General features: G+C 39.2%; 1 protein-coding gene across 1 annotated transcript; it reads left to right on the forward strand.

The window, feature by feature from the left end:
- Positions 1–9,817: 9,817 nt before the first annotated feature.
- On the forward strand, positions 9,818–44,273 carry MTDH (metadherin). Its single transcript, XM_069005193.1, has 13 exons — positions 9,818–10,539; positions 16,420–16,524; positions 20,805–20,886; positions 21,297–21,476; positions 22,889–22,957; positions 25,433–25,684; positions 28,356–28,442; positions 30,254–30,352; positions 32,490–32,614; positions 33,159–33,278; positions 35,694–35,813; positions 39,641–39,797; positions 41,420–44,273. The coding sequence occupies exons 1-13, from the start codon at positions 10,135–10,137 to the stop codon at positions 41,488–41,490; spliced, it is 1,872 nt and encodes a 623-aa protein (XP_068861294.1). The 5' UTR covers positions 9,818–10,134; the 3' UTR covers positions 41,491–44,273.
- The last annotated feature ends 21,898 nt before the right edge of the window (positions 44,274–66,171 follow it).

Raw genomic sequence — 66,171 nt, forward strand, 5'->3', positions numbered from 1 at the left:
GTTTGCACTTGTTCCATTAAGAGTATAGAAATTTGACAGAAAACAAACCCTTTGTGTTCCAGCTGGTCCCCAGAGATCAGGGAGACTGGGTGTGGCTCGGCTTAATTTATGATTATAACCAGTTCAGCATTCTAAGTGTGGCCATGCTTAATAAGAACTTTGATGAGCACAGGTTCACACGTAGGGGAATTTTGACAGTATGAGTCTGATCATGTTCAATATGAATGCGTGTGAGCATGGATTCAGGAACAGTGTGATTTACCACTCTGATACCAGAGCTCTGGCCAAGTTCAGTAAGAGCTTACATGATCCAGAGTCACAAATATGGTTTATTGATGAAACAGGTAAACAGGTTCTGGATTGATCGTGGTAAATGCACTAACTGCAGAGAGTTAATATGTGTAGAGACTGAAGGTACAGTAACAGACATCTATTATAAATATGTGTGTATGTATATATATGTAAATAAATATTCCTGAGACTGCTCCAATACAGTTGCTCATCTAAATGCTTCCTTTTGGGAATGAGGAGAGACACAGTCCATTGACTGATCCCAAACAAGCAGAAGTGGTTTACCCCCTCTCTTACGTTTTTATCTTGCTTTTTCTGCCCCAAGCCCCTCTTCTTTTATACAATAATTTTTAGCCCATCAAAAGGAGGGAACAATTGCATGTTACAGGTGGGGGTTTGGTTACTGTGACAACACATGTAAGGCATGTTCTCTTCTCATTTGCATTCTTAGGGAATGAAAGTTAATAAGCAAACAGCGCTCAACGACAGTCTTTTTGCTCAGAATTCATAGCTGATACAAAGAGTAAAATAAACACTTCGGTCCTCTTCCACCTACAAAAGAAGCAGTAAAGGCTGTCTAACACTCACCAGAGAGCTTTTTCATTAATACGTATCTCCTTAAAGGACCCTATTGGTAGCAGGTCATGTTTTGCGTGGTGAAAGGGGGAGTGAAGCCAATGGGTGGTCTGGAGGCATGGGTGCTCTTCTGTGCTTCACTAGAACGGCATTGGGCAGTGAGGCCTCCACTTTGCTCTAAACATTGTTCAGTTGTTCAGCCTTACTCCAGCCAGGTACAAGATAAGCAAGAGGCTCAGCTCATGTTTTTCCCAACCAGCATCACTAATTCTTCATCAGCTTAAGGCAACTCTGTAGCAAGTCTGACAATTTATGATGACACAGATAGGATAAAAACAAGATGTAACATGCACATGCACTAACTCTAGTAAAGGCTAGCAAACTTTTAAACTATATTATATTGGTTTTTATTCAGTTATATTGTATATTATAGCATTATATCTTTAATAACAAGAAGTATCCGAGAATTAATTAGAGGGACCGTGGAATTAGAAAAGGGCAAGAGTGCAGGCATAACTCTGGAATGAAGAACACAGCAGGGTCATAGGGAACTGAAAGGTCTAGGATGAAGGCAAGTCAGAGCATAAACAGCTGAGGTTGCAGAAATGGAAGTAAAAGAAACAGGGCCATCAAGAAAGGAAAAGCTCCAACATCCACTCAGGAGCATGCAGTATGTTATTTGTGCCCTGCAGAATAAATGAACACTCTTTGGCCTTTTAAAAAATCTCATACCTCCATTACTGTTCAAATGATACTGCAAGAAATGCAGTATTTCAGGATTTATCAGAGAAAACTTTGAGAAAATGGTCACCATAAATAGAACTACTCTAAAAAATTAGGAATTGAATGTAACTGCTGGAGGCACTTTGGCACCTGCACAACTGTATTGCCCTGGATTTTAATACAAGTTCATTGTCTTGTAAAGAAATGTTATTTCTTCCCTAATGCACACAGATTGCTGATGTACTGAGAATATTTTCTTACTGTTTTTGAGTAGAACTCCCCCAAAAATATCCTACAATTCATGAGAAGATTTGAGAGAATGATTTTTAATACAGGAAAGAGAATGACTATTTTAGACACAGTAAAAATGGAGAAGCCATTGTTGAATAGTCTGCATAAATGAAACATAATAAACCTAATTATGATAAAAGTTAGTCCTTAGGTTAGAGGACTGCTCTTTTCTTTTTTTACTTCAAAAGGCCTTTACAAATAAAATGGAGAAAAAGAAGGCAAGAATTTTCTTGAGGTCACAGGCCATAGTCCAGGAAGATGTTCTGATGGCACAGAGACAGCACAACTGCAGGCAGCAAGTTGGGATGCTGCTCAGAAATTCAGTGTGCAGTCGTCAGTGATTGCCAGTGATCCCACTGGTTCATGATCACGGAAATGCCTTTAAAAATATGTGGAATTCAACACCTGGGACTTCTTAGGTCTTCATTTTTTTTAAATTAAATATGCCTCTTCACCTTTTGGAAGCTATAAAATGTTTCTTAAAGCTCAACACACAGAAAAATCCATTAATAGTGAATATAGTAAAATGGAACTAACAGGAAGTGCTAATGAATTTGAGTCAAACTGATGAGTAGAAGTTTTAGTTGGAAAACAGGGAGGAAAATCCATATAGATTGAAACAGCTAAACTTCTTTTCAATAAAATATTTCTGCTCAGAAAAGCCAAAATAAAAATTTTTGTTTAAAAATAACATTTTCTCCTTTTAAAAATAGCTAAAACAAGAAAAAGACTAAGCAAAAGACATAATTCTAAAAGAAATGGGGGGGGGGGAAGCATGCTTCACATTTTCTTTGGCCAAAATTGGTTTTGCCTTTTCAGAAAGGAATTCTTGCCTTTGTCCACGTTTAGCTTTCAGCCCCAAGTATCTGTTTCGTTCTGAGCTTTCTTTTTATTTACATACCGATTTCAGGCCCTAAGATCTATTTTCTCAGTGTAAAAGTCACTGTTTTCTCAATATGTTATCAATACTTACAGGGCTGGAACATATGCCTTGGAAGAAGATTCAGTTTTGGTTACCCTGGAAATGAGAAGGCTAAGAGGAAATTAATTACCATCTTCAGCTAACTAAAGAAAAGTTGTAGAGAAAACAGCCACAGACTCTTCTCAAATGGGCACAGCAAAAAGACAAGAGGCTGCAAGCCACATCACAGGACATTCCAGCTGGAGACACAGGTAATATTTTTCACAAGAGTGTGGCCAAGCACTTGGCGCATGAAACTAGAGAACCTGAAAAATCTCCATTCTTGGAGACTTTCAAAACCTGATTGGACATGGCTGAGCACCCAGATCAAACTTCAGAATTACCCCTGCCTGTTGCAGGGGATGGGAATACATGGGTCACTCCAATTTAATTTACTCTGTATTTCTAAATGTGAATGTTTTGCATAGTAGTGCTCTGGGTTAGAACGAAACAATCCACAGAATGATTAAGTAACAACTACACGACTACCAAAAAGCACTGGTCTGGCAGCTAATGCACACATTCCATAGAAATCCAAGTGGTATTTCATGCTCTGCTTTAGACTTTCAGGCTGAGCTTGGCCAGTGCCTAGGAGGAAATTTGCATCCTGAACTTGGTTTGGACCATGCTAGCTAACTTTCCAACCAAAACTGAGGCAGCATGCTCAAGATATTTTACATGAAGCACTGTTCACACAGTTTGGCTTCCTCGGACCTACACAGTCCTCATGTGTTGAAATATCTTCACAGATCCTTACAGAGCATAGCAAAGCACGCAACCCTCAATCTCATTCTACAAAAACTTCTCTCTGGAAAGCTGCAACACAGCCCTCACATTGTGTCCAACAGCTTGACCTAAGAAAAAACATACCAAAAAATAGCAGTTATCTCTCAGGGTCATAGGAACATCACATGGTACCCGAATGAAACCCAGAGGCACAGCCGATTCAGTATGGACACAGTTCATCAGTTAAAGTAATGGGTGGGAGCCAGAGTGTGCCACCCGAGGGTCAGGAACTGAAACAATCCCTGGGATTGTTTTATTGAGCACCATAGGCACATATACTACAGATAGTGCAGTCTTTCAGGAGTCAGGTTTCAATTAGTTTTAAATGAGGCTGAGGTTTTAACTCTGTATGGGAATAATGTCACTCTGAAGTAGATTTTAAAATCAGGAAAACTTTTTTTCCTATTTGATTTTCTAAAAGGTCTAACTTGTATGTAAATTTTCTCAATTAAGAATAATTAAGGATGCCAAATCAAGTACCCAAAAGTTAGGAAATACCATCTCTAGGACTGACGGTTCAGACTGAATTCACATACGTTCTATGTATTATTCATAGCTTCATGATTGACTGGTGGGGTTTTTTCTCTTCCCATGGGACTACACAGCTTTCCATTGACTAGAAAAAGGGACAGAAAACACATGATCTCCTACATCAGGCAAGGAGTTTGGTTTTCTGGGTTTCCAAGAGCACATCTGCCAAGAACAGGCCTTTTCTGTGGTAGACCTCACAGCTAAGGGTGCCCAACCTTCACAGCATCCTGCTGCATAAGCCATCAGAGAGAACAGGACCAGATGAGGCTTCCTGTGGTGCCTCGGCTGTGCTGCATTGAAAGCTCACTGAAAGAGAGACATTTTCCTTTGTGACTGTAATTTCCCTGAGCTGATTTGGTATTTTGGAATATTTTCACCTACCTCTGGGACAGAATGATAGAAACAGTCCCAGCCTGTAACAAAATTATTTAGAGTAGGACATATATGAACAACCAAAATAACTTTAATATGTCTACACTGATGTCCCTGCAGTTTCTGACCCTTGCTAGCTCTGATACTGACAGCACAGGACAGTGAGCAACACAGACTGCAGTGCTGCAGGCTAAATGTGTAAATGAACCTGCATGCCTGGATTGCTAATAAATGAACCACATCATTTAAAGTTAACTTGGTGCCATTTCTATGAACAGCAATCACCTCTTGATTAAAATGCTGTATTAGGTAAACTGTCTTGCTTATTAAAAAAAAAAACTGCGAAGACTCTCCAAAGACACATATTACAGGAGATATTTAATGTACACTTAATACAATTTCATACAACCAGTGATATGAGTTAATAGGCCTATAATTTGGTGTTTGCTTTCCATTAATTCAAGGAGTTTTTTCTCAGCTGGGTAGCAAGTCTTTGCATATTTATTTTTCTCAGTGTTTAGGGCTGATAGAAATTTGAACATGAAGAGTCTGCCAAAGTGTTCTTCACCTCCCAAGGCACTCATGAGCTTTATCAGTCATAACGACAACTTAGCTTTGATGACTAAACACTACTTATGTCAAAGGTTTAATGAGAACACACTTATCCATCGTATGGGGAATTAAGTATAGTACTTTGATCAGAATGTTTCTATATTTGAATGATATGGTTATGCCCAAGAATGTGAACAGTAATGAAAAATAATGTAAAATTGAGAAAGACTTTGAAGAACACATTACTCCTTAACAGTGAATTTTGATTTAGGATTCTGTCTCAGCTCAAAAAGCTGATCATGCCAACAGGAAAAAAAAAATAAGATGAACTCTGAAGGTCAGAGAGGGACGTGGGTTACTCATATAACTGAACACTTCCTTTTCCCTTAGGAAAGAAATCCTTCCAAAGCACTGCATCAGAAAAACTGTAACTGTTCAAAGTCTTGCTGAAATCATTGACCACTCTGAGAAGAGAAGGCCATTGAGCATTAGTCCAGGTCTGCCAGCCATGTCCCAGGTGAACAAACTCTCAGGGGACAATATTTTTTTGCAACATACACCTTCCTTCAGCAACCCCCTTCGAGCTTTTCTCCTAACTGAGCTCTGTGCGTTGTCTCTCTCCCAACCCCAAATCTATGTGTTGATGGGGACTTTGCCCCAACTACCCCAGACACTGTCAGATGAGACTTTGAATTCCTAGCTATGACTCAAATAAACAGGTCCTCATGTAAATTGAAGCACAGCTTTCTTGGGGTGATTTTATGATGATTAGTCTATTCCCTGTTCATCTGCTTTATGCCCAAACATGGTTGCTGAAGCTTTAAGGTGGGTCTGGGGGGAGGGGGGAGCCTTGGGGCTCTTCAGAAGGCTCTTACAAAGCCTTACTCCCCAGGCGTCTGGTGTGCCATGCAGTCTGAGTTTTTGCTTGGCTAGCTTGGCGTTTTTTTATTAGCCCAGACAGAAGGGTTTTTTTCCTTTCCCTGGCCTTGGAGAGGATACAGCAGCAATCCTTCGGTGGCTTTTTGAAGCTAACTGGACCATAGCCCAGGTGAATGTGTCCTCAGGAAGCAATTATTTTTGCCCCCTGTCCCTTCCTTTGGCAATCCATGACCAAATGAAGTGCTAGGCTTTCACTCTTTTCCCAAAGCTGAACATAACCAGATCCCTAACCATAGGTTCAGGCTGCAACTTAGCCCCAAAGCTCCTAACCATCAACCAGATGACAAACTTCCCTGAAAATAATTCTTTCCTGTCCCACTCCAAATGGGGATTCAAACTTGGCCTGTTTCCTGTCCCTAAGACTAACTGTAGCTGCAGCTCCAACACCTGGTATCTGCGGAGACCAGCCCAAGACCCCAAGCCATGATGAACTAGTTATCATAAGAGAATTCCTACAGCAAATCTTTTTATCAAAATGGAGCTCTAGGCTCTGCCTTGTTAAAAGTCTAGCAGTCTGAATGCAAAGGATGGGTTGAGCCCAGATCCTGAACTAGAATTCAGATTAAAAAGATTTCAGGAAAGAGGTATTTTTGCAGCCTACCCCTTATTCCAGCTGCCCCTTTTCTTTCCCACACACACCAACAGTAGCTCTAGGTTTTATCTCTCTCCCAACCAGGTATATAATGTTAACATTAACCCTAATCCCAGACATCAGTTGCTCCTTCCCCAACATGTCCGGCCATTGCCTGAATGAAAAATGTCTCAGGGAAGAATTTTTTCATGTCCTATCCCTTTTTGGCAGCTTTTGGTAGCTCCACACAAAATGCATCTCTAGGCATGATGACCCTAATTCTCCTAATTCCAATCCTTAATTCTAAACCCATTCCTCAGCCTGGGCTGAGTCTTTGCTCAAGGTACCCAGTCACGACCTAGATGAGCAATTTCTCAATGAAAACTCTGTCTACAGACTACTCATTCCCTTTTCCTTAACTTCTTAACATTGCCAAGGATGGCGATTCTTGGATCAGGGATGTTTCTGTTGTTGTTGCTCCCTCCTTCCAGAAAAATAATGAGTCTATAATTTAGTATTTTCAGTGAATTATGTACTGAGCTCACCTTAAAGCAACTCAGAGTCATTCATGATCCACATAAGACAGCAAAATTGCTTATTGTTCAAGATTTTTTCAATTTCCTGTCACAACAACCTTGAATGTGTTTTGTTGGGATTCTGCTTATTTAACTGATCAGAGGCTTCTGCTGTATCCAGCTGACTTCTAGTCTAAAGAATGCCTACAGCTGCAAGACACGTGGCTTCAATATCGTTCACGATAATCATAAAAACCACTTGAAACAGATACTTTGATACTGTAAAGAAATTATTAGGTTTTCTTCATGCCATGACAACCAGAAAGTATGGAGTTTAAATATGGTGGAAAGGTATTGTGTAAGGTACGTCTAATAACTGTTGTGGTAAAACAAGGAATCTTTGCAGGGCCAACAGAGATGACACTTACAAAAAAAATTAAGCTTTTTCTCCATTCTTTCTGGTTTTTCCATTATTTTATCTTTTGCAATGTGTCATTCAATCCTATGCTGTGATCTTTGGGAGAATGGCATGAGAAAGATGATGCTTTATAATAGCACTGCTGGAAGAGTCTTTGAGGTAACTTTGATCAGATCTATTAACACAGCTGAAGAGTAATACTAGACTAATATGTGTTGAAATTAGTTCCAAAGAAGACATTTGTTTTATTTGATGAGTACTGTCAGAGTAGTATATTTGTTCCAAACAGTTTTAACGAGTCAGACAAACTTTCTTCAAAATATTTCAATTTGCTACAAATTGTATGCTTATTTATGGCTCTGTCTCATTGGTTCAGAATAAAAATATATTTATTCCGTTCAGATTAACTTTACCTCCGAATCAAACCGAAACTGGCTATTTCCAGGTCCGGATCTGTTCCCTTTGCTCTTTTTTAAAACAAGTGTTTTTCCGACGACAGCTCGGCTCTTCACGATACTGCCACTTGGTGGTGCCCCGGTGCTACAGTGAAAACCATCGTGTCAATCGCTTGGATTGTGGAATTCAGCCCCCCCCCCCCCCCCCCCCCCAGGTTCTTGCGGTTGCTTCCTTTAAAATGAACAACATCTACTGTTCTACGACCTCAGTTTAAAAAAAAAAAAAAATATATATATATATATATATATATATGTATATATATATACACAAAACATACACTGTAGCTGACTGATGCTTTCAAAATTGTTAGGGATATATTTTGATTAATGCATTTAAAACTAAAACTACATGATCATGTTCTGTCACCTCTATCTATAGAGTGCAACATCTTAAAGTCTTAAAATATTTACAGAATAATTTATTTGGGTTGTTAGGATGGCTGAAATGTGCAACAAGCAGTTGCAACAATGACAGTTAATAGTTTCTGAAAGATGTAAACAGTCTGTGGTAAAGCATCCTTGACTAACTGAACTCCTTCTATGACAAGGTGACTCACTTACTGGATGAGGGAAAGAAAGGCTGTGGATGTTGTTTGCCTGGACTCTAGTAAAGCCTTTGACACTGTCTCCCACAGCATCCACCTGCAGAAGTTGGCTGCTGATGACTTGGGTGAGTGCACTTGTTGCTGGATGAAATACCGGCTGGATGTCAGGCCCAGAGAGTGGTGCTGAATGGAACTAATCCAGTTGGCAGCTGGTCACTGGTGGTGTTACTCAGGGGTCAGTACTGGATCCAGTTCTGTTTAACATCTTTATCAACGACCTCGACAAGGGGATCAAGTTGACCCTCAGCAAGTTTGCAACTGGCACCAAGTTGTGTGGGAGCGTTGATCTGCTGGAGGGTAAGAAGGCTCTGCAGAGGGATCTGGACAGGCAGGATTGATGGGCTGAGGCCAATTTTAAGAGGTTCAGTGAGACTGAGTGCTGGGTCCTGCACTTGGGTCACAGCAACCCCACACAATGCCACAGGCTTAGGATACAGTGTCTGGAAAGCTGCCCAGTGGAAAAGGATCAGGTAGTGCTGGCTGACAGCAACTGAACACGAGCCAATGTCTGCCCAGGTGGACAAGAAGGCCAATGGCATCCTGGCCTGTATCAGAAATAGCTTGGTCAACAGGATCATGAAAGTGACTGTCACCCTGTACTCAGCACTGGTGAGGCTGCACCTCGAATCCTGTGTGCAGTTCTGGGCCCCTCAGTACAGGAAAGACATTGAGGTGCTGGAGCGTGTCCAGAGGAGGGCAGTGGAGCTGGTGAAGGGTCTGGAGCACAAGTCCTGAGAGGAGCAGCTGAAGGAGCTGGGGGTGTTTAGCTTGGAAAAAAATGAGGCTCGGGTGATTTTATCACTCTCTACAACTCCCTGAAAGGATGGTGTAGCCAGGTGGGGGGGCGGCCTCTTCTAGGAAACCAGTGACAGGACGAGAGGACATCGCCTCAAGCTGTGCTGGGGCAGCTTCACTTTGGACATCGGGAGGAATTTCTTCACAGAAAGACTGGTCAGACATTGGAATGGGCTGCCCACCCTGGAGGTGTTTAAGGAAAGACTGGATGTGGCACTTGACGCCAAGGTCCAGTTGACAGGGTGGCGTTCGGTCATAGGTTGGATTTGATGACCTCAGAGGCGGTTTCCAACCCCTCGGCCTCGGCCGCCCCTGCCGCTCCTCCCCCGTTCGCCGCCTGCCACGTCGAGACCGCCGCCCTCTCTGCCGGCACCGCCCTTGGCTGGGCTGGGCTGGGCAGGGCGCGCCAGGGAGAAGGAGGCGGCGGAGGCGGGAAGTGCCACCCGCCCGCCCCGCGCGCGGCGGTGATGGCGGTGATGGCGCTGCTGGCGCGCTGCGGCGGGCGCGCGGCGGGGCGGTGACGTCGCGCGCGAGGCGGAGGGCGGGGAGGAGGAAGAGGAGGAGACCCGGGCGGCCCTGGGGCTGAGGCAGCCGCGTCCCGCCGAGGTTCCCCTCACGTCCTGTCCTACCCCCACCCCCGGTGCCTCCGGCTCGGGCGGGCCGGCGCGGCTCTCCCGAGACCGCGATGCGCTCGGCCTGAGCGCGCCCTCGCCGCCCCGCCCGGTTCGGGCCTTTGCGGGGCCGGGGACCGCGATGGCTGCGGGGAGCTGGCAGGAGGCGGCGGCCCGGTGGGCTGAGGAGGCGGCGGCCCGGGTGCGGGACGCCTTGTCGGGCGGGCTGGGGCTGCTGCCTGCCGAACTGGGCCTCGAGCTGGGCTTCGACCCGCAGGCGCTGCCCACCTGGCTCGCCCTGGCGGTCCCGGCCGCGCTGGGGCTCGTGTTGCTGGGGCTGCTGCTGGCCGCGGCCTGCGGGGGCGGCCTCCGCAAGAAGCCGGCGCGGAGCGCGGCCGTGAGGAAGGCTGACGAGGCGGCCGGCGCGGGCCTGACGGCCGGTGGAGGCCAGGGCAAGGCGGCGGGCCCAGGCCCCGGGCAGCTGAACCTCAAAGGCGATGAGCAAAAGAAGCGAAACAGGAAGAAGCTGCCGGAGAAAGCGGCGCGGGTGAGAGGGGTGTGAGGACCCGGAGGGCAGCGGGGGTGAAAGGCTTATTGACAGCAGCGGGACGGGGCGGGCGGTGGCACCCGGCCGGGTCCCAGTGGGAAGGCGAGAGGGTCGCGTCTGGCGAGCGGCCCCGAGCGCGGCTGCCGCTCCCCAGGCCCTGTCGCCGGTGGGAAGGATTTGGGTGCCGTACAGCTCCCCCCGTGCCCCCGTGCGATATTTGCCTGTGGAAGTAAGGGGTGGGGGGGTCCTGACTGTTCTGGAGCCGTCTCGTGTCGTCTGGGTTATTTGATTGCTTTGAAAACCTGGAGGACCAGCGCTGCCACAAGTAAATTACATGTTAATAGTCCTGGGTGATGAAGAAACGGCTCGCTTTTTGGAAGCGTTTTATTGTAAACAAAAATTATATGAAAGCTGCTATTACTGTTATTATTCACTGAATGCTTGCAGGGTTAGCAACCAGTGGTGGAGACCTTAGCATAGCTTAGAATTTCAAGCCAGGAGTTGTAGTCTAAGCAAGTAAAGACTATAGGAAGCAGCATTCTAAGCCTTATAAATGTTGCGATGATTCAAACTTGAGTAAGCTTTTTGCTTTGTATTTTCAATAGAACATGCTAGTGTCAATGTTGCTGTGATCTTGTCTCAATAGGAATATGTCTGATTTAGTTGTTACAGTGAGGATCATCTCCTTTAATAAGGAAGTCTGTGTCTTAGCCCCTTAAAAAAGATCATTCCTGTAATTTAAATTTTTTTAAATCTTCGATATGTGGTGTGGGAACCTTCCACCTTTGACAGTAGGCATCCACTTATGAGGAAATTAGTAGAATGCAGAAATTGTCAACTGTCCTTTTAAAGGTTACAGTTGTCACAGTTTGGGGCTTGAAGGGATTGCTTCTATAGCTTTTATGTTGTTAGGATGTTTGTAATCCTATTTATGTCCAAATGGATTATAGGAATGAAAGTGTAGCAGATGTCCTCTGCCTATTACAACTGTGTCGTATAATTATATCTTTCTCTATAAAATCTGAATTGTTTCCCTGATGATGAGAGAAAGGAGAGACAATGGGTTTGTGTCTTCATTTGAGTCTGTGGCAGTATTAAGATTTGAGGAGTTTGGGAAGTTTTTTTATGAGAACTTAAGGCTAGACCATCTTAAACAGAAAAAAAGAAGTCTGCATATGCCACCAGCCTGTCTTTGAACATTGAACGCTGAAGTTGTTTCTGGAAGATGCAAGAGACTGAATGCTGAGCACCAAGAAGAGGAAACATGATTCAGAATCTTTCCAGCGTAGCTAGGTTCTCCATTTTGGAGATGGCATGCTAAAGTTGTAATTTTTTTTGCCATCTTGAGAAGTAAATAGTTCAGTGTTCAATAAATATGTTATGCCTTCTTGACAACAAAAACTAATCCTAGAAATTATTTAGATTTTGCTTGATTTGTTTAGTTTAAACCCCAATATGAAAACAAGGCATAAACTCTTGCAAGTCATTGCCTGAGACATTTAAAAATGCCATCACAGAAGATAGAGTGAATAAGTAGATATTCGGTGTTAACTTGACAGTGCTTTGTAGTGTAGGGCTTCATAAAAGCTAACTTCAGTAACTTTATATAAAACTTAACTAACTGACATTTTTAGTGGATATAAATAATTGTACTCTATTGAGCTTGGTTTACATAGGCATAGAATAACGTTAAGGCAACATAAGAGCAAATCTTTTTGTAATCAAAACAGCAAAGTAGTTTTTAAGATGTCATTCTGTATTGTTATAATTTTGAAAGTTATTTTTATAGTACTTTGTATTCATTATTTCCATGGTGAGATGAAAAAAAATCCTACCTTCCTCCAAAAGGAAATGCACAAATGGAATCATTAACTGTAGAGCAAATAAGTTTATACCAGTGACAAAGTTTAGTAGGCCTGCCTCGTGCTCATTTTCCAAGGTAAGTTTAGAGAGACCAGTATTAGCATGTCCCAGTGTTTTCTGACTTTCATGTGAAAAATTCTCAAAATAACATGGGAAATTCAGAGATGCAACAAAAATTCTTACTGATTGCTGCCTGGTCATTTTCATGTTGTGGTTTTGTGTGCTGTGATGCTAATACTGAGGTCTGGGAGGGGAAAAGAGTAAGCCTATTACCGGTAGATTTACTACAGGGCTTGCTGCGCCAGGGTCTAGATTTCCATTGTGGGTGTTTCAGAAAGCTTAGAGCAACTGGTCTGCAGCATTAAGAACACACTACAGATGTCTAATTAAAAGCTGTAGGGTTACTTTAATACAGAATTACTGAGCTCACTGTATGGCAGGTGATGTGTAACACTCATCAGTCAGGATCAGAAATGTTCTTTTCTGAGGAAGAGTATTAATTGTTTTTTTTTCTTGCATGTGGCTTTATTCAGTACCTGTATAAGTAGGGTACAACTTACCTCCTGTTCTTAGTTAAATAGGTTTCTTTGAGTAGCACTGCACTGACTGAATACAGTAGTACCTATGAGATTCTGTTTATTTACTTGCTGTGAACAGACTGAGAAAAAAATTGAGCTGAAACTGTTTAGCTTTCATTAACATTACAGTTTACAGAGCCTGTTCTGGCTTTCTCAGGCTGCTTGGAGCAAGGTATCATGGTGTCTTTACATCAGATTCTGTGCAGTAAACCTGAAGCTGCTTTTTTCTTTTTTTGTTTTAACTCCTGGAAGAGGCAGAGCTCTTTTTCTCCTGTCACAGAGTTCTTTGGCCCCATTAAGATTTTTTTTTTCTGTCCATAAAACTTGATATTTAAATTTAATTCCTTCCCCTTCTGCCTCTCTCTCCTACTTCAGCAGAAAAAGGTGAAGCTGTTCTTACGTGGTTTCTGTGGAATCTGCCAAACACCACAGAAACTTGAGAGTAGCCATCTTCTGTGATCTGCTACCACTTAGAAAGCCATTCACACCATCTATTTGTAGATGTGGAAAATACCACATTGACTGTGTACTTCCTATTGTTTGTCATACACCTGGAGAATAAATGCTACATACTCTAGTAAAAGTATTTGCATTTATTTGAGGAAGTTTCACATTTGGTCTGCTTGAAAGAACTTTCTGGACTATGGCTGTTTAGTGCTTATTTGCACTTAGATTGTGTAAAGACTTTATACTTTCAGCTGATAACTCGTGTTGGTTTGTGTGTATGTTATGGTCCAGTGGCAGAAGTAGGGCTGTAGGGTTCTTCAGGCCTCATAGAGAAAATGGCTTAATTTCTTTCTGAAGAGAAGCTTACAGAAAACATTGGTAAACAGGTTCTTCTATTGGCCAAGGATATTCTAAGCAGAGGTATCTTTATAATGTGTAACTGAGGACTTTGGCTGGTACTGCATGGTAAGATTGAGGTGATAGCAATTTCATTAATACTGTCTGAAGTGTGAAACTGAGTTACCCTTTGCACTACCACGCTTAAAGAGTACTTTTCATTTTGACAGTCTAAGCAAAACCTTTTCTACGTTTAGTATATCTTACCATCCTCATGAATGTGTGTGGAAAAAGGTTTATTTAAGTATTGGAATTTTAAGGTCCTCAGGCAAGAAAAGCATTCAGTAATCAGTACTGTTACTGGCAGCACTACTTCTGCCTTGTCGCATCATGCCTGGAAGCTTTAAGATGAGGGTATAAAAGATGGCAAATAATAAATTGCACAAATTTGAATTAATTAATTTTGTCGGTGGATGTTTAATATATTACCCATAAAGTTTTAAACTTTGGGCTGTGGTTGTCTTTTTGAAATGAAACATTTATGAATACTGTAGAAAGACTTTTTTTCTTTCCTGCTTCTGTTGCTTTCTTTGGTATATCCAAAAATGGTCACTTGGATTTTGGTTAAAATTCTGTGATTCATCTGTGGGCAGAAAATAAGTGTGGAAAGCTTCCACTGAAAAGGAGGGTATTACAATTAAGGGATGCATTTCTCCCCTGAATGTATCAAAGTGCAAGTTTTCAAACATATTTCTAAAGGTTGTTGTTTACATGATCAGATGATCAGACAGCATTTTGAACAGTCATGTGGATGAATTTTTCTAGAGGGTTCTTAATGGATATGAATTAGTTTACTAATTCAGAGAAACCGCCGAAGGTTTTTTTAATTAAAGATTAAAACTTCTATTTATTGAGTAGTTGGGAGGAATTAAGAAAGTACTTTTCAATTTAAGGTATTTATGTAATAGCAAAGAAGCAAAGCAAGGTACAGAATTTTAAAAGTGAGTTTGCTGTAGACTTTTTTATACACGTCCAATGCTAGATGCATCAAATATATTATCTAACTCTACTGCTAAACAGACTGGAGAAAATAGGCACAAGAACTGAGTTTTGGCAATGAGTTCTTTTCAAGATTGAGTATCAGTTCTTTGGTATCCCTGTAGAATATACCAAAACTTTGTTGAGAAGAACTTTCTTGGAGAGAGTTCCTAGACACAGATTTGTAAAATATACTTCTTTTTCAGAATGATGAGGGAAATGTACTGCATATTAGATATGAGAAGTCCAGTTTAAAACTCGTCGTTGCAGTAGAAGAGGGGTTAGGTGACCTGATCTTTCAATTTCTATTTATAGTTACTTTGAAGTTAGCATGCTTGCTAACTACAGTAAGCAATGCTATGTTATGCACTGGTGAAATCATGCCTTGGGTGGTTTGTAAGCATAATACAATCTGGCAATGCTTAAATGCCTGTGACAGTTAAATTGAGGATCAGATCTAATGTTTGAAGGAACAGGCCACACTAAGTTGTGATATGGCTTTTGTTTTATTGAAAGCAATTAGGTTTGTGTGATGCAGAGTTAAAAACAGCTTTTGGGTTTTTAATAACAAAAAATAACTAAAGGTAATAGAGCTTGAACTTTATTTGGAAAGAATTGCAGAAATTAAAGCAACTATGAAGTAGCTATTTATGCTTATTTAGTTTTCAGTCATTAATTTATCCGGGTCATGTGAACCAGTGACATTTGTGTGGACTTTATCAATTACTGTTCTTAACAATTGTTTTTCACTCAGTGAAATTAATGGCTGACAGTAGTATAATTTATGCATATTTTCATCTTTTCTGCAGTTAAGCAGAGTAATTTCAGTCATAGCTTTTTGTTACAAGTAAATTACTTTTAAATTACTACATTTTTGTAGGGGGAATATATAGGCTGAGGTGTGTGCCTTTGCTGTCAAAGGTAAAGACTCATTTAATGATTGTCCAGAGTTTTAATTTTATATGTTGAATAATACATGCTAATTTTCTTTCCTTAATTGTGTGAGGGGGAAATGGTAGACTAATGTAATGCTTGTAATCAAGTCTGTCTGAAAAGAACAATGGGGTGTCGTGCTTAGTCATGCTTCATGTTTGATTTTGAATTTCTGTTCTACTGTGAAGTTTAACTTGTGAAGGAAGTGAGCTGGGAGGGATATACATAGATAGAAATTGCAGATGTTTGGTCAATGAAGAAATTACTTTTAAAAATTAGTCCTGTTACTGAATTGCTACAAAGTGGTAATTGTGTTAATTTAATTAGATAATTTATGGCACGTACAACTGTAGCTGTTCTGAATCAGCTTTCAGAACAGCTACAGGTAACTGTAAAAGCTGGTAAATTTCAGAAATTTACCTTTTGTTACGAAATTGCTGGATTGAATAGACGTGAGATGAAATGAGAAAACCTGTTCTCTTTCCTTTTGAATTTCTGTGTTTAGTAAATACAGAATTTCAGTAGATACTTTGAACACCAATCCACAATTTGGTCTGCTTTATTCAATAATCTTACAAGCATTTTTCAGTCAACAAGTAATTGCATTTCAGTAGTAGCGTAATTTGAGCTTTGCTTCATCTGCTTTCTCTGATTTTTTTTTATTATTTATGCTTATTGTTTACAGCCTAATGGACGGTCTTTCCTTGATGTATCTGAAGATGAAGTAATACAAACTGTCCGTAAAGACAATATAAAGCAGCCTGTGGACACAGAAAAGAAAAATGAAAAGGTCAGTTATGGATACAAAGCAAGTGTTGAAGTTTGATGTATGTCATTTCAATATCTAATAACTCTAACAGGATTTCAAACCACAAATACTTATATGAATGAAGAGGTGTATTTCTTACTGTGAAGGTTACTAATCTAATTTGGAGTTGGGAAGAGCTAAAGTAGTATTTTCTTAACTTCTGAGACATGCCTTATCACAGAATGTTTGTCAAGCAAACTCCACTCCCAGCCCCCCACTAAACACTGATATCTCTGTTCATCATGTGATAGTGTTAAGCCTACAGAAATAAAGTTTGTGTTTCATCTTTGATGGCTTCAGTGGCTATGCAGCATAATGATAGTATTGGTAAGAGCCTTGTAAATGGTCTACCGATTGGCAGACTACTAATCAAAGGATTAAGACCATGTGTCAGCTTATTTCTTTTGCCTGATGTATCCATTTGTAATTAGAGTTCTTGATTTTTGATGACACTTGAGCTTTGAGGTCTGGTGTGAGCTTTTTGTTATGCAAATTAAAAAGTTACATTAAAAATATATTTTAAAACATTGATCTGCAGTGTTACCTAAAACATAACCACCCTAATAGCAGTGTTATTTTTTGAATTGTGAGGACTAATCTTCTTGTCTTATCATATATGCTGTCATTTATGGGCAACATGGATATACTTGATAGGCCTTTGATAATTTTTTTTGCTAACATTATGCATGAAGTTTTCCCCCCGTCATTGTTTTCTAACTTATTTTCTTCAACAAAGTGATTTTGTTGTAACTCTATCTGAGGAAAAATAAATTATTATGTATAAACACTCAGAAACACTTGGCTATGAGGGTGGTGAGACAATGGATCAGGTTGCCCAGGGAGGTTGTGGATGCCCCATCCCTGGAAGTAAGTGTTCAAGGCCAGGCTGGATGGGGCTTTGAACAACTTGGTCTAGTCCCTGCCCATGGCAGGGGGTTGGAACTAGATGATCTTAAGGTCCCTTCCAACCCAAGCCATTCCATGATTATTGTCATTTCTTTAGCTCATTCCAGCTTTAATAAATGTACTTGACTACCCTCTAATAGCTTCTTTTGCTGTTAGTACTAAAATACTGTGTCCTTTTAATTTGCTGTAGGGTTTTAAATGTTTTTGTGATTGGCAAATTGAGTGACTTTTCCGTGAAATAGGTTTGCCTTGAAGTTTCATGCTGTGTGCCCCTTTCTCTTCCCCACATTTTGCATATCAGATTGACTTTGCTGGGTTTTTCCCAAGAACATAACACAACTTGAACCTGAATTAATAACTCTATTTGCAGGTTTTCAAGTAGGTAAGGTGTTTAAATTCTAAACTCAACTTCACCTTAAAACTGCAAACATAGTGATCTGAATTTTAAAATGTGAAGTTGAAGCTGCAGCTCTAGGAAATGACTACCACTAAGTGGATATGGATCATGATTCAAATTGTGCTTTCATATCACTTGGGGAGATCTTGGGCAAAACGTTATTGCCTCAGGAGTAAATTGTTACCCTTCAGTTAAAAGCATACTTAAGAACTTTATTTGAACTACAGGTAACTGTACAGGCTTCTAATTATTTGGTAAGGCTTCTCAGGGCATCTGTTACATTTGTGACATTATAAACCTGCTAAGGTTATGAGGGGTCCTGTGTATGTGTCTTTGTGTACCATCTTTGGGATGGATGGTATAAGACTATGGCTGTGATTAAAGTCATATGTGCATGTGTGTACGTATATGAATACATATAATCTGTGGCCTGAAGGGCATGGTTATTTTTTTGTGCTTCAACATATACTTTCAGTGAAAATCACATATCCTCTGTGTTTCTGTATTTCTTGGCTGCTTCAGGGTTGTGAATTTCATGCATGTTTTTCTGCTTTGTGGGAGGGGAAGCTTTGAGTAATGTCTGGACTGTGGCCATTCATCGGGTTTATGATTCTACAATTAGTGACTTGCCACAGTACAGGGGATTTTTTAGTGTTTAGTGTAAGGCACTGTTACCTAAGAAGTGACTCTGTGAATGAGACTGTGGGAAGTTAAAATGTCATACTCCATTCTGTTTGTAAGCCCTTAACTGCTTTGTCTTGAATACTAGAAATAATTAGTCAACTAGGGATCAGGAAGAAAGGTTTATTTTTCTCTTGTTCTTGCATGGGATACAATGCATGTTAAAGACTAAAAATTTTGTCAGGCCTGCAGTATTCCTCATGTGCTCTTAGGATGTTGGCAGAGCCAACACTAGCATCTTTGTGTGTTGCAGAAGGTGACACTCTGAGTGCATAGACTTCTGCAAAACGACCGGCTGGCTTGCTCTGGCTTTAACATCTCTTGCTGTTACAGTGAGTTTGCTATTGAGATAGCGACTGGTACAGTACAAAGTTTAGCAGGTGTTGAGTAAATTTGATAAAAAATGATGGTTCTGGTTGTTCAGAACAGGGTAACACAGTTTAGGAAAGTAAACGCATTTTCAAGATTTGCGTTCTTGTTTTTTTTTTAGAAACAGTGTTTGTTAATCACAAACTTCTTTTTCGGCTGTTAAACTTTGATGGTTTCATGAGAACTGTAAATTTTGATGTCAGTACTTCCATAGGAGCTAGTTATTTAAGGAAACTGAAATTACAATTTGGAAGACTAGTCATCTTGAACTGTTGTCTGGGCTTTTGAAGTCATTTCAGGTGTTCTCTTATTGCCAGAGGGCAGTTGGGTAGTCATGGCTTTGTAGATGGAAGCTTTAAGATCTCAGGTTCCAGTCTCAGGTTGGCTGCAAATGGGAGACAAAGGTACAAACTTGCTAATCTTTTCTCTGTTTGAGCTTCAGGAGGCAATTTAAACTCATTATAATGCTAATTTTCACTTTCCTTTTTAATTCTTCCCTTATAAGTTGCCCTAGCAAATAATTTGAGTTGTTCATATTTTTAGAATCAGTTCTTCTAAGGTTGGTTTTGAAACGAGCCCTTCTCTTTTGGAGACTTTTCAGAAGTTAGTTAGCTGGTATGTGGGTAAAGGTAGTCTGCTGAGCAAATGAGAATTCAGTTTGGGTGCATCTGTAGTTTGAGTCCCCTAGTGCATTAAACCATGAGTTAACTGTTCAAAATCAGTTCCCTAAATGTTATAGGTGTGGTGATGCAGCATTGTATATAAACAGTGAATTTTTTATCATCTCAGCTGCACTAACAAGCTACACTGCTCTCAGTACCTGTATTGAAGCTACAGATTACTTTTGGGGCATGGTAACTCTATGGCATGTGACCTGCATGCCATTGTGGGGGCCCATAGAATATCTGCAGCAGCTGTGGTAATAATCTAGGTGTTACCTCTTGTGAATTCTAGAGAGACTGTTAGATGCTTCTTGGACATTTAGGACTAGAAAACCAAATAGTGAGAACTCAGGTATACAGCTAGCAATTACTAGTCTGACTGTGGCAGATGTATTTCAGAAAGACATCCAGCATTTTTAGACTATTTCAGAGACAGTGAATAAGTGAATAGTTCCCCTTATAACATTTTAGTGGATAACCGTATTTCTTTTAAAAGTCTTGTTGTTTTTCATTCATGTTTATCTGGTAGTTCTTACACCTTTCTTCACTGGGTTGAAAAGCTTTTCAGTACTGTATTTTCTTTCTAAGAAGGTAGTCAAGTCAATTTGCCATCACTTTAGCTTATAAAAAAATTGAACTCCAAGGCTTTCTGCGATATATTTTCTCCCAATATCTTGGGGTTTTTTTCTCAATACTATCTTTTCAACACTCTATAATTGCTACCTGTTGCACCAAAACTATTTGCAGTAGTCATGTGTGTTCCTAGTTGTTTAGCTTAGCTCTTATATCCAAGAAGCCATAACTGATGAAGCCTTGGGGGGGAAAAAAGTTTTTGATGTATGGGCACTTAATTGCACCTTATGTTTTGAAGTAATTTCCAAGCTGGATTTTTTTTTCCTTTTTTTTAAAAGGAGTTACTGGCATTATTTATTTTTCCATGGGTAACTTTATACTTCTGCACAAACCAAATTTTGACAGAGTGGGATCTGCCTGCTAAAACAGCTCATTACTCCTCTGTGGCGGTGATGCTGCCAGCATAGCTGCTTCTACCCAGCTTTGTACTCTGTAGCATAAGTAATGTTGCCCCCACCTGCCATTTCTGTGCTGCATAAGTCTTTCACAGAGGGTTGTTCAGGAAAATCTGTTTTAAATTTATTCCTGTATTTGGCAGGGGGGAGGGAATTCTGAATCACTATGCCAAGTGATCAGTAAGTAATTATTAAGATAATGTTTTCTTTTTATTCTAGTCAAAGAAAAAAAAGAAATCAAAGGCAGATTCCAAAACGGTTCAGGATACATCTCGTCTAGATGGAAAGGAAGTTGATGAAGGTACTGAACACAAACATACACAAAATGCAAACATTATGGCTTAAATGCTGTTTAAGATTTACTTGTGTTTGGTTCATAAACATAAACTCATAACTCCACAGTCACATATTGTATCTGGGAATCTAGTCTTTGAAACAACAGTATTTAGTAACTTCAACTGATATTTTTGAAAGTAGTCTTATAAAAACTGAGAAGTTTTGCACAGTAGGGTGCTCATGTTATTCATGTTTTGCTCTGTGAAGCCAAGTATTATCACAGAAAAACTTACCTTTGGCCATTTGTTTGTGTTCTCAAACTAATGTTGAAGCTGACTGGTTAAACTGCCCTCAGACTTCGTTTGATATGATACAAGCTAAAAGTCTTTCCTTCCTCTTTGACTTAGTTATGTTTTCATTTGGGTGATGTTTTAGGAGCCTGGGAAACAAAAATCAGTAACAGAGAAAAGCGTCAGCAGCGTAAGCGAGACAAGGTGCTCAATGACGGTGGCTCAGGAGAAGCAAATCTCCAGGGTGTAGAAAATACAGTTACTGTATCCATTGAACAACTGATGCCTACACCATCACTTCTGGTTGGTCTCAGAAAAAATAAAGGTATGATGCTTGATAGGTCTGTGAATGTATCCTATAAAGATACCTTTACTCAAATGCTTAAATAGTGACTCTGTTTTGGATGTATGATAGGTATATTTGGAGGTGAAACTCTTGAGGAAATTATTTCAAGCTGTGAAAAAGTACTTTCTCATACTGCAAAACTCCCCCCTTTTTTAGCCATATTTTTGGGGACGCTAAAGAGAGTGTTTTGGAGTTAGTGGCTAAGACACTGGTCTCCATCCATACTGGTGCACTGTCGGTTGCTGCACTGCTGCGTAGGCATGTCCCTGTTCCTTCACTTCTGCTCTGTGACCTTGCCCTTTGTTTCCGGAAACTTCAAAGGCATCCTCAGCACTGCTGCAGGCAGCACTAACTCCTTAACTTTTTGAGTGCTTCCTTGTGGGAAGGTTATGCCCCTGAAGTTCTCTTTAAATATCATTCACTGCATAACATGTAGGCGTTTTTTTCCAATGTAGATTTAATAGTATCCTGTACTAAAGCTGTTCATAATGGTAAGGCCCACGTGGCTGAAATTTAGTAGTCAATTACTGTAGTTGAGGATTCATTAGATATGGCTGCTGCCATTACAGAAAAGAAAGATTGCATGGGCTGGTTTAAAGCGTGTGTAGACACAGGAATTCATATTCGGGTAAAACTGAGAAATAGGTGCTTTTATTAAATGAAATTTGATGTTCTGGCAAGGTGACAAAAAGACTGAGCCTAACAACTGTCTGGTACCTTGAAACAATTTAATGAAGTTTGTATGCCTCGCCCTCCTGTTTCATTGACACTCATTTGCACCTTGACTGAGTGCATAGTTTTTGCCTGGAGGACTACATCAGTTGTTTCCTGTTGCCTTTTTTCCCCCGTCCATTTACACAGAACTTCAAGAAATGGTAGTTCCAACTGTCTTTATACACTGTTGCTAACCATAACTTGCTGTAACCTCTCTAACCTACATACATCCTTTATGTATCATACTTTTTTTTTATCTTATGTATCACCTTGTGCAAAACTAATCCAAAAAGAATTCAGCTGTGTAGTGTTTTTGTGGTATGGTAGAAGTTAGAAATAGTTACAGGTCTGAAACACTTGGAGCCACTCTTTCCTTGTAAATGACAACCTGTGTTTTAGATTTCTCCTCTTCATTCATTGGGAGAGTAGCTAAAGTTCTTTGAAATGTGCTGTTACTTGGTATGTGGGTCCTAAGTCACTTTGAGTTCATTCTGTCTGCAACATAAATACAAGTAATAAAAAATAGAGCATTTTAATTTTGTTCTTAAGTGTTCTGGATTGTGTGAGGTACTAATATATTCTTTTCTTAAAATATCAGTAATGGATTGTTAGAAGATTTTTATGGGTGTTGCTGTTTGAAAAGGCTTCATCTAGCTTTGTTTTCTCTTCTTAATCAGGTGATGCACTTCTAAATGCACAGATTAACAGCTCTAAACCTGCAAAGGGGGAGTCATCAATTCCACAAGGTAAAAAGTTTTCATTACTGGGCATCGTAAGTGACTAGAGAAGTATTTTACAGAAGTGAAAGCAGCAACTGTCAGTGCAGGATTTTGAGCAGTTACTGACATGAAACTTTGCTATACATCTGGCTCTTTTGGCTAGGCAAATGTTATACTTCTATGTTGCAGTTATTTCCTAAGAAGTTGAAAACAGTCTCTGTTACGTGTAGAAATGCGATTCAGTATGTAGAATTTTCAGACAGATTACCTATTATAAAAATTTTTATATACAGAACAGTAACATTTCTTTTTAAGCTCTGCTGAAAAATTCTTTATGCTAGCTTTTCAAACTTACTCACTTACTTGTGTTAATGAATTATTTGCTCAAAGAAAACCATGGTATAGATAACTGCAAAGAGCTCACAAGTCCTGATGGTTTACATTTGTTTCAGGTCGTATACACGAGTTACTCAGTTCTTTACATACTCCTTTGACATGCATAGATACGTTTGCTTTGAAAGTTCTTAAATATAAATGCATGTTTGTAAAAGAATATATTTGACATATGTCATACACATAACTTAAAATATTTGACTAGTGAATCTTAGCAGTTTTCTAATAACAGATACTGCTGTAATAATGCTTGAAGTGCATTAGTTTGACAGAATGAAATCAAGATGGTTGTTTCTTACATACAGCCAACATTAGTTATGTTGCCTTAATGAAAAGTAGCTAGTGTAAATAAGCAAGTCAACAAATAAGTTATTAAAAGCATGCAGTTCCAGAAAGTGAATCCCTTTCTGCCTGTTTTTGAGAGTGTTATTTCATGTGCAAACTTCCTGTACCATGGCGCAGAAGGAGGGAGCTTTATTCTTGAGAGATGCCTAATGGGAGGACAGGAGGAGATAATAAAGTTTCAGTAAGGAGAAGTTCTGATGGGTCATGAGGAAAAAAGCCCTTCATGAGATAGTTCAAAGCATCTCTGGGCAATCAGCCTTTATGGTTTCCAGAACTTCAATAATGTAGTATAATTTTGAAGTTAGCTGTGCATTGAACAGAAGGTGGGACTAGGTGACTTTGAGAGATCCTTTTCAATCTTAAGTTTTCTGTGATTCAGTGGAAACTTGCTGGTCTTTTAGAAGTTAAAGTTTTTGATAAGAGAAGTATAATAAACAGAGAATAATCAAGCTCCTGCTTTAGAATCTCAGCTGCCTTTTTGCAAAGTTGCAGAAAGGTTTTTCTACCAGCTGCAGTTTGGTTTCTGTCTCTTCAGTGTTCTTTTGTTCCCTTTCCCTAGGACTTCATATTATGCTAGGAGGAAGTTAACTGATAGGAGCAATGCTAGTGCTGTAGAGAAAGAGCAGTGCTCTTTGTACAGCAGTGGTGACCTTACAGATGTCTGTGTTTGGAATTGATTTGTCTGAGAAAATCTAGGCATATCTCACCTAATTAATTCTGTGTCAGTGAGGCTGGCTCGAATTGGGCATGTTCATGCTGTCTGAGTTACAAGTTCATTTGAAAAATAAAATGTTTGATCTGTAGTTTTTGTTGGCATATGATACTGACTTGTGCATGAGGGTTTGGCTTACTGTTTAAGTGTTACACTTGTAATATGCAAATATTTCTTAACTGCTTGTAAAAGAGCAGTTTTTCTGGTTTTTCCACTGCATATGTAAAAAGAGAAAGGGGATTTGATATACAAAGCACTTTGGGAAAGGTTTGTGATATATAGGAAGTGAGGCTGGGTGCACTAGCCCCTGTATTTTAAAGGGACATAAATTTAAAAAACTTCTATTATGATCTGCTGTACTTCTGACTTCTCAAAGTATACATTAAACTTGCGGTGGCTAGTAATTTCTCATCAGGGTAACATGTAACAGAGACTCTTGCAGTATTGTGGTCTTTTACCTTAGTGTAACATAAAATATGTTACTTACAAATTGAGTGTTACTATGATTTTTATCTCTTACTGTGAGGGACTCTATGGTCAATGTGATAGCTATGTTCTTTGTAAATCTTGAGTAGTGTTTGGGAACTATTTTCTAATACTTGGTAATTTTGTCTACGTCCTGCTTGGAGAACTGCTGCATGCAGTTATGAAACAAAATATTCTCCATTTAGTGCATGGGCTTTTCCACAAGTCATCGCCATACTCTGTGAGAGAAATTAGCTGACAGTGTTGAAAGCACTTTCCCCATCCTTTTTTTATTCTAGAGGCACTGGTTCACCAATACATCAGCCCTGTAAAGAAAAGGATGAGGAAGGAGAGTGCAGTTAGTGCTGGTTTTTCCTCACTCTTCAAGTTAGTAGACAGATGGTACATATCATCTGAACTGGAAAATCAGCTGAGACAGAGCAGCAGCCCTGTCTGTATCACAGTGGTGTAGCAAAGCTGCTGTTCATTCGGTGTTTTTTTATTAAGTGAATGTGCATGTAAGTGATATTTTAATTCTTCATCCAGTTCTTATTTTAAATAATCCTTTCATTGTTGTTTTATTTAAGTTTCTCCAGGATTGAGTGAAAGCCATACAGTAAATGGAGGAAGCTGGAGTGAGAAGTCTGTAAAAATCTCCTCACAGATTGGTGTAGGGGAGGAGAAATGGACATCTGTTCCTTCAGCTGCAGCTGGGAAGAGGAAGACTGAGACATTGGCTTGGGGCCAAGATGCTGGAGATGCTAATGGGAGTGGAAAGGACTGGGGTGTAACCCTGGTGGGCAGGCCCTGGAAAGAGCGTTCTTTGTTCACTCCCATTGGTAAGCTATTTTCAAGAACTTGCTTCACATAAGCATTTTTACATAAATGTATTTTCTAGTAGTGGATCTCTGAAATATTTTTAGATTTATATATTTTAAAAAATCTTGATGGGGTCTAATGAAATGTTAACTGAATTTCTATTTACTGTAAGTTCTGATGGCTTAACATCTATGTCTCTGTACAGTTAAACTGGGTTTTTTGAATTCGTCTGACATAAAATTATTTCTGTGAAGGAATGCAATGTTGTATATCACTTTCCTAAAGTTCTGAAGATGATTACTAAGCCATTTTAAAGTGTAACTTCTTTTAAATAATGTCATAAAACCCAGGTTGTAAGTCTGTTTTGTTGATCAAACATAATCAAATCAACTGTGTTCAGTTTTGGCAGGCAAGTTTTAGGCCCCAGGCATAAAGATTGTTCAACATTTGTGACATTTAGTGTTACACTGTTTTTCTCATTAGAAACTGTTTTTAGTATCCAACACAATTTTCTGCCTCTGTCACTTGTGCTGCCCATAGTGATAATGGAGAAGAGATTTCATGATTTCTTTCTGGACAACAATAATCAACTTACTATTAAATGCTGTAACATGGCCCTTCCCACTGTTCAGTCTAAGTAATCCTCATCTCTTGTGGAAGGCAGTGTTCCTTTGTAGTCAGCAGTGTTACTTTAGTCTTGTCGTGTCTTAGCCCCAGCCAGCAGCCAAGCCCCTTGCAGCCACTTGCTCACTCTCCCACCAGCAGGATGGGGGAGGCAATCAGAAGGATAAAAGCTGGAAAACTCATGGGTTGACATAAGGACGGTTTAATAGGGAAAGCAAAAGCCATGCCTGCAAGCAAAGCAAGGAAATAATTCTCTACTTCCCATGGGCAAGGAGGTGCTCAGCCATCTCCATTAGATTACATCACATGTAATGGTGACTTGTGAAAACAAAATACCGTAACTCCAAATGTCCTTCCCTTCCTCCTTCTTTGCCCACTTTATATACTGAATATGATGCCACATGGTAGGGAATATTCCTTTGGCCAGTTGGGGTCAGCTGTCCAGTCTGTGTCTCTTTCCAACTTCTTGTTGTTGGGAAGACAAGCCCCAGCTGCCTTGCTGCCATGGATACAAGAAGTGGAAAAGGCCTTGACTCTATGTGAGCACTACTTAGCAAAGACAAAAATATCCCTGTATTATCCACCCTGCTTTCAGCATAAATCCAAAACACAGCCCTACCCCAGCCATAATCTGCACAAATGTAGACCTTTTTTTATTTCTCTGGCATATCTTGAAATGGAGTTCCTGAGGCTGGATCTGATATACCCTTGGAAGCTTTACTGTTGCCAAGTAGAAGCAAAGGGCTTTTTTCATGTTCTGGCTAGATGTGTTCTGCTATATATTCTAATAAGGCAGTTCTTCGTGACTGTGACCAGCTTTTTTTTTGTTTTTTTACTGAGGATACATCATGTCTGACCAGGCTGCTTTACTTCTCATAACATTACTAATTTTGGGGGTGAAGGAGAGCAGTGAAAGTCTTTCATGATGACTTGACTGATGCTTTCAACACTGTCTCTCACAGTGTTGTTGTATCCAAACTAGAACAGTTGAAAAACTGGTCAGGCCAAAGGTAATGGTTAGTAAGTCCTACTCTCCCTGGAGGCTGGTAACAAGGGGATATCACAGAGCTGTACTTAGAACTGTCCTATTTATCATCTTTGTAAGTGACCTGGAGGAAGCAACCATGTCATTCACATCCCATTTCCAGATTACAGCAAACTTAAATGTGGAGGCAGGAATCAGTTGAAACAGTCCAGGTCAGGGATCCCATCCAGAAGGACCTAAACCTGATGGGAGTAATGGGCCAACAGGAACCCAAGGAAGTTCAGTGAGGACAAATGTCAAGTGCTGAATCTGGGTTGGAAGCAACCCTACCTGGATATTGACTGCCTGGATTGCAGCTTAGTGAGTAAGGGGTCTTGGTGGGCACCAAGTTGGACATGAGCCAGCCATAGATCCTAGCTGCAAAGGACACCAATAATATATTGGGATGCATTAACACAGGAGTCAGTAAATTGTGGGGTAGTGACTGTCTGCTTTTTGGACAACATCTGGAATACCTGTCCAGTTTTTAGCCCCTTCTCCCCCAATTAAGTAAATGTAATTCTAAATAAAAGCCGCTAGTAGTTTTTACTGGCTATTTCTGCATATTTTCTGCCCTACATTTAACAGTCAAGTATGTCTTCATTTTTAAGCAGTATCTCCTATTTGCCAAAATTTGTTCTGAATTTTTGAATTCTGTTCTTTAACCTATATATATATATAATTTACTCCAAGATGTGTTCCATCTACGTGTGCTTGTCAAAACTTAATGACTGTAGTAATGGGAGATATAATAGTAGTATGTGGCTCAAAAAACAATTACTTTTCTTTTGTGAGAAGTTTATATATAGAAAAGGCTGTAAAGGGAAGATGATCTTGGAAAGCTTGAAAATTGTTTCAGGCTGTGTATTCATATAGTCACATCTCTGTCAGCACTGATTAATGCCCTCAGTTGTGTGAAATGTCATCATGGCTGGAGTAGCCACTGTTTTTCTGATCTGATTCATAATTAAATAGCTAAATTTTCAACACTGCCAGCAGTGTGTGAAGTTCTTTTTATTTTTTTCCCTCCCCTTCCCCCACAGCTGCTTGGAATGTGGATGCAAGGATTAATACCTCTGAACAGAATTCTACTTCTTTCTCCTCCTTTGGATTAACTCCTGGAGTTTCTGGTATGTGTGCCTTTCCAAAGGTTTTTTTCCACTCTCTTCTATTCCACCAGGTAGAGTAGAGTTTGCAAAGTGTTACTAATATGCATTTTCTCACTTTGAAAATAGTGCTGTAAAGAGGTGGAAGACACTTAAAAAGCTATTTGTTACACTGAAATTATGCAGTAAAGTAGCTGTTTTAAGTTGATAATCAAAAACTAGAGCATTCACAGAACATTAGTAAGAAGGTTGGAACTAGAGGGGGTTGGAATGAGATGATCTTTAAGGTATGTTCTAACCCAAATCATTCTATGATTCTGTGATTTCTTATTTAGCTTTCCTATTTGTGTGTTAAGTCTAAATAATGGGCATAAGAGATTGTTCCGCATTGCAATGTTTCAAGTTAGAGATCTGAAGATTTCTTTCTAGGAAAGCCCATTTATCCCAGTCTTCTGGGAGGTTTGTTTTTTGATGATTGAGTTTTTCCCCATCAAGGAACTGAATCACTACTTTGAAAATATGTTCCCATAGGCAGGATTTGAAGTCTTGAGTCTTTTTTCTGTATGACAAATGGAAATGCTGAGCTCTGGGGTTTTCTTTTTTGAAGGGTGAAATTGCTCGAGTACAAACCTGGCTTCATAATAAATCCTGTGTGTTAAACAACTAACATAAGTCCTACAATGATTTATTATACATTAAAAGGGTCATATGTCAGGTTTTCTGCTCTTGCTTGCTTACACCATGAGCTTGGCATGTCCGTTTTCTTTTCGGAAGTAGCTGACCAAGTGCTTATGCACTTAGGCTGTATTTGCTTGTATTGCAGTTTACAGGCTTTTAACTGTTGAACTCAGGCTTAGTGTCCAGCATCTTAATTGTACAGAGAGTTTTAATTAAAAAAAAAACCAAAAATCCCAAGCAGCCACCTGAATCCAAGTTCAGTCTCTAAACTAAAACTTAGGAAAGTTTATTAAATAAAGTAGAATGGCAGACTGAGCTAAGATTCAGCTGTAATGCCACCATTTCAACTTCAAGAGAAATATGAAAAAGTGAAGTGTATTGTTGTCTTTGATGCACCTTAGCCAACAATGTTATAATGCAAAGTGACCGCAAAAGAAATCAGAACATGTCCATGTTTCTGTCGTCTGAGGTATCTTTTGCAGAGGTGTATGTAAAATAGAGACCCAGGAACTATTCAAACTGAATTTCAGAAATCTCATCATACAGTAAAATATTAATTTATTTCGTGCTTACAATTAAGCTTTGGTTTTACTTTTTTATGAAATGGTTTTGTTTGTTGTTTATTTTTCTGAAAACAGTTATGTTAGATGTGTACCACCTTCTTCTGTCATGATGGTATAGGCCTTACTGTTGTTCTTCCTGCTGCTTTTATGTTCTTGAAAACTTTTGCTTTAAATGAGAATTGGATTCTTAGTAATGTATAATTTGTTTGATCTGCAGTGTAATTAATGAGGTTTCTTTCAAGTGATCTTTTCTTTTAAACTTCTCCCTGCAAGAGATCTTATTGATACAGAGGAACAATTTTATTACCCATAAAATTTCGTTATATTTTTCAGTTTGAGGAGACTGCTTTTACTCACCCTTCTCTCTTTTTGTGTTCTTCTCACGACTTGTCTTTCTTCTTCAGCTTCCTTGTTTTCTGAATATACCTCGTGCACAAGAGCCTACTAGTTTTCCTGTCCTCTGCAGTCCTTAGAATCTGACATTTTTCTTTGAGCCTCTTGTCTTCCTTTCCTACTTTGATTGGACTTGTTTCCCCAAGAAAACTTCAGGAAGCTTGTCAACTTACAAGTACAATTTTGTTTATTCCCTTTCAGGATCCAACAGTGAATCGGTTTCTCAGGCTGGTACTTCTGATTTTCAGTGGGATTTAAGTCATGCTCAACCCCCTGTTGATGACGAATGGTCTGGGTTAAGTATGTTCCTCTAAAATGTTCATTAACAAAATGTTGTTAATTACTATTAAGTGTAGTTATTTATACTAGCTACTTGTATTAGGCAGTGGTGGGTATCTGAGAAAAAACCTGGAATGTTTGACTTCTGTAAAACTAATGGACAGTTCAAAGGAATTAGAAGTATTTTGACAAATTCTGATAGAAAATGGTTAAATTTTAGGAAAAATATTTGGATATTCAAACTCAGAAGTGAGAAAGCTCCTGCATTTTAAGGTAATTCTGGCTTTTGCTAGAAAAATCTTTGTAATAAAACTGTCTTGCTGCAAGTGGTGAGAAAAATCTACTGCAAGTCTGCAAAATATGTATTTAGTAAATTGAATTTGAGTCAGAGTTTGTTTCTACATGTTTGTACCTTACTGAAAAGTTAAAGTGACATCAGACTCTTGTATTTAATCTAACTTTTCTCATTTAGCAAATGAGGAATTGTAGGAAGTTCTTACATATCTAGGAAGCATGTACAGGGTAGAAATAACTGAAATTGCTTGGGAGTTACAGTAAAGTTGGTGTTTATTCCCCACTTTCTCCTCCCGGTTTATAAAAAAGTGTAGTGCATCTCATTAGGGCATTGAGCTGAAAAATTGTTCCAGAAGTTGACAAAAGCAGCCATGCATGCTACCTTCTCTCTAAGAAAAACTTCTTGCAGTTAAATGACTGCAAAAGTGGAAGAGATTGATGTAGGCCTTGACTTCACCACTGTTGGCATGACTGCTCTGATACCAGATAATTTTGAAACTTACCTTTTGTGCTTTTTCTGTTTAAGGATAAGGGAAGCATATTTCAGTTAACCATTTGAAAGTCATTGGTTTTACATTTTATCAAAAGCATAACTGATTCACATATCTGAGCACAGAATGTTTATGGCTGTGGCGTCTGTTAATAGAATTTCGTCATAGTTGTCAACTAATTGAAAGGTACACTAACAGAAGTGGGCAAATGCAAGTTTATCCAGTGAGATACACAGATACACCTTACTGCTTTGTCAGGATCAGGACAAAGAAATTAAGTGGATGTACAAATACTACTAGGTTTTATTATTACTAAGAATGGATTTTTTTTTTTCCTTAAGCAACTAATGAGAAGGCAGTAAATAAACTGAAAAGTGTTATGTTGAGTAATTTTTTTTTTTTCAAATAAGTAAATTTTAGCATTTGGAATAGGTGTAATTAAGATAATATTTTTATTACGAAAGTTTCTAATTGTTCTAAATATTCCAACTATTCTCAAGATCTTAGTGTATTTTTGGCTTCATAATGTTTGCCAGTAAATTTAATTGGGTTTGCTACTGCTTTTTATTTTGACTTTATTTTCAATTGTTTAAATTGAATCTCACCATAGTTGGCAGACCAAGTTTGGCTCTTCAATTTAGTATAGACTGGGGGGGGAGGGGGTGAGGGGGGGGGGAGAAATATTTGTGATGTTAATTTAAATGTGAAATGAAAATGCAATCTTTTACAACGTGTTCTCTTTCAAAATCAGCTTGTTGTAACTTTCTCCTAAGAAAGTCTTAGGCTTAGTTATTCCTTTCAGATATTTTTAATTTTTATCTGACTCTTCAAACCTGTCATTCCATCATAAATGAACAATAGCAAAATACAGTATGGACTTAAGAAAAAAAGATTATTAAAAATGCCAGTGTTATAGGATGACTCTTGAGTCAGTAAGATTTACAGTTTCAGATATATCACTTGTAATGGAATCTTACTAAGGTAAGATTGATCTGTGTTACAGTTCATCCTAATTTTTTCACAAACTAGGAAGAAAATCTAGAGAACAGTTTAAGATGGAGAGCAACTCTTAAATTTGTATCTCTTCACCTAGTTTAGAAAAATATCTTGAAGCAATTGCATCTAGCTAGCTGCTGCTGTGATTAGGCTCTGTAAAATCACTGTTGTACTCATTACTTTACAAAGTCCTCCACTTATTGATGAAGTTTTTACCTTTTTTTTTTTTTTTTTCCCCAGAAGTACAGGAAATTACTATTTATATCTTGAGATCAAGAAGTGGGTTTATGCATAGGGGGTTTTTTACATTTTTAAATTGGAAAAGAGCACCTGTAGAGTAAGGCAATATTCCTGAAAAAATCTTTTAATCTTTGTAGATGGACTTTCTTCAGCTGATCCAAGCTCTGATTGGAATGCACCAGCAGAAGAGTGGGGAAACTGGGTAGATGAAGAAAAAGTTGCTTCTGTTCCTCAGCGTGAAGAGAGATCTGATACTCAGAAGGTAAAAGGTGGTATTTTGTCCTTAGCTGCAAGACTTTGTCCTTACCACTGCCATTTGTTAAAGTAACTTAAAGGGTAATGATAAAGGTAATCTCTCATCGCTGTTACACTGATAAGAGTAGCACAATTGTTTGCTCTGTACAGAGAGAAACGCTGAATGTTACTGAGAAGAGAGAAGTCACTTAGCTCCATGTTAAACCTTTCTGTCTTGCCATAATTACAAGGATCACCTTGTCAGTATAGAGGATTTAGATCTGTTTATATAAATAACTTCTTGACAGTATTTAATTCTCAGTATGAAAAACAGCATTTCCATGCCACTAGTGCCTGGTGCTCTGTTGCCTCTTCCATTCCCAACTCCTCTACCTGTATTACCAGATATCATGTAAAGAATGTGGTCTTTCTAAAATGAACTGAACAGATAAGACTGTGTTCATTTACACTTGTATATGCAATTTCTTATAGCTATTAATTTATGTTTAGTCTATAGAAGGTATGTTTCATTGTCATTTTAAATGCTAAATACCTTCTGTTCCTGTATGAAGATTTCAGATAATGAAAGAGAAAAAGCAGAGCAAAGTCTTCAGAGTTCTACAGGTGGCAAATCCAAGAAAAAGAAGAAGAAAAAGAAGAAGCAGGGTGAAGAACCTAACTCTCCTGCACAGGTAAAATCTGGATGGTTTAAAAGGCACTTGCAAGGAATTCATAAAATTGCCTTATCTTTGAATATTAACATCTTGAACAAAAATTATTTTTGGGAAATTAATTTCTTTACAGGTTTGGATTGTCTACTCTTGTTTCTCAAGAGTTAAATTCTTATTTTACTGGTATTTCCTTAATTTGTTGTATTCACAAGTCAAACATGGGATAACTTGTAGTTTTGTTGGATTTATTATGAACAGCATGAAATACATGAAAAGTATTTATCCTGAATTATTTATTTTCTATCAAATCAGGATTCTGTACTGTAGGGATGCTTCCAGGAGGATCTCTGCTCTGCATGGGAAGCCTTCTCCTCATGCCCTTTGAAAGACAGCTGTTTTGGTGAATATAGCTAGTTAGGAGAATGAAAGAAATTGAAGTTTTCTCTTAAGCTGTCTTCAAGTACAATTGCGTGAGAATATAATAGTTTTCTGAAGTACTGTTTTAATTTGATTTATGTGAAATGGGAAGTCCCAATGCTTCAAACTCAGTTGATGAGGCTACTCTGTGAGTCAGATTTCAATGAGGGGAAAAATATTTTCAAACTGAGGATGGTTGGAGTTTTCTGTGCTACTTAAATAGCTTTTGAAGAATTACATTGAAAAAGATTTGTAAAAATAGCAAAAGCAGATTGCACTTCACATGGCAATTGAATTGTGTTTGAATAGATGAAAACAAGTACTTTCCTAATGGGAGAAAGCTTTTAATAGCTGATGATTAGAATGCATCCTGCTTGTGCTTATAGGGACAGCCATTCATAGTTTGCATTCTTTACAAAATAACCAATGTTCAGTGGAATCTGACTTAGATGAATTGGAGAGGGAAGGCAAAAACTTCAGTCATACTTGCTTTGGATTTGCTTTTATGGTTATCACATTTTCAGTTTATTAAGAATTCTAAAACATTGAATTCCTGTTAGATGAAATTTTATTTTCAAATTGTCTATTTGGAGGTGGAGCTCCTGCTGATTTCTCTTGTTTCTTTAGAGGCAAATTCAGTCTGGGAACACTAGGGCTGCAGCTTTTTTGTAATTGAAATCCATTCTGCTCTCTGCTGTGACTCTTAAGTGTAAGTTAAGGTTAATAGGTTATGGTTAACAGGTGTTTGTGAGTGTCCTACATGAATCTTAAGGTCAGTGAGGGCACTCTGAATTTCTTTTTCCATTGTGTGTGAGCTGTCTTCTAAATTACGTATGTCAAGTAGAGTCCTACTTCCTATATTAACGTGATCAGATTTGTTTATTCTAGTCATTGGTCTCTAACTGTTCCAATTTTGTTACTTTTTCTTTCAGTCCATCAGTCTGTGAAGTCATCAGTTTACACATAAGAATTTATCTGTATTGAATTTTTATGTAAAATTGGGAATTTTGCTTCCTAGGAGCTGACTGAACTGCTAATACATCACAGAAGTTACCCTTGTTATAACAGTTTAGTCATTTAACTTACCAGTGCTACTTCAAACTCATTTAAAATTTGTATATTTATCCTCTGAAAATGGAACATGTTCATTTAAACATCTTCATCTTTCTCATTGATTGTACTTAAATGTTCACACTCATTTGTTGACTTCAGTATTTGTCAAGGCAGTAGAAACTAACTGAGGAGCTTGGAGTAAGCCAGAATGTGTTCCTTCCTGTCAAGAATCAACAGACTTGGGCTGTGACTACATTTTCATAAGATTCCAGTGGTAAAAAGTGAAGGAACATTGTTTCCAGTAAACTCAGGGACGTCTTCACTACCACAGGATTCTCTAGTGCCACAAACAAGTGTAACTACTCCAACTCTACATTTAAAATTAAGTTTCCACTATTATATTGTATAAGGAGTAAAGGTTGAGACTCTTGGATACTTTGGATATATTTTCAGTTTCTCTTCTGAGAGGTTTATTTTACAGGCATTATGGCAGACAAAACTGGGTTGCAAAAATATTAAAGCATAATAGTGATAGAAAACTATACAGGTTAATATACAGAGCTTGCATTTTAAAACTTGTAACAAAGCACAGAATCAAGAGCAGTCAAGTGTTATTGTGATACTTTTGCAAAGTGTTTAGAGTTAATTCAGTTTAAATTCACATTCTTGTAATTTAACAGGGGTGTGAAGTGCAGTTCATTCTGAGATTGGGATTTTTGTTAGTAAATTGCATGAAAAGTCCTGCTTTCTGGGCTTTATTGGGTTCTGTGGGTATTTTTTTGTTATGTTGTTCTATAAACTGAGTGTTAGCATAGGCTGGTATGAGCCCACTACTTCAGTTGTTCTTTATGATAGATTTTCTTAGTTATGGAAGCTGATTATGGCAACAAAACTCATTCACAGGGCAGAAGAGTCAGAACTTGACACAGACTCGTCTTTTTTTTTTCCCCACTCCCCTTTTTGTAGGATGCTGAAGAACTGGATAGAGAAGCTGGAGAGGAATTTCAGGCAGATACCTCAAAAGTTCAACCACAGCAGGAAAGAGCTTTTTCTTTGAAGACCATAAGTACTAGTGAACCAGCTAAGGTAGGGATGCCAAATTTGATTTATGTTACAATTTGATTTATAAGTGCTTAAGTTGTTTGAAACATTAATTTGTGTAGATAATGTACAGTAAGAATACTCTTTCAGGCTGTATGTTTATGAATATAAAGGTAATTGAGCAGTTGAATTTTAGGTAGACATCAGTTTCGAGTTTTAAGAAGTATGTCTACTCTGAAAAGCACTGTCTTCCAAATCGGTAGCCAGTTTCTTTACTGGCAAGTTACTTTCTTGCTTGAATATTCAAGCAATGGTTTAAAACTTCAAAATGTAGAAACCTAAGAACTAACAGGTTTGAGCACAAGACTGGTAGCATATTCTACTGTTATGTTGCAACAGAGTGAAGTGCTACTAAATATATTCTGAGTTAAATGCAGTCTGAAATTGATTTTTGATAGCTGTACTGAGCTTAATGACTGAATAAGAAAAGGTTTTATTTGAACCAATTCACAAACTGTTTGCTTCAGCTCACAGTTGAAACATATTCTACAAATTCTCTTTCAGTCTTTCTCCAAACAGCAGCTTTCTTAGGTACTGCTACCCTACAATGCATCACATTATAGGAAGGTGTAGAATATTTAGTATTTCTAGTGGCTTTGATTTTTGTTTTTTACTTCCGTGAAGAGCGAACAATACTAGTGACAGAGCAGTTTGGTACCAGAGAGTGTATGTCAGAATACTGAGTTGTAATTTTTAATTGCTGAGCATTAGTTTCATAAAAATACTGAGGTATTAAGAGTCAAATGAAAGCATTAGAATGAAATCTTTCACAAGAGGCTGCAGGTTGCCAAATAAAAAGTACAAAAGTGTTGGGAATGTCTTGAAAAGCTCATTCAGACATACTTAAGACTTGCTTTAAATGCCCTACATCAAAGTAGAGCTTTACTACAGGTTTTGCCTACAACTGATTCATTTAGATCAGTTCAGCCTTTAATCAAAGTTGGCAACAGCTGCCCATTCTATCTGACTAGTGTATTGGTGGTTTTTGTGATGGTTTTTTTGAAGTTGTATTTGAAAAGACATCTGCCTGTGTATGCAAGTGGCTTTATTCCTGGCAGTGTGAGGTTTTTTTAAAAAACTTAAAAGCAAATACATTGTTTTATTTTAGAGGCTTTAGTTGAATATGTGTGGACAGAAAACTTGGATTGTGACATCAAGGTGGAGGGTTTTTGACTTCTAGAAAAAGGCGTAATGGTGCGTCCTAGAAGACTATAGCTTTTGCTGTTCAGAAATTTTAATTGGTTTGAGAAATATTTGCAGTTAAATTTTTTTCCCTCACAAGTTGCCAGCACTGCCAAAATACAAGCTCAGTTTCAGTAGACTTTGCTCAGTGCTTTACTGTTTATAATCATACTCAACTTCCTAGGTGATTTTTGGCATCAGCATCTCATGTAGACCTACACTGCACCGTTTTTGAGGGGCTTGAGGGTTTCTATTACTCTTGAATCTTAAATTCAGTCTGTTCGTATACGTGTCTATGTATAGCTGTGTAAGTGGTAACTGTGAAACAAGACGTATTCTGTTTCAAACTTGGTGTGAGGGAAAAGGGCAAACAAAACTATTACTAACATTCTCTGGAACTGGAGTTGATAAAGGACAACTTGTGAATTGTTGTATCTGACAGTGCAGATGGTCTGTCAGTCTTTATCAAATCTCCTTGACATCAGATTTGGCTTCATTGTAATTTCACACATGCAAAGATGCCTTCCAATATTGTTTGACTTGGCTGTTGTAAAAAGTTTTAGAAACAGTCTGTGACTGATGTGTGAAATGGATGACTTGAGTTTCCAAGACAGGTAATCTAGTCTTAAGCAAATGCTCCAAAACATGAGAATGAAGTATAGGGAAAAATAAACTGAGTACAAACAAGTTATTATCAGTATATCCTCATAAATATCAGAAACAGCTTTAACCTTGTGTTTCACGTCACACTATCTGGTGATGATATCTGCTACACATTGGCCTACGTTGAAACCTTTTGCATGTTGTCAGCAGGCACAAGTTTAAATGAAGAGAGATACTTGGAAAGAGAAGTAACAGTTTGACAAGTCACTACTTCACTTCATTATTGAATCATAGAATTATGTATATAACTTTATATTATGAAATAGGCTTTATTCATTGTTCCAGGCCTCCTTTCTGAATGAATTTATTAGCAGAGAATATCCTAGCAAAGCGTAGTACCCAATTTTTAGTGTTTGACATCACTACACACTTTCCTGTATCCAAAATTTAGACAGAAGTATTTGGAAAAATGTCCAGATAGTGCTGTATGTGTTTGTATCGTTCCATTTGCAGTAATACTGCATGCTGTAACGTGCAAGCTGCAACATGTTTCTTAGTGAACCTGAGACAGCTGACCTATTAAAATCTTAATTGAGTTGCTTTACCTGCTGGTGAAGTGTGACTGTCCTAACAAAACTGTGATACCAATAGTTAACCTGAATTGATTACCTTGCACTAGAAGTGTTATGTCCTCCTTTTATTTTAGAAATCACATTTCAGTTTGTCAGTTTCACTTAACCTATGTAGCTGATGATTGCTAACTATTAGACAACACTGGAATCAGCTAAGCTTGGAATTCCTGTAAGATGGGAGTTCATTTTATCAGCATGGTCGATGTATAAAAAATATTTGAGATTGCTGATTTTTCAGTAGATTGAGAGAAATAACTGCAGTTATCAATACTAAACTTGTTTCAGTTGATGTATAAGGGCACAGCAAACTATTCATGAAAGGTTAGAGAACTGCTGTCCTTTAAATTCATGTGTTGCCTTTTTTCAATTAAAGCTGTTTAATTTCTTTCTTAGTATGATATGATTAAAGAAGAAATTTGTATCTTTTTGCTCTCTTGAATGTTCTGACTGAATTTTTGAGATGCTTACATTATAGTGATGGAAGCAGTACAAACTGGTGACTGTTGTACATCTGTATCCAGGGATGTAGACTTCACTATCTGGTTTTCATAGTTCCAGGTCTTGGCTGTTGTGAAACAACTACAGCTATGATTTCTTAATAACATCATTAAGTTTGGGGTTTATTGCTTGGCTGAGACACTGTGTTCTAATGCATTCATTTTTGAAGCCTTTTGTCATTTGGTGACTTGCTGCAGGATCTTAAGATTTTTATGTTCTAACTTCCCTATTGGAATGTCAAAATGGTTTGTTTTCTGTTTTGCTGTAATTTTAATTACAGTAAGTGCTACATACCAGCATCTCTATTGTGGGAACCTTCAAAATTGACTAGATAATTGAAAAATACTGCAAATACCTTTTTACTTGGCAGTTATTTCTGCAGTAATTTCCACTGAAATACTTGCTGACTGCTCTCACCAATATTTGTTGTTCTACTATAAGCAGAGTGTTTTGAGCAGTTTCTAGGAATGACTGGAGATGCTTTTTGTTTGATTTGTTTGGATTTTGAGTTATCTTTTTGGTCCTGTGTAACTTGTCTGCTTGCCTTGCAACCAAATGCATATGTGTCACTGTTTTACATCTCTGTTGAATAGTCTAGAATCTTTTTAGGGTCTTGGTGATTTATAGATCCGTTTCTTTGCATGTGCTGTATTTTAAGAATTAATTTGTGTCATTTATCTTTGCTTGTATGCAATTAAAAATTTTGGCACTAGATGGCAGTCGTAGTATTACAGGCTCAGTTTAAAATTTTTAAGGATTTTAATATTGGTTCAATTTTTCAATGCCGTCTTCTCAGCAGCTGCTAAGTATACTGCCAAAATAACACCATAGAAGAGTTTTTAATTTTGTATTACTTAACAAAACTTTTGGAAACTTTTTTTTTTGTTTCTCAAATAGTCTGAGGAGGCTCCTTCACTTGCTGTTTCCACTGAGCCATCTGTAATTGTATCAGAGAGCAATTCTGACAAGATTGCTTCCCAAGTGCCACAGATGCTGCAAGAGACAGATGTTTCTAGTCCCAATATTAAGCAAAACAGTGTGCCTCCTCCACAGAGTAAGTATCTCTCAGTACAGTTTTATTTCTGTGAATTCAGGATGTACTTTTTCCCCATTGAGCGTAGTCAGAATGCTTTGCCCTGGGATTTGAGTTTGAAGTGCTGTATCAGATACTTGTCTTATGCATCTGGCCATATTTTTAACTTCCTTAAAGTTTAAAAGCACCTTGATATATTTATTTTCATTGTGAGGAAAAATTGGCTTCATATGCTTGGATGACTGAAAATGTCTGTTGGGCTTGTCCAGTCCTTAACAGACATTTGAATGTACTCATCACCATTGGGACTGGAGCTCCATGCTGTGACTAAGGAGTTCTGCCAACACTGTTTCAAAGGGCTGCTTGCAAGTCTTCAGTGGAGAACAGATGGTTACTGACATTGCAGTTGACAGAATATTTAGCTACCAGAAGTTTGGGAAAAAATACAAAAAATTCTATTTTCAGCCCACTGATGTCTTTTAATTTCTCAATTTAGCTCATTAGCATCTTTTTCCATGTGCTTCCATGTAATCATAGAGGAAAACAGTTGCTTATTTAGGAGTAGAAAGGTATTGGGTGATGGACTCTTTTTTGTATTCTGCCAGCACATAGATCAGGCTTAACTGCTGCAGGTATATTGTTTTTTGAAAATATGCTGCATCCAAGATCATCAAATGTACCCTCTGTTGCACTTGACAAAAGTGTTTGTACTCACAAGCGTTTGAGTACTTGCAAAAGTACTCGCACAGTACAACAGGAGATTTAGAAGGGAAGTCAGGATATGAAAGTCATTACTTGAAAAAAAAAAGTTGGTTTAGTTCAGATTCTTTAAGAAAATTAATAAATACTGACAATCTATAATAAGTTGCTGGCTAAGTGTTGAAGTACTAAATGAGTTTTTAATGACTGCAGAAGAAACATGATGACTTTATAAAGTCTCATTCAGCTGCATTAATTGGCTTCTTGGTTTTGAATACATGAAACAATGGAATCTTTCAAGGCAATGTATCAACTTATGACTTTTTGTTCTGGTTCTAAAATATGAAATCTTTTGTGATTGATTCATGCCTCAGCAATTGAAAGAACATCTCTTAGATTCAGTATATACAATACTTTGCGTGTTCTATCACTTCGGGCAGCCAGCATGTTTTAAGGCAGTCTGTTTTATTAAGAACATAGTGCTTCTGTATTGGATTATGGATTCCATGTAACCACATCTTTATATGGTTCATTACTTTTAAAAATATTCTTCTGACATGTCAAGTATGTAGTGGTTAATAACTGTAATCTGGTAAAAGTGAGCATTTAATGTCAATTGTGTATGTGTACATTTTTTCTAGTAGGCCAGAAAATAACAATGACTCTAGTATAAATAGTAACATTTGCAAAATGAATGACCTTTGAAGTGTATCACTCTTTGTATTTGTGGGGTGAAAAAGTAGGATGAAATTGGCAAGTGTTGGTTTTAGAGGCATTTCAAATTAAATTATTTGGGAGAAGCAGGTGAATAGAACTTCTCGATTATTCTGAATCACTTCGTAATAATAATAATAAAAATAAATAATAATATTATCCAGGATTTTTAAAGTCAATTCTGTGTAAATGTTCTCAGTCCTAACACTATAATTATTTTTGTTTTTTAGCAAAGTCTGAAGAAAGCTGGGAATCTCCCAAACAAGTTAAAAAGAAGAAAAAAGCAAGAAGGGAAACGTGAATTTCCTGAGATGGACATGTGTTGCTGAATATTGTCATGAAGATTATGCTGTTTATGCAATAATTTGTGAACATGTACAGAATTTTATATAAATTTCAAACAATTTTTAAAAACAGAACTGCTGTGAACACAAACATCTTTAAAAAGGAATCAAATGAAAGTAACTTTATGATATAGCAAACTGAACATGCTACATTTGAAAGACATTCTGAAGAGTCTGTTTTTCCAACTTTTGGAGAGAGATCTTAATTTTAAAAAAACTGGTTTTACAACACAGTGCCCTGTTTACAACAGATTATACTCTCATCTACAGCTGCAGATAAAAGATTAATTTCAAGGAAGGGTTTTCTGTAAAAATAATCGTCTGTACAATAGTGGGTGTTTCTTGCCTCTCTTATGAGTGATGCATTAGAAGCACAGAATGTCAACCATTTGAATTTGTTTCATGCCTAAATCAAAGTGCTTTGATTAAATACATAATCTGCCATATCTTTACAGTAAATTGGTTAGCAAATCTGCTAGCTATTGCAGGAATCACAAGTGCAAATCATTAACCATTTGTACAGTCAGACCTTCACGGTTTATTATATGAAGTTAACACAATAAAACTGCTTTGGGTTAAAAGTTTGAGAATGTGATTTGAGACTTGAGTATGGTTCATGAAGTTATTTTTTATAATGTCTATTACCTTACTTGAATTATTGAAGATAACAGTATATTTTTAAGAATGCAGTAATGTGCATAAAATTGGTTTGCTTCTTCATTCCCTACAGTTCTTGGTTGATTCAGAATCCTATCTAAAACCTGTATTCTTTCAACTTCTAAACTCATGGAATGAACTGAAATCAAACATTTCCTTCCCCTAACACTTGTTAACTTGCCATACCCAATTCTGTTGTCTGTATTACTAAAACTCTGAACAAAGCAAAGTGAATTTTTCACTCAAAAATTATTTGGATTTCAGAGATATGTTGGAGAACTGGAGTAGCTTCAGACAGCTTTAATTGACATTGTCAAAAACAGTTATCAGGAACACATTTTTTTACTGCCTTAACCTGTAGTATGTAGAATGTGTCTAGACTTCTGGACAGGAGTTAGTGTTTTTATATTAAAAAAAAAAATTATGCAAGTAAAGCAGTTGTAAAATAAAGACCATTTCCCACTTGAAACTGTTAATTAAAATGGCATTGAAGATGTGTTGTCATTTTCAGGCACTGTAATGACGTGGTACTGAACTGGAGATGTGTTTGTGTCTGTAAGGTACATGCTCAGCCATGTACACTGTAAATAGCCTTTACAAAAATTGGTTTGATAAGGATGGTAATTAACATCACCTGGTAAGTTCAGTTAAAGAGTCAGGATTCTTTTCAAATGATTGACTTCCGGTTTTGTGGCACAAACAGAATTGTTAACAGCTATAACCCGTGGTACTCATCAACAGTCATGCTCTTACTGTACTCAACTGCAGTTTGACAGTATTGCAGAGCAAGAGCAGATAATGCAGCAAGCTGGGTTTAATTGTACTGAAAATGCACCTGCTAATGGAGAGCTTTCCTAATAAATGGATACTAACTTGCACAGGTATTAACTCCTGTATATCAGGAATGTGACACTCTAAATTGATTTGTTAAAATAAATTGAGCATATTGACAGTATTGATTTATTTACTGGGAGAGAGTAATGTTTCAGAGTGATATTTGTCATGATTCATGTAAAATAAATTTAGAACTGAACTACAGCTTTTCAATGAGTATCTGGAGGTAAACATGGAAAATAGGATATTATGAAATCATGCAGAGTCCTTTGCATGTAAATAATATTATAATTTTACTTGTCGTCATAGTAAGGGTTGAAAAATAACCTTTGAATTCAGGTTTTTAATGTATGTCTGAAATCTGTTTTCAACCTGTGTGTTATGCTAAGAGCCTCTTGATAGAAAATACAAAGATTTTATGTAATGAAAGAGACTGCCCCCAAGGACTTTCACTGCATAAATTCTTTTTTTTTTCTCTTAAAAATAAAATTGGTGATATTTCTGGGTTAGTCAAATAGCTTGTCATTCTGGAAAAAGAAACAAACTAGCTAAAACATAGGAACCCTGCTAACTAACTGCTACTGGGAAGCAGGGTCATATAAATACATAGCCTTCCTTTCAAAATGATGTTACCTATTTAGCAGCACCTCTTACTGTTTTCTTCATGAGCAGTTTCAATGTCTTAGAAAGCAAAACCTGCTTTATTTGACATTCATTAAAGAGGTAGTAACTATATCATATTGTCTATAAATAGAAACTTGGTTATCTATGTACTGTCATGTTTCTATGATTCAAGCAGTGGTTAGTCTTAATGATACACTGAATCCAGACTTTGGTACTTGGATAGAGCAAAAAAACACCATTTAAAGAAACTTAATCATTTTTTTTCTTTTTTCTTTGGGGTTTTTTTTTTCTGTCGTTGTTGAATGCATGGAATGGTTTCATAAATCCAATATGTTGTTTTTTTCTAAATACTCTGGAATTATTTGTATGTGTAATTTAAACTTGTGATGATGTGTAATTGGATAGTCATGGCATATTTTTATTTCTTTTGTGGGGAGGGAAAGGTGTACAGAATTCATGTGTGCTTGTTACAAAGGTAACTGTGCATTGGTTTGGAGGGGGGTGAAAACTGTATTTCTGATGCCCTTTTAAAAGTCTAAAGAAAAAAGTGCAAGTGAAGAGCACTACCTTTAATATTTACTAAGAAAGAATGTACATATTAAAAGCATTTCAAAATTTATAGAAATATTGCTAGTACTGTTGTGTTGTAACTGAATTGTATCTCATTTGAAACTGCCCTATTAGTAGTTCCTAGCCATGGGATTTTCCTGTGAATGAGGCTTTTGAAAAGTGCACACATCAGAGTACATGGTTTAAGCAGATTTTCATCTATTATTAATCATAATTGTGCCTTTAACTCAACCAGGTTGCCAGTCAAGATTTCAGCTGTTAAAGATTGCAGGTCTCTCACAGACACTTGTACCCGTGAGTCTCCTCAGTGTTCAGTGTGACCACTGATTAAAAATGAGCAGTTCTGTTTTTTCAGGCCAGTACTGAAAGATTTCTTCATTGTTCTGCTGTAGCTGGAAGGGGAAAAATCCTGAAAATTTAATTGCTTCTTAAAATATTCTGCTAAAAATATTTTACTGTTAAAATTCTGGGTGAATTGCTTCATTTAAGAGCAAAGAGCATCAGCAAAATGAATGGGGGGGGGGGAGGGGAGGCACCAGGAAGGGCTGTGTGACTGATAGTTCTTGAAGGTAATGTGGCAACACAATGGATATTGCTCGCTGCAGGACTAACAGAGCTGCTGTTAGTTTAGATGGACGTTGGGAGCAAGGTGGGATGATTTCTGTTTTTTCATGGGTGGGGGTGGGTATTACCGTTGCCTGTGTTCTGTATCATGTTACTAATGATTCATGGATTGTTCTGTTGAAACTTGGTTGAATTACTGAATTACTAAAACTGACCTCTGTCGTGGGTCCCTTCAGTTGAGGGAACTGCTGAACTTCTGCTCTTTCGAATTTCTGGCTGTTTGTACCAAGCTGAAGACTGGCTTCTTAACTGAGACTGTGTTGTCCTTAATGTTGGTGTATTCTGAAAAGTGTATTTAAAACTCTTAACGTGAAGCTCATGGTTTCAGGATTTCATACAATACTCTTGAAAAAAACATGCTTAGGAACCATCTGCAGCTAAAACCAAACACATTTTTTGCCTTATTTGTAGCATTAAGTGATCCCTTAACTTGGCTCAGTATTTTAATGCAGTTCATTACTTCCATTTCCTTGGCCAACCTTACCTATGTAGCTAACAAATAAAGTCATGCCTTTAGCTATGTCTGCAAACAAAGCTCGGGATGGGAGAGAATTCCTCTCTGTTGTGATTCTGTAACTTGAACTCACTCTCAGGCAGCCAGGCTTTAATGTGTCTTTTGAAGAGGCAGGGCACCCGGGAGACCAGTGAGTGCCGAGGAGGAGCTGTATCGACTGCTGTCCCTCTGCTGCTGAGGGGCTGCACATGTATCTAAGGCCATGTGCAAGCTTTGCTTCTGCTCTCAGAAGTCTTCAAGGCACTGTGAAAGATTGGTAACCTCACGTTTTCACCTGTTCACAGAGGCAGCTAGTGAATGTGTAAAATACCTGCAGCCATGGCTGAAATTACTGCAGTGTTAAGTTTTTTCGAGAAGGGACAGATTCCAGGGAAAGCTTCCATGGAGGGTAAAGAAGCTAAGGCGTGCTGGGACTTTTTCAAGAATGGTCTTCAGAAAGCACAAAATCAGTTCCTCCTCTTTAGAGATAAGGGATGTAGAAGGAGCAAGAGCCCCCTTGGCTTAGCTGCAAGCTTCTGAGTCCGCTCTGGTATGCTTTGCTTTTGAGGTGGAAATGCGGATAAATACCCACTGAGAACTATGTGGACGTTGCCAGGGTGTGCAAAAATGCAGTTAGAAAAGAAAAAGCTCAAATTGTGTCAAAAAATACAAGATAGGGTTCTTTAGGTACAGAAACAAGCAGAAACAGAAGGCAAATACTGTCCTGTTGATAAACAGGACAGGAGAATTAGTCACTGGCAATGCTGAAAGGGCAGAGGTTCTCAACACTTCCTTCACTCTGCACCAGCAGTGCTGGGCCCCTGGCCTTGGGACCAAAAACCCAGGCTGCTGCAAACACAGATCCAGCAGCGTCAGTGAAGGAAGAGTGGGGGGTGAGCTGTTACAGGAGCTGATGTTGCAAGGCTGCTCTCCATAATCTTTGGAAATTTGTGGACTTCATGGAGTGTCAAAAGACTGAAAAAGGATAATGTACCCCCATCCACAAGAAAGGCTTAAAGGAAGATCCAGGGAATTTCAGGCCCATCGGTCTTGCTTCAGTCCCTGAGAAAACTATGGAACAAATCCTTCTGGAAGCTATCACAAGTCAGATGACACATGGGATTGGGAAAAGCCAACACAGATTGACTAAGGACAATTTGAGCTTGACAACCCTGACCACCCTCTGTGACAAAGTAACCTGCTTGGTCGATGTGGGGTGGGCAGTGGACATTGCCTGCCTGGATTTCTCCAAGGCTTTCAGTATGGTTTCCCACAGCCTCCTCCTGGAGATACAGAGGGGCTGTGGTGTGGATGAGTGCTCTGTGTAGTGGTGGGAACTGGCTGACAGGCAGCACCCAGAGGGTGCTGGTCAATGGCTCCTTTTCAAATGGTCAGCGTGGCACGAGTGGGGTCCCCCAGGGACCGATGCTGGGCCCAGCGCTGTTTAATATCTTCATAAGTGATCGGGAAGATGGGATTGTGTACTACTTGATGAAGTTTCCCAATGACACCAAACTGAGTGGGAAAGTGGACACTTTGGAAGAGAGAGCCATCCTGCAGGAAGATTTGGATAGGCTGGAGAGTGGCTAACAGGAATCTGATGAAGTCCAGCAAGGGCAAGCGTAAGGTCTTGCACCCATAAGGGAAAACATAACCCAGGTGTGCAGCACGGGCCGGGATCTACCCAGCGGGGGGGGCACCTCTGTGGAAGGGATCTGGGGATTCAGGTGGACAATCAGATCAATAGGAGCAAACAGTGCTGTGCTGGCACAGAAAGCCAATGGGATGTTGGGTTGCATCCACAGGGGCATGACCAGCAGAGATCAAGAAGTCATTATCCCACTCTGCTCAGTGCTCATCAGGCCACGCTGGAATACTGTGTTCAGTTTTGGTCCCTGCAGTGCAGAAAAGATGTGGACAGGCTGGAGAAGGTCTGGAGAAGAGCCACAGACTGGGAAGCCTGTCCCAGGAGCAAAGGCTGAGAGAACTGGGTTTGTTCAGCCTTGAGAAAAGAAGACTTAGGGGAGACCTCATCACCATGCTCCACTATTTAAAGTGAAGATGGAGACTCCCTTTTTACAAGAAGTCACATGGAAGAGGCAAGGGATAATGGGGACAAGTTAGTCCTGAGGAGGTTCCCACTGCACACGAGGAAAATTTTTCACAATGAGAACAATCAGCCATTGGAATAATCTCCCCAGGGAAGTTGTGGATTTCCCCAACACTAGAGATTTTTGACATTTGGCTGAACACATTGCTGGGCCATCTTATCTCAACTGTGCTTTTGCCAAGAAAGGTTGGATCAGATATTTCTTGTACTGTACTTTAAGAAAAAAAGCAATGGCACGACCAAATGCCATAAGGCTGGCCAGTTACACTACTGTATTGAGTGCAGTAGAATTACGAACAGAAAACAAACTACTATAAAATTCTACGTGACTGCTTGCTACCTGTCTTTCCATAAGTGGTTTGGGTTTTTTCCTGTGATATACATAAAATGCATCTCAAGAATTGTATTTCTGTCAACCAAATTCTACTGCTATCAAGGTGATTTTCTCCAGAAGTTTGAGACTTTGACAGGCCTATGTGTTCTTCAAAGAATCTACTGCTTTAGGTTACTGCGATGTTAAACAGTATCCTTTTCATAAGCACCACCATGTGGTTTCTGAATTAAAGAAGAATGTAATCCATCAGTGATAATGTGAGGTAGAATAAAACCTGTAAATTCAGTCATAAAAAAGGCTGTAGTCTTGGCCCAACTGAGTTTTGTCAGGGGCAATTTAGGACAGGGCAGCTGCCTCAGGTGCCTGTTTCAAGTCATCTGTTACAAGTAACCCTGTTGTGCCAGCATCATCTTTCATTTGACTTTTGAAGTATGTTGTTCCAGTTTTGTGCCTTAGTTACACTGGCCTTTAAGCTTGGCTGCAAATTTAAGAGTCTTTCAATTGCTTTAAAACTCTTTCAGGTTAAACTCTTTCTCCATGAACTCTTGCCTGCATGGTCTGAGTAGCCACTTCAGGAAGAACCGAATCTGAGATTGCACGGTGACTCTCGCAGAGCGGTGGCCAACACCCAGCAGCAGCAGTGCCAGCTCACCGTCATCCGTGCCTGCCCTGCCCCTCTGACTCGCCTCCAGCAGGCACAAAGGCAGCTGTTAAATCAGGTGAGGGCTGTGCCGATACTTGAGAGCTACTCTCACTCCAGCTGGCTCTCTGGTATTTCTGCTCTAAGTCAAGTCCGCAGCCTGTGTAGAGTAGGGTTAATATTGGTGTTAAATTAAGTATGAGACTTGCACAAATGTCATTAACAGGTGAGGGTCCACCTTCATAGATACCGTCTGTCACCATCATGCCTGGCTGACTGTTTTTAAAACATTTAAAAATCTTAATCATAGTGGATATTTTAAATATTTTCTCCTTTTTTTGCTGGAATTCTTTTCTGTGTTTTCCAGGGATGGAGGTTCAAACAGCAATCTGCTCTGAATTAATGTGATTAGTTAATTTTTTTTTTAAAGGAGAACCTGTCTTTTTAATAAACAAAAATAATATTACTTGGACTTGACCTGGGTATTGAACACTTCTGAACAGTAGTACTAGTAGTAAAAACTATTTAAGTGCTTTTCTGGAGTGGGCTCAGCACTTGATAGAATTGAGCTGGCAAATCAATACTGTGCTATTTTATATTCGTGTACTACAGACATGCAGTTCAAAGTCATCCAACTCATGCAGCCTGCTGTTAACTGTGGAACTTCTTTATGAGGTTTTAGGAGCATGTCTGTTTCTGTGAGCCCTCAGCAGGCATGCAGAACAGCAAATTTAGTGACTGTTTTTGTAATGATTAAAACACTTTAACTTGTATTGCCTTGAATATAAAAAATACTCTGCAGAGATGCATAATTGAAGGGCTCCAAATCCTGACACAGGTAGTTGAGAGGGTTTTACATACCCAAAGATTGCCATGTGTTTTGGATTTCTGCAATCACATCATGTGAATGCCAGACTATGGTCAAACTTAGTCAGAAGCCGTGTGTGTCACATCAGAAAATAACTTTTTGCCTGTTTCACTTTGAGGCAGAACATCAGTTGTGCAACACAAGATCAATATGGGAAACCAGGATTGCAAGTGCTTCACTTTACATTAATAATTCCATCTAAAAATCTTGCCTTTGCACTAGTATGCCACTGGAATTTTTGCCACCAGAGAACATTGTGCTGGAACACATTTTCTTATGTGAACACTTAATATAATGTTACCATCTCCTGAGAGCACCACGTTATCTTTCACAGAGTGTTTCACATGATACAGTTTGAGGCTCTAAACACTTTAGACTTAACCATTCCAAATATTTCTTGAGCAGTCCACCTCAAAGAAGATATTTTAACTGAAGTTTAACCGAAGAAAGAATTCCTAATTGTGAATTTTAGTTCTTTTTTTTTTCTTATGGGAAATCAGCAGCTCAGCCCTGCTCCAAATGAAGTGAGCTATCAGCAGGGTGTTCTGTCAGGGCTTTAAGGATGTCTCCATCAGCATCAGCGTGGTAAAACTCTCTGTGAGGGGTGCTGTCTTACAAATACGAAGCTGTGCTATGTAGCAGTTAAGTGGTTTAAAGGCTCATATATATTAAACATCAAAAGGGAACAGGAAAATGTGCAGATTTGCATTTTCAAACCACGTTTGGGTTTGGAAAATGTAGTGTTGGTGATCAGTGATTTTTACATTAAAAATTAAAAGAAAGTTCTCTCCAAAGTGACAAATGTGTATCATTTTGGTCTGCAGAGATGGGGTTTCTGAATGCTAATACTAAACCTCTGGTATTCCAAAGGTTTATACCCAGGTGTTTGACACCAAATGAGTTACAGTGGAGATGATGAGTTACAATTGTGTCTTAACTGCAATTACACTTTCTCTGTGCCTTTACTAATCCATTACTGAATACCACTGTGATCTGGGACATCTCTGCAATGCTGGCTCAGTCAGGATTTCCCAAAGTTGCCTAAGGCTATAATCAAACATGTCCAGATGAGCATGCCTATAAAATGCTTTACAGTCACAGTATAGTAATATACATTGATAACCTATATTGGGACACAGCAGAAAGCAGTGTGACTGTGAGACATGCTTTTGAAGTAATGTTTATACTGCACTTGGAGATCAGCTGGCAAGTAATGCTATTACAGTAGAATTATATTGGTATTTATTATGTGATTTGCCATACAAAAAATGAATATTAGAGATATGATTTAAACAATCAGTGTCACTTCTGCATTAGGTATCTTAGGAGGACATTTTGGAGAATGTAATGAAGAGAAGCCAAGAGTATTTTTGGTTCTTATAATTAGGAGAATATTGGCAGCCTTGATCTTTTTTTTCTTTAGAAGAAACAATATAAAATATACAGTATTAGCTGCAGTCTCATCCCCCACACACATACACATGGTACTGGTGGCTCCATCTTATGTAGCTTTAAATCTAGATTTCCTAGCTGCATTTCCTAATACATACAATAGGTTCATAAATTGGAATAAACTTAATACAATTAAACTTTCTGCACCATCAGCATTGTACAAAAGTGTTTCCCTTGCTCTTGAAGTAGTAATACCATCAGTGCTGTATCTCTCCACTTCATGAAGGACATACCACAGACCTGTAATTACTTAGGGCATATATAAGAGGTTACACTGCATGTACAGTACTTGCAGTCTGCCTCTGCAGAAAAAGGCACATATTGGCTGTGTTTGAATTGCTATCATAAGCTCAGCAAATCAATCATCAAGGGGATTGAGGACAGACAGCTGAAGGGGACAAACCCAGCTGATATTTTCACAGTAGAAAGCCACCAGCTCCTATGGCGTGCTCTTCAGGCTTGGCTGGAAAGCAATTGATCTCCATTGGTGACTCCATAATAAGCTGTGGATGGGTAAACAAGCAGAGGATGTGACACTGTGAGAAAGTTAAGTGTTTTTTTTAGCATAGAAAACAATACATGTGAGACTGGAAGTTTCCATAATGTTCCAGAGGCAAACCTCTGTCTGCAGTGAACACTGCGGAGAACTGGATAGCATGTCCTGGAGTTTGCTCAAGAGTCCAGCAGACTTGGAAGAGAGCAGGAAAAGAGGGATAACTCCACAGATATTCAAAGTAATGAGGCTGATGCTTTTCGTTGCTTTAAAGTTGGTGGTGGCTCGAAGCTCCAGATTTTGGCACGTTTGGCTTAATACACTAAAGAAGAAAGTGCACCTGGGAGAAAGTCTAGGCAGGTCCCCAGGTAAAGCGGTGAGTTACTGCTTGAAACCTGACTGGCATCTGAAAATCTCAAACTGGGAAGTGTTTGTGTGTAAGTTACAGGCAGTAATAAATTACAGTTATGGAAGATGTGTTGTCTTAATTCCTCTTGACTGCACTTAAAATCAGTATTGGTTCTCAATAAAATTAAACACAATTTATCACTACGCTGAGATTGTTGATAGAAGACAAAATGATCATGACTTCTACTAGATACCAACAAAAATCCAAACAAGTATGTAAACAAAACATGCTTGATGATCAAATCGGGGGAGGGGGGAGAATATCTACATTCTTTTATATTAAAAGAAAAAAAAGTCTTTTTTTTTTAAAGAGAGGGGAAAACCCATAATCACATAATGAAGAAGGGAATTAAATCTGGCAACATTCCCAGTGTTGAGCCATACTCAAATGAATCCATAAATTAAACATTAACTAATCTAACTAATGGAACTAAAAGGAAGTAAATGCTATTTGATGTATATTAGCTTTTCTTAGAAGGTTTGCCTCTCCTATCAATCAAAGACCTGTGACCTCTCTGACTGCAAACTCAACCCAGTATTAAAAACTGTTACTGAGATTTCCTTTGCTCAAGCAATCTGGCAAGCAGTGAGACTGCTGGCAACACAACAACCAATTTATCCAACAGCCCTGTCTCATCCTTGTATGGTGTACTTTATGTTCTATAATTGGCTACAGATTGTGGATAAAATGTCCCAGTCACTTTAATACGGTGTCCAGCATAAGGATTCAGGCCAAAAGACCAAAAAAACTCCAAGCATGACCTTCCACTGGGTCGGTGTAGTAAAAGGCCAAGTGTAAATCGGGGGATGTTTCAATCTGAGGAGTGGAGTAGGGGTACAATCCCAATACTGCATCCATTGATTAAATGAATACTGTTATGTCTGATGCCTGCAGTTTTAAAGGCTTGTACAAAACTGTCTAGATCCCCACACTGTGAGAGAAGTAATAAACATACTTAAAGGACTGAAAGCAGTGTCTGAGGAGCAGAAAATTAATTTATCAAAAAGACTTGGAGAAGAGTTTATGTGGAGTAGAAATTATTAGGATATGAGGTGTTAAAGGGCTCATTAGCCTGGTGGAGGAAGAGATGATGAGTTTCAGTTGGATACAGGACCCCTGCACCTACCGATGTTATTCATAACAGTTGCAATTAGTGGTGATGTCTCCACTTCTCAGTATCTTCAGGCATGCTGAGCCAGCAGGAGAAAAGCCAGGAGAACTAAAGCTATTACAGAAATTTACAGACTTCCCAAGGCAAAAGTAGAGAGTTCTTTGTTGTTAAGGTTCTGGCAGAACCAGGCTGTAACTCCAGTGTAAACATCTCCTGCAAGGCAAAACATGAGCCTCTGGCAGCCCTGTGCAAAAGTGCTTAAGAAAGAACAGCACGGGCAAGGGAGAGGAGAATGGGAGTGGACACAAAAGAGCCACATACTTTTGGAAGCAGGAACTCCATGTTGGAGCAGATACACCTCTGAGGAGACTGCAGCCCATGGGAAGCAAATTGTATCTGAGGAAAATCTTCAAGAACATGTTACCAAGTTGCCAATCTATTTTCCCAGCCTATTTTTGAGGTTTCTTGCAAATGTTACTGGTGATTTCTTCTCACCCAAAATGTTAAAATTTATCTGTGAGGCTGGAATTAATGATAAGGTTGGAAGAAAAAAGAGCTGAATCTCAGTGTACTCTAGAATTCACTAGCCTTCTTGTGAGTCCTATATCTTCAGAAAAAAACGGAGAGGCTTTCAAGTCAGAAAAGGGGAAAAAGAAGGATGCAGTAAAGCAAGCTTCTCCTTGGAGCTCTTGGCAGGGCAACATATCAAAATATTTTAATTACATGTTTCTTAAAACCAGCAACTTTAAAGTAGAATTATGCAGCTGTGGCCCAAGGAAGCTAGAGTAACAAATACACTTTACTATTGGGAATGAAAATATGTAAGTATATCAATTTTCTAAGATATTATAATCACTATATTCTATAAGACAAATCATGACAAAACATCCCAGCAGTGAGCTAAAAAGTTCCAGGCATTTCTCTCAACAATTTCTCAATATTTAAAGAGAACTTTTAAAAGAAAGAAGAAATAAAAATAAAATAAAAAAAAAAAAAAAAAAAAAAAAAAAAAAAAAAAAACACCAACCAACCAACCAACCAGCCATTTGTTGTCCATTGTCTGGTGCTGAAACACAAGAATTTGACTAGCTCTGCAAGCAGTTGCACATCAAGCTGTGTCATTGCAATGGCTTTCTTACAGGCTCTGTATTATGGGTTGTAACATGCTGCAGAAAAAATACTGTTCTCATTCTGATCCTTTTTACACAAACCAGGGGAATGAATGACCACTTGAATCCAATTTGAATCACAGCAGCAGTCCTATTTGATTGCATGTTGGCCATTTTTGTGGTAGAGGGGTAGTGTCTGACTTTTATTGGAGGCTTTCTTCTTTTAGAAAGCTCAGGTGGTTTTTAAACTTCATTGCATTACATATTTCTATAGCTCTGAATACTTGAATCATTTACAGCCATCCTAAAACACAGATTCTGGAGCAAGCTGAACAAAAGGACTCTTAAAATGGCTCTTTACTACAGTGAAAGTAATTTTCCCAAAGTTGTCATCTTCCTGTGCCTGAGGACAATTCCCAGACCTTGGTTTCTGGACAATGTTTAACCATTTTCTTATCTTGTCTTAACTTAGCCAAATACAAAACAATTAACAATGCCTTTGTTCACTCTGGAGCACGTGGCTAATCCTGCAAGCAGAAGATGTGATTCCCTTGGGCTGCCCTTTTGTTCATGTGCTGTAGGCAATGCTGGGCAACAATGTAATTGAATTATTCAAAGCCCGTTGAACTATGCGGCACCACTTCTGTGGGCTGTGAGTACAGACAGAAGGTGGGAATCACAGACAGTTTGGAAGCCAACTGTCCTCTTCCAGCAATCTTGTTCAGACAGGAATTAAAAGGGTTGGGAAGTACCAGTAACCAGTTTTAGTGAGCACTAGAAAGCACAAGAAAATGCTGAATGGACCAGAGCATCGCTGGGCAGGAGGTAGAAGTTGTCCCTGCAGTGAGAAGATCACGGGGGAGACATGGGGAATACAGGATCAGGGCACAGACTATACTGGGTTTTGTTTAACAGCTTGCAGCACAGAGAACAGTAGGCAATGCAGCAAAGTTGGGCTGTGTCCCTTCCCAGCTGGCTAGCAGAGCTCTCAGGGTGTGCTGTGGGGAATGAGTGGCTGTATGAACTGGCTTTAGTGATTTACAGCTCCACTGTGGTAAGGAGAGGCAGGCAGGAGCCATGAGCCAGCATTTCTTTTCTGGATACATCCCACAGCCTTCACGCTGACCAGCGGCTGAGCAAGGGTGTGTCAGCCCTTGACCCTGTGCAGTGTTTAATTTCAGCATTGAATGCTCCCTTGGAAAAACTTCCTACGACATGGATCCCACTGGAAAGATTATCTACTTTTTCAGCACAGCAAAAACAAGTGCTTGTAAAGAAGCTGTTGATTCTCTTGAGTTTGTCTCGCTTGCTGAGCAAGACAGTGATACCAGTCTTGTTCAAATTTTGATGAATAAAGATGACAATCTCGAGTATCTGTTTTACCTCTGGGAACCTTGAAAAACTCAGGTGTCATCCAGTTCAGAAGTTACCCCTGTTGCATCTTAAATGATCTTCCACCACCAGGGTGTAAGATCAGGTATTCTGGATTCACAGGCACCTCTGTAATAAGTGCTTGCCATTTCTTGTTTTGTAAGGCAAAGTGCGAGACATGGAAGTTTTACTTACAGAGGCTGTGGTTGAGGAGGTTCGGTATCTGTGGCAATTCTCAGGCTCTGAAGCCTCCCCACTACCAAAATCTTGCCAAGCAAACCAAACCAAATACAGCTAGTTATAAATCAGGAGCATGACATGAAGCCTGAGGTTTCCTAATCTTTCCATCAGGCCTTTTGAATGGAAATTGATAATTATACAGGAAACTGCTCTGAAGTGATTAGTGTTTCCTGCTCATTCTTTCTTCCTTTTTCTTCTGAGAATATGGAGGCTAAAGCCATTGATTGGAAACTATAAGCAAAAGCAGACATGCAGTTAATTTCTCCTTACAGAGACAAGGGCTGTGCTGGAGAATATCGTAAGCAGCAACTGCCTCTCACAGCTCCAGAACCTGGAGTTCCTCCTGCCCAGCTGCTAAAGCCCAGCTTGTTGTGCCCATCCCAGGCTGAGGGATGCAGCTGCTGCTTTCCCGTTTGCAGGCACAGGACCCCAGCAGGGACAGCTGCACAGATGGCCACAGACAAGGTGCTGCTTTTATTTGCGTGTCCTACATGTAGGACTCACAGAAGACCCAAGTACAGACAGACCAGCTGGTCCAGCTTGATGCTTGCAAGTGAATAACACCCACCCACCCTCTGATCACTCACTGATCCCCCCAGCAGCTGGCACTTGCTCCTTACAGCCCCCCCTGCCCAGTGTGGAGAGTGGAAACTACACAAATACTTAATAAAGGTTTTATAAGAAGTGAGGGTGAGCAGGCAGTGTTTGGCCAGACTCTGCACAGGACTGACCTCTTTTATACACCTTTCTGTCTGATCCTCCCTGTGCTCCTTCCTGATCCCCCTCCTCTAATTATTCCCTCCCCTTTGCTCCTTCACAATCCCCTTCCTCTAATTATTCCTTCCAAAGTTTCGTAGACTCCCCCTCAAATATCCCAAACCCTCCCGTTCTTCTTGTTTGCCCCTTCTTATCCGTTATGTGAGGAATGAGACAACTCTTTGTAGAAATTAAAACAATTTATTAAAACAGAAAAATTGAAAAATTGCAAAAAAAAAAAAAACCTAACAAAATATAAAAATTTGGGATCCAGATGGCTCGGGAGATATGCCCCAGGAGCGCAGGGATTCAGGAACTTTAGGCTTAAGACAGCTCTGAACCTCAGGTAGAGAAAAAAATAAACTTGCAGTTTAGGCTGGTCAAAAAGAAATCTATTTCTAAAAGCCCCTAGAAAGGGGTAGGCTTCTCCAGCACTGCCTTAGCAAGCTGGAGAGGAAGGGAAAAGAGAGTGGGCGTGTCTTTTGGATTCCTTTTATAGCTTTTGCTCCGCCCACAGTCCGCCCACAGCCCACCCACAGTCCACCCCCCTGGTTCAAGGCGGTTGGTGTTTTCCCCTTGACAGACCACCTCTGTCCACCAATGGCTCCTCCTGGTCAGAGGGGTGATATTAGTTGAGATAAGGGTCATGTGCTTATGGGGGGCTGGGCTGTTTGTTGCAACTGGGGTTTTTTTAAAATCTGCCTTGAAACCAAGATACAAGTAAAACATAAAAATACATCCAACACATCTTAAAACACTTGTAAAGGTATACAGTAAACACAGGAAGATCATAAAAACTTGATTAGTGTACCTGGACTGATGGATTGATTTTAACATTCAATTTAAAAATATTAAGCTCAAATTAATTAAGGCACTTAATATGCAAAGACCAAGCACAAATAGGGATTTCATGTATGACAAGTCCCCCCTTTTTCTCTTATGTTCACATCTTTGGTCTTTACATTTAAGTGGAGGTGGATAACTCTTCAGGGATAGATTCAAGCTCTTTAAAACTGTCCCACACTTGCTGGGCAATTTTTCTCTCCTTTCTAGTTTTCTTATTGTTACTATTATTGATGTGCATAATCTTTTGAGCGAATGGTGGACGCTGCTGTTGTCCTTGAAGATCCTGGATCAGTGGCATGCTTTGGACGACAGTGGTGATTAGACGGATGAAACAAGGGATTAAACAAGGGAGAAAAATAAGTCCTGTAAGGGAAAGTCCAACAATAATTAAAGCTTTTTTCCACCATTGTCCTTGGCCAGTAGAGGTCTTGTGGTGCTTCCCAGAAGTGGGGTTGTATACTTGCTGCTGTAATCCAGTACTTGGAAGTTTGTGGCAGGACAGAATATGGATTTCCTTGATCCCAGCACTGCCAGAGTTTTTTAACAGGATTCAAAATGCAGTTTTTGTTTTTAACCTTTTCTGCAGACCAGAATACATCTGGTTCTTGAGGTATCCACCAATGTTTTTGCCCATCAGTTACCAGGTACCTTTTGCATATTGTCTCACCAACTTCTTCTAAAAATTTTCTTCCTTTCCTCCAGATGCATTCTTCTCCAATAACAGTATTGCTTAGCAGCCAGGTTTCATTGTCATGTCTGGTTGTGGGGGAGAGATTACTCAGTCGGAGTAAATCGGGGGGTCCAAGACTGACTCCCCGCCAAGGCCAACTCTCCGATTCTAAAGTTCCTCCGCACACCCAGCAATTTGTTAAATTTAGCTGTTGTCCAATCCTTTCTGCCAGGTCAATAAACAAGTTTTTCCTTGACATCAAAGGATTGTTTTCTTTTTGTTTTTCCTTTTCTTCTATGACCACCTCTTGGATCAGGTCAGTGTCATAGGTCTTTCTTTGTAACAAATCTTCTGTCTTGGTTATGTATCTAAAATTGAAACAGAGCCAATCGTCTTGGGAGGGGCACTCTCCCTTCTGCTTATGTATTTGGGTGCCAATGTTTTTGCCAATCCAGTACTTGTGACCTTTTTCTGAGCAGATACTCAACCCTGTTATGTTGTAACAAGATGGATTAACATAAGTATGTGCTCGGAAAAAGTGTCGAATTTGAAATGAGCCTCCTTCTGCCTGGTACACAGTCTTGTAACATCTGTTACAGCGGCTGTCGGCTGCTTGTGTAAAGGGAGGCCAGAGGACCCAGAGACAGATGACACTTAGTAGCAGGATGTTGCTCACTTTCCCCTTTAGGCATACCCGAGAGGAGCTGTCAGCATTTGGGTTGCCTCTGCTGGTGGGGGTTGTCATCTTTGCTTCTTTTGTCCTTTCTTTAGGCATCTCACCTTCAGATGGTTCTTCAGTGACCTCAGGCTTCTGGAAACTCATGGTTATTTTAGGGTTGGCCTTGTCAAAGATTAGAGTTATCGTGCCCATAATTTTGGAGTCTGATTGGACTGTTATTGGAAGAGAATGCTGGCTTCAAATGGAGCCTTACTATACAGTTGATGTGACAATATGGTTGTGTGAAGGCAGAATCTGTAAAAGGGAATAACAAAGAACAGAATTAACAGCAAAATATTTTCAACTTAGTTTAACAACTTGTAGCTAGCACTTATTACTGAGGTATAACTGGGGAAGAACTGGGAGTACAGGATTTTATTAACTTGGAGTGAGGGATGCTGAGTGGAGCTTTCAAACAGGGTGTTTAGTTTGATGGTTTGTCTGGAGGTTTCTTCTCTTCAATTGGTGGTGCCACCGGACCCTTCACCCTCTTGACATGCGTCCAGCCCTTTTCAAATGTCCGGACAGCTGTTTCAGTGGTTAGCTGGACCTGAAATGGACCTTCCCAGGATGGGGTTAATGACTTTTCTTTCCAGGATTTTATTAACACCCAGTCACCTGGATTGATGTGATGTAAATTGAAATCAAGTGGGGGAGTTTGTGGTAGAAAACCTCTTTCCCTTAGCAACTCTAGATTTTTGGCAATTATCTGTACATATTTTTGTACATTGGTGTTTCCACACTCTTTCACATTCAATTCTTGTGGTGTAGCAAGGTAGGGTAATCCATACAACATCTCATATGGTGAACAACCCAAATCAGATCTTGGCTGTGTCCTAATTCTAAGAAGAGCAAGTGGAAGGCATTTTACCCAGGTCCATTTTGTTTCCAGCATTAATTTTGTGAGGGTGTTCTTGATTGTCTGGTTCATCCGTTCCACTCTCCCAGAGCTCTGTGGATGCCACGGGGTGTGTAATCTCCAATTTGTTCCTAATTGCTGAGCCAATTGTTGTACAATTTGGGAGGTAAAATGAGTACCTCGATCTGAATCTATGCGGTGGACTATCCCATACCGGGGGATAATTTGCTCGAGGATCACCTTACTCACTGTCTGGGCTGTTGCATTGACAGTTGGAATAGCTTCCACCCAGTGGGTAAGGTGATCAACGATTACCAATAGGTATTTCCACCTCTGGACAGGAGGCATTTCTGTAAAGTCAATTTGAATGTTTTGGAAAGGCCTGATTGCTAATTCAATTCCTCCGCCAGTGTTCTTTTTCATTACCTTTTTGTTAACCTTTTGACAGATTACACAGTCCCGGGTTATTTGGTTGGCTATTTCATAAACACCAGTGCATCCAAAGGTTCTGAGATAGTGATCCGCCAGAGCCTTTGAACCCCAATGATTGCTTTGGTGAATATTTTGTAGAATTTCTCGGGTTAAATTTTTGTTTAAAATTTGGCGTTTATCTGGTAAGTACCAGCGACCTTGAGAATCCTCATTGGCACCAATTAAAACTAATTTCTGTTTTTCCTGATCAGTAAAAATGGGCGTGGGTAAAATGTTAGTTTGTGGAATAGTGTCAGATGTGGTGGTGTTAGTTGGAAGTTGGTTTACTTCCATCACTTTTACTTCTTCTTCCACTGCTGCTTCTTTTGCTGCCAAGTCTGCTAGGTTGTTCCCCCGAGCTTCTTTTGTGGTTCCCGATTGATGACCTGGAATATGCACCACTGAGATCACCTGAGGCAGTTGCAGTGCTTTTAGAATTTTTAGGATCAATTCCTTATGTAGGATATCTTTCCCTTTGGTGTTTAGGAACCCCCTTTCGGACCAGATTTTTCCAAAGGTGTGGACTACGCCATAAGCGTATCTGGAGTCAGTGTAAATGGTCCCAATGCTTCCAGCTAGTCGGTGGAGTGCTTTTTCTAGGGCATAGAGCTCACAGACCTGAGCTGACCAGGTCGGTGGCAATCTGCCCTTTTCTAGCACACACATTTGGTGTCCATCGACCACTGAATAGCCAGAGCATCGCTTTCCATCCACCACTCGAGATGACCCGTCAATGAAGAGGATTTCCCCTTCATTGAGGGGACAGTCCACCAGGTCCTCTCTGACTTTTGTTTGGATGTCAATTATTTCAATGCAATTGTGTTCAATTTCTTTTTCTGATGGGGTCCCATAAAGAAATTGAGCTGGATTTTGGTGTGTACACACAACTAACCTCAGGTGGTCTGAGTGCATGAGAATGGCTTCATATTTGACTATTCTTGGATCAGTTAACCACTCTGCAGCCCTGTGAGCTAAAATGGTTTTGATTGAGTGTGGTGTATGCACTGTCAAGTCTCCACCAAAAATGAGTTTTTGACTCTCCGAGACCAGAACAGCTGCTGCGGCGATGGACTGGATGCAGACGGGCCATCCTCTGGACACTGGATCCAGTAATTTGGAAAGAAAAGCAACTGGCTTCCTGACTCCACCCCACTCCTGGGTCAAGACGCCATAGGCAACTCCCTTCTCCACATTAACAAATAGATCGAAGGGTTTTTCTAGTGAAGGAAGGCTTAAAACAGGTGCTTTTGTTAATTTCTCTTTCAGATTTTGTAATTTTTGTGTGTCTGAATTAGTCCAATTAAAAGGTTCTTCTTCTATTAGTTTTTCATATAAAAATTTGGCAGATTGTGAATACTGATCAATCCACAGTCTGCAGTATCCAAATAGGCCTAATAATTGCCGAATTTCTCGTTTTGAAGTTGGAGGTGGTAGATTTAGGATTCCTTCTACTCTTTCAGCACTGAGTTTTTTTGTGCCATGGCCAATTAGATGTCCCAAATACTTCACCTCTTGTAGCACAAATTGTAATTTAGGTTTTGACACCCTCAGCCCGTTCCTCCCTAGAAAATTCAGTAACTGAATTGTAGCAGTTCTTACCGTAGACTCCTGTTCCCCAGAGAGGAGCAGGTCGTCTACGTACTGAGTTACCTGAATCCCTTCGGGTGGAGAAAAGGAACTTAGCAAATCTTCTAGCGCTTGGCCAAAGAGTGTGGGTGACTCGGTGTACCCTTGAGGCAGGCGAGTCCAGCGCAGCTGCTGCCTCCGTCCAGTGTCCGGATCCTCCCAGGTAAATGCAAAGATGTCTCTGCAATGAGAATCTAGAGGACATGACCAGAAAGCATCTTTAAGGTCAATAACAGAGAACCAGGCATGTGCTGGGGGTACCCGACTCAGGAGTGTATAGGGGTCCTGCACCAGTGGGTACCTGGTTTGGACTCTCTTATTGACCTCACGCAGATCTTGTACAAGCCGGAATGACTTATCTGGTTTCTGGACAGCCAAAATTGGAGTGTTGTAACTGGATTTGCAGGTCTCAAGAATTCCATCTTGTAATAAGTCCATGATAACAGGCTTCAGGCCCTTTCTTTTGTCCTTGGAGAGGGGATATTGTGGTACACGTACTGGCTGGCTATTTGGGAGCAACTCAATTGTTAGAGGTGTGATGTCCATTTTTCCCCGGTTGCCAGGTTTGGCCCACACTACCGGGTCAATGTGTTGCTCATCTACTAAAGATAAAACAAACAATTTAGTGGTCATTTTTCCACCCTGCGGTACCACCCCAACCCTCAGAGGTATTTGGAAGTCACGTCCTAAAAGATTGATCCCAGCTTGAGGTAGGTATAGCACATCCCCTGTATGGGTACGTCCTTGTATGGAAAGGATTACATTTTTAATTACAGGAACAGCAAAGCTTTCACCATTAGCACCATATATATCTAATGTATCTTGAGAAATAAAACATCCTGGAGGTGTTTCAGTGACACAGGTTCTTTCAGCACCTGTGTCCACTAAAAACTCCACTTGTTGTCTCTGGGGTCCAGCTTCTAATTTTATCAAGGGCTCTTTAAGATGTTTTTGCCCCAGAGAATAAAGCCCCTGACCCCTTCAGTTGTTCAAAATTTGTCCCTCCATTTGAAGGACTCCTTGATCTCTCTGCTTTTTAAAACAGTACCACTGCCCGTGGCCTGGTTTATTACAGTATGTGCAAATTAACCTCTCAGGTCTTTGAACAATTGGGGTAGATTGTTTATTGCAAACACAAACCTGTGGCTGTTGCTGAGAGCAGATTTGGGTTTGCTGTTGTGGGATGCCCCTTTGGGAAGTTCTTTGTGTAGGAGGGTTGTGGTTTGGAGCATTAGTACTGTTATTCATTATTCGGCTTTTAGCCTTCATCCTCTCTTCATCCCTCCTAACAAAGACTTTTTGGGCTTCCTCTAGTAATTCATCTAGTTCCCTCTCTGGCCATTTTTCCAATTTTTCCAATTTTTTCCTGATGTCAGGCCAGGAGTGAAGCACAAAATGTACCTTTAGCATAGTTTTGCCTCCCTCACTGTCTAAGTCAATGACAGAATAAAGTTGAATGTTATTCCTTAACCGAGCCATCCAAGCTGTTGGGGACTCATCCTTTTCCTGTTCCCCACAAAATGCTTTTTTCATATTATTAACTCGAGGAACAGCTTCTCTAATCCCTTTTATAATTAAATTTCTGTAGTCTTTCATGTTCCTCCTGCCCTCTTCTGAATTTGGGTTCCATTCAGGGTCTGTCAGTGGTAATTTTTGTTCTCCAATTGGGCCCTGATTAGAATTATTTTCTCTGTCCCAGACTGTCACTCCTGCAGCTCTAATCAATTTTCTTTCCTCAATGGTGAATAAGGAGTGAAGGATGGATTGTATCTCTCCCCAATTATAAATATTAGGGCCGAGGAATTGATCAAATTGGTCAGCTAGACCAATGGGGTCAGCCATCAGACTTTTCATTTCTTTTTTAAATTCTCGTACCTCAGATGAAGCTAGAGGTACAACTACATAACCAATTCCTCCTTGAGCATTTCCCATGGGTACCTCCCTAAGAGGTAAAATTTTAGACTCATGGGGAGTGCTAAGGCAGGTGGGACAGTCAGGTGTTTTAAATGATTTCTTTCTAGTGCAAGATGCTGGGCCATCCTGGCTAGAAGAAATCCTTTGTCCGGTTGTCTTTTTGTGAGAGCAGGAAGGAACAGAATTTTCTTTTTCACTTTCATTCTCATTTTCTGAGTCCCTTTCGATTGGGTGGCTTGATGAAGGAAGGACCCTTTCTTGTTCAATTTGGACCCTCCTTTCTGGAGGAGTTACTGGAGGAAGGTAGTCTAGGGGGTCCCACTTTGGTTTATTTAATTTAGGTTTTTGTTTTTCTTTCTGTTTGTGTTCTTCTGCAATGGAAAAAATTTGGTTTGAATTTTTATTAAGTCCAATTGAATTAGATTTAGTTTCCTCTTCCAATTCTATTTTTTTGCTTTGGTCTTCATTTTGTTTTTGCCAATAATTTAACCAAATTTTAGCATAGTCTAATTCATCAGAATGTTTTGGAGCTTTGTAATGTACATAAGAATGCAAAGCCTCACAAAGCCATTTTTCAGAAGACCCATACTTGGGCCATCTGAGTCCATCTTTGTTAATTTTATGTTTTGGCCACTTAAAAACACAGTACCTAATCATTTGACACTGGTCTTTTTCTTTAGTTAAAAGATTTTCTTCCCACTTTAGGAGCATTTGCCCTAACGGACTGTCTGGGAAGATTTTGTATTTCTTCATTAGGTCTTTCTTTTTGCTATTCGCTTGTCCCATTTTGTTACTGGGAAGCAAACAAGCAGCTAGTGCAGAAGAAAAAAATTTTTTTTTTTTATTTTTTTTTTTTTCCTAATTAAATAAACCAAAGTATTGTATTATATATAACAATTAAAATATTGCATAAGGAAATAATATTACAAAATAACCTAAATTCAATACACTATCACAATAATAAAAAAATGATAATAAAGTTATAAGCATAAAATACAATACAACTAATGTAGAGAAGAGCAAGCAGGGTTAGTAGATATATAAGGGAATGAATGATGGCGAATCTGTGGGAAAAAAATTAGATATGGCAGGCTGGTGAGAAACAAATATGGTGCAAGAAATATTAATTTTAATTATAAAAAGAATAATTAGTGAATATTTAAATTGGTTAAAGTATGACTGAAATTTAGATAGTTTTATACATATATACTTAAAATTTAAGAAACAAGAGTTGTCTTTATTAGCAAAGGAGAGATAGATTAAAATATTTATAACCAAATTAAAGGAAAAAGATTATAATGAATAACACAAGCAGTAATTCAAAATATCAAAGTAGTGTCTTATGATTAAAGCAGATAAAGCAAATTACAACTACAATCCAATAACCCAAACACTCCAAACAAACAGGAAGTATAAAGGTGCTAGATAGCACTGACCACAAGAGTGCAGCTAAAACAAGTTCACACATGCACAGGGGTAGCAAAGGGGTGCAGTTCAAATTAAAAGGACACAAAATGGCGGCCGACCACGCGGCAGCCCGAAATTTCAAAATGGCCGCCGACCACGCGGCGAAAAGAAAAAGAGAGGGGTTTAAAATGAGGTTTCTCCTCAGTTCTAGACCCGAGGAGACTGAGACACTAATAAAAATGAATTTGGGGCTGCGCACACCCCTAAAACGTGGAAACCTCCCCCCAGAAAGGCTGATCACCACACTCGATCTTCCCCTCTGTGTCTCTAAAGGGTGATCCCTCGTGGTGCCCTTAAAAATGAACCCTTTCAAGCACACTCACACACACACTGGGGGCGGCCAACCCCCCCACACACTCTCTCACAAAAGGAATTCCACTCGGAGGTTCCCCAAAAACTAATAGCCCTTAAAAAGGGTAAGTCCCTAACTAAGTTCCCTTTAAGAAGGGTTCAAGCCTTACCACAAGTCTTTCTCCACCGGAGGTGTCCTTTCTCTGCTGCAGTAATCCTTGTGGGAGCCCAGAAAATCCAAGGAGAAAAAAAAAACCAAAAAACCAAAAAAATCGCAAAAATTCAAAAATAGTAAAATTAACCAAAATACCTGGATTTTAGGGCAAAAATAGGATCCCGGACGAGCCCCCAAAAGAGTTGTGAGGAATGAGACAACTCTTTGTAGAAATTAAAACAATTTATTAAAACAGAAAAATTGAAAAATTGCAAAAAAAAAAAAAACCTAACAAAATATAAAAATTTGGGATCCAGATGGCTCGGGAGATATGCCCCAGGAGCGCAGGGATTCAGGAACTTTAGGCTTAAGACAGCTCTGAACCTCAGGTAGAGAAAAAAATAAACTTGCAGTTTAGGCTGGTCAAAAAGAAATCTATTTCTAAAAGCCCCTAGAAAGGGGTAGGCTTCTCCAGCACTGCCTTAGCAAGCTGGAGAGGAAGGGAAAAGAGAGTGGGCGTGTCTTTTGGATTCCTTTTATAGCTTTTGCTCCGCCCACAGTCCGCCCACAGCCCACCCACAGTCCACCCCCCTGGTTCAAGGCGGTTGGTGTTTTCCCCTTGACAGACCACCTCTGTCCACCAATGGCTCCTCCTGGTCAGAGGGGTGATATTAGTTGAGATAAGGGTCATGTGCTTATGGGGGGCTGGGCTGTTTGTTGCAACTGGGGTTTTTTTAAAATCTGCCTTGAAACCAAGATACAAGTAAAACATAAAAATACATCCAACACATCTTAAAACACTTGTAAAGGTATACAGTAAACACAGGAAGATCATAAAAACTTGATTAGTGTACCTGGACTGATGGATTGATTTTAACATTCAATTTAAAAATATTAAGCTCAAATTAATTAAGGCACTTAATATGC

This window comes from Aphelocoma coerulescens, chromosome 2, assembly GCF_041296385.1.
Source record: "Aphelocoma coerulescens isolate FSJ_1873_10779 chromosome 2, UR_Acoe_1.0, whole genome shotgun sequence".
NCBI classification, from domain to species: Eukaryota; Metazoa; Chordata; class Aves; order Passeriformes; family Corvidae; genus Aphelocoma; species Aphelocoma coerulescens.

Coding starts and splice junctions, on each gene's coding strand:
- MTDH (XM_069005193.1), top strand. CDS start 10,135: ATGGCTGCGGGGAGCTGGCAGGAGGCGGCGGCCCGGTGGGCTGAGGAG. Junction 16,525..20,804: donor CAGAAAAGAAAAATGAAAAG/GTCAGTTATGGA, acceptor TTTTTATTCTAG/TCAAAGAAAAAAAAGAAATC. Junction 30,353..32,489: donor TGACGAATGGTCTGGGTTAA/GTATGTTCCTCT, acceptor TAATCTTTGTAG/ATGGACTTTCTTCAGCTGAT.